Genomic DNA, 72,089 nt, shown 5'->3' with positions numbered 1-72,089 from the left:
CTCCTCCATCGTGTTGGGGCTGCTAGCGCAATCTAATCTCCCGGCACACCAACATCGAGCGTAGTGTGTGCGCGTGCGTGAATGCGATTGACTGTTCTCGTGAACCGCGCGACGTCGCCACGTAAACTTGATCATGACGCGCATTGTTGTGTTTATGCCTTTGCGTCTCCGTGCTCCGCCAAAGCCCCGTAAGAATTAGAGGGCCCTTGTACGAAACGCACCCGGATTGGCCCAGCTATAACTGCACTGTGTTTTGCTGGCGATCCGAGTATCGCTTCTGGCGTGTTTCTAATATTAATTAGAGAATATTAAGATCCTCAACTGTCGTTTTCCGTGTGAAATAACAAAAATGACTAATGTAATCACTGTTAATTCATACGCCCCAATTATGCCGCTTCGTCTTTCCATTGCTCATATGTTGTGATCTAAAATAGGTGATAAGTGGGCTCAGGCGTCTTCAGTGTGAGCCCTGTTAACATCACCATGCAGAATTTGGCGTGTAGGGTAGTACAGGCATTTCCCGGTACGCAAGTCAAAGACACTGTGTCACGGAAGCTAGGGATTTCATAGCTTTGCTTTTTCTTCAATGCATTGAAGTGCCTGTGTTTGGTTCTTAAAGTTTGCCATGGCCGTAGCGCATTTCGAGATCGCCCACGGGAAAATGTATTGCAGGTATTATTAGGAGCAACGGCGTTCATTTGACCCCGATCTTATTCTGTGTACTTCAGCCGGGATAGAATCCACGACACATGAGTTCAGCAGCGCTACGCCATAAGCAAAGGAAGCAGGCAGAAACGTGGCCCAAAACAGGCACATTTTATTATCAGTGTAGTGAAGTGAGATAATTTTCTCTGAAATAAAGAAGTAGCTAACTATGATTGCGGCCAAACAATACAATTATATAAAGAATTGTCGATACTGCAAACAATGCAGCCTGCCTCTTCAATATCAAGAATATGGCAAAAGCCATTTTTTTTTCTTTTGCGAACTACTTAAACGAAATATTCACAGAAGAGGTATTTATGAAGTTCGGAGGTGAAGCGCCTTGTTGATCGTCCATTCGGGGATGAAAAATTCCTAAAAGATGGAATAGCGCGTTATGACCACACGTTGTTCTGAATACCAAAAAATAAATTACCTAAAGCGAGATTCTATATTTATTTGGATATATCCGCGTATGTGAGTTTGTGTTTTATTTCTTTCTACTGCATTATTCGATAAATCGATTTCTCTTGATTGAAAAGCCACCCAATCGGCAGTTTTTCTTTTTCTATACTGACTGCTAAGTTTAGCAAATTAAATTTATTACAGAAATACGTTTCGCTACTTCATGCTATCTTCTCCAAGTCAGCCAACAAACCTTTTTTTTTTTTATTTGGAGAGAGGCACTGGAGCTGGTAAACATACAAATACAATAACGCCAAACATAAGTAATTTCATTCAGGCTAAATCACAGCATCCTAAAATTGTGCTTTAGCGTGTATATACTATGAAAAACTTATAACATACGTTTTATAATATTGGTATTGTGTTGAGAAATCGGCAGGCTTCTTGCGGCATTTCAAAAGCGTTAAGAAAGTAAGAGAAGTAATGAACTCCAGTTCATTATTATTTGTTTTGAACACATATGTGCAATTAAGAGGAAAGCGAAAGCGAGGAGCAGTGTAGAACAAGCAATTGAATGGGTAAAGTGCGAAACTTTGAAACTTCGCGTATCGCTATAAGGTGGTAAAACAGAAGTTCTTAACAAGAAGTTTACAAGCTATTTTCGCGCCCAAGCTCCGCGATGTTCGCCCATGAGTTTCCAGAAAACACGCTTCCCCTTGAGAGCTTAGTTGAAGCCTAGTTATCTTCCTTCCTTGAGTAGCGCCCCCCCCCTCCCCCCCCCCCCCACACGTACAGATCCCAACAGAAGTGGAATGAAAAGATATTAGCTGACACACTTCTCTGTGTGCTCTAAACGCACCCGTGGCCCTTGGTGTACGCATTCCTCGAAGCTCTCTATGGATACCCTCAATAAAGGCATGCCTTTTCTGGTGCAAGGGAGGCTGAAATGAGAGGGGTATGTGAGCAGGTGATAAGCACTGTGAAAACTGCGCCTCTTTGTGCAAACGCATGGTCACAATAGAGGCTTGGTATGTAGCTTCATGTTCTGGACTAGTCTCGAGAAAAGGGTAGCTGTTCAAACAGAAATTTCAGGACCCTTGAAATGTACTTCTCCATGCCTTGCCCATTCCGGGGACACAAAGGCTTTTGTGAAGGGAAGCTTCACCTTCACACCCCACTAAGAAGCGAACCTGTGTAAGGACCTCGTCAACGCACCCACAGTCTCTGTGCCGTTAACCACGTGTGCTGCTTAGAAGGAGGCATTTTCTAACCACGTGGCGAAGCCCGATGTCCCATATTGTGGTGCACAATGTTGTTAAAAATGTTGGAAATGATCTATGCGCGAAAATGGCGACAGCCTGTACAAACACACGAGAAAAGCAAAAAAAAAGAAAAGAGGCGCCCGCGAACACTCAAGCGCAAATGTCATCGCAAGAACCTATCACAGCCAGACTGCCTGTATACCAAATTACAACCAGACACACGAAATATCATTGATAAGGCAAAGCACGCACCTGAAATTACAATGTGGAAGCACATACCAAATTCTTCGATATGCAGTACTTCAACACGGTTAGCCAATGAAACGCATCTTCAAATAGCATAACCTAATATAACGTTTGTTATATTATCCAGTACTTCGAGCTTGAATTCTGGGATTGTACATGTCCAAAGCACAGTCTGAACCGAGCAAGGAACTCGGGTTAATTTTGACCCCCTGCAGTTCTTAGTCTTCCGCCTAATACACGTTGCATACGCGATTTTGGATCTCGCCCCCCCCCCCCCCCCCCACCCGTCAAAGTGCCGCGGCCAGGATTTCATCACGCGACATGGTACAGAGTAGCCACGCACGGTGCCAACACAGTTTGGCGACGTTTACTGTAAGACTGTTCCTTCCGAGCTGATGTTATCAGGGATTTTTGTAGCTAACTATTCTCACGGGAAAAATTTTCGGGTGTTTTTATCGACCGGATGCATCTTGAGTTGCACCTATCAAACTTCTCTAACACAGTGCTCAGTCTCGCGCAACAATTCTTGTTCTGCAATAAACCCGCAATGTTTGCGCGCAAAAGATTCCTACGTAGATAAAATTAATCGCTATTCCTTTCCTAGAGTGCCTTTAAACCTACAATGCAGTTTCGGGACCTTAAAGCTGGCAGTTTATTCTAGCTTTCGCACTAAGTACAGGCAGATCCCGTAATAAAGCTGCGAATAAAGTAATACGGGTATAGAGAGAAAATATATATGGGGTTTATGTAAATGCCACGTAGCAGTACAGAACGAAAATGGTGTTGCTTAATAAATAAATATAAATGTCTTAGATTTTATAGTTAGATAACTTAGGCTGAAAGAAAAATGTGTAGAAAAACATGAAAAAATCCCGATGAAGCTTGAGGTTGGATGATGCATGCTACAGAAAAGTGAAACCCGCGAATGCGTGCAAAATGCCTTGAGCGGCCAGTGGCACGGTAATTTTGGGTGCATTCGCCTGTTGTTTTTATGGTCGGAAAAAGCTTTTAAGTAGAGCATATTGAGCTAAACAAATCAATGTCTGACTTCATTTATTACGTAAACAAGTGAACTCGGAAGTTGGGATATGGATGTGGGCCACGTGTAACCGTTGCTCGCTGTGCGTGTTATAATCTACGGAAACAATAAAAGGCTATACCTTAGAGCTGGAAAGAAAAAAGCAGCAATGGCCAGTTGATCGAACCATTACTAATGCAAAACAATTCACTGCTTCCTGCAAACCTACGTTTTCCGATAGCGTCGATCATAATGGTTGAATGTATTCGCCACGGGATCCAAATGCGCATGGCTCCACCAGACTGGCACAAAACTCTCAGTTGCGTCTGGACAGTACGGTGCTTGCAAAAAACTTGAGGAATGCGATTTAAAAATCTCGCCTAAGAAAAAGACAATAGATAGTGGGGCAGGCAGGTGATGCACATGTTGAATTTCGACTTTGTTGCTCTTGCAAAACTATTCGTGAGAGAAAATTTTACTACGGTGAATTTATCATACCATATATATTTTATTCAATATAGGAGAATTGTATGAAGGCATTGAGGACAAATGCGAATGCAGGCAATTTGATAACAAAGAGGAAATCAACGCGTTACGAAGTGCAAATGCGTAATCATCAGACCATCTCTCGTTATTTCTCTGAGAGGCAAGCACGTTCAAGCTCACAAGATACTGCCGCGAGATGCAAAATCGCGCATGTACCTTGCTTTGGGTGGAAATGTAGATAACGTAGGTTCTCAAAATTAAGCCGTCTCCCCCGCAACGGCGTGCTTCAAATTCGGATTCTGCTTTGGACACATAAAGCCCCAGCATTTTATTTCGAAGTACTGGATATTATTATAACGAATGCTTCATTAGGTTATGGTATTTGCTAATGGCTTTCAATGCCTAATTATTTGAGGTACTGTGCAGCGAAGAATTTGCTATAAGCTTCCACATCTTTGTGTCACGGGCAAATCCTTTGCATTTTCTGTGATATTTCGTGTGTCTGGTTTGAACTTGTTATACAAGCTATCTGTTGTGGCAGGTTTTTACGATAACATTTGCGCTTGAGCGTTCCCGGCCACGTATTTGGAATACTCAGAAGGGACAACGCATGGCAACCGCAGCGCCACGCTATTGGCTTACACGCCTGCGGGACGCCGTGATGTCACTCCTAGCAACGGCGCCAAGTGAAAACTCTCGTTCTTGGTGCTCTCCTGTTGACTAGACCAGGCCTGACTAGACTACACCGTTTTCTTAGACGTCGCAGGCTTGGTTCTTTGCCCTTTAACACGTGCTACCTAGTGTTCGGTCTGCTTTTCTCGAGAGAGTTGCGTTTTTGACGCCTGTCTCAGCATTGTTCTGCCAGGCTGGAGTGTTCGGACTGCTCGTTTGTACGCGAAGTTTCGTGTTTGACGGCTGTGCCAACGTTGTTCTGCGGCTAGTGTTCGGAGTGTGATTTTTTTCTTTCGCCGCACTGTTTTTGCCAGCCGCGCTGTGACCGCAGCGGACAGTGATTGTCGGACGTCGACGCACTTTGCGATAGAATGTGTGAAGGACGATATCAATTCGTCCACTGATGTTGAAGTCCTTCGTTCCAACATCGCGAATAAAGATGACGCTTGTCGCTGGGTGGAAGATTACGGCTTCAAGACGGACACGTCGTGGGTTGTATATTTCGTCCAGCCAACAGCAAGGTGTCAAAGGTAATGCAAATTCTCCATTAAAATTCGAGTAATGTATTTTTTTTTGTAGAACACGAATGTTTGGGCAAAAGTGGCACGTTTTCCGATATGGAATATACCAAAATTTCCAGTGTGAATGAAGATCATAACACGCTCCTTCAAGTACATGATGCTGCGCCACGTGAGCGATTGGGGGAGCAAGAGCAGGAAAGCAAACTATCCACGTAAGAATAGGACTAGCCGACTTGAATATCTAGTTATACCTAACTTTCTGTAATGCGCCCGCGGGCATTACCAGGAACTCCGATCCTTGTTAAAATTTCGAGCCCCTAACATTTTTTGGTAGCTTCATTTAACCGCCAGTGTATTTACATTAGGAGTGGCATCTCCCGTGATGTACGACAGCGCCCTTGTCACATAAGCAGGTCGACTGCGCTTGGCATCGACCCGGAGCTAACATTACGAGCGCGATATTGGCGAATTTTGTAGAGTCAGACGCACTTGAAAGTATTGTGTAGAGGTACTCACGAGTGCCCTTTTCACAGGCGTATAGCCCTTCTTTGAACCAAGCCATTAGGAGGTAGCATATGTGGGAGGTGAAAAAGTTGCTTTTTTCATCTTTCATGTCACTGAAATAGTGTTTACTCTTACTTTCTACAGGATGGTGTTCCATAATATATGACGCTGCAAGGAATGCAAGCGCAGCAGTTCATTGGGGAAGCCTGCAGTGCACTGTCCTGCCAAGATAGACTTTAAGATAAAAAAGGCCAACAGGAACACACGAAGAAATGATGCCTTCCTGCGTGGCGAGAAGCCACTGCCAGCGATTATAAAGCTGTTGCACCATAACGGCCACAGTCACAGCACAACAGCTGCGGAGGCCCTTCGTCATCTAACACCAACATCCCAAACTAAGCAAACCTTTCTGGAGTATTTCGACAACGGCATGTCCCCAGCTGAAGCCATCAGGCTTCATGAAAGCAAACTGGTGGTGCAGGAGAATGGGTACCTCCTCGTTGCCAACTCAGCAGTCAACCCAGTGCCTTCAGCGATATATTACTGGCACAAGCTCTGGCGCGAAGAGAACTTCGGCAGAAACATTGACCCACTCCTGAAAATAACAGAGAAGATGCCACTGTATGTCAAACAAGGTGAGCATACAATTAGAATACTGCACTACCGAGTTAGGGCTCCAGAAAGCCATTTGCACTTAATGCTTTTGTGGGACTTCAATTACAACAGATTTTGAAAAGAAATTTCCACAAGGTCTTGTCAGTGCCAGCTGCTTGACAATGGGGTTTGAACACTGGGAACAGATTGGGAATGCCATGAAGACACTGGGCAGTGTGTGTTCTCGGTCAATGGAGATTTGGCATCCAAGATTTTAAATAGTTCTGTATAATTAGCGAAGGGAAAATGAGATGTGCACCCAACCGTAGCAAATTTCTACAAAGGAAACGAGTACATGTTCCTCAAAAGAAAAGCCTTGCAGATGAAAAAGAATATGTCCTGGTCCAGGAATCGAACCATAGGCCACTGTCTTTCTGGGACAACTGAACTGCTCTACCATGTAAGCTAACCAGGTGGCTATAAAGATGGCAGGATGATGTCAAATTGGTGAACAACTCAAAGGAATGTCAAATGTTTGATGAGAGAAATCTTTAGAAACCTGCAACATGGAGAAGTGATTAATGAAGGGAAGATGGGACATTTTTAATACTGTTACAAGGAGGAAGCAACCGAATATTTACACTATCTATAAACTCTAGGCGACATGCAGCACTAGCAAATATGGTAAGCGGGAAGTGCGAACCAGCAAAACAGCTTCGTTGTCTTTTGAAAAGGGGCATCATGTCCCCACTGAAGCCTGAGAGTACTGTAACAATATGCCATGGAAAGATAATATGTCAAAACTTTGCATACAACTGCAACATCATTGTGTGATACTTGATGAAGGGAAAGTCGGCACCGGAAAGAGTGAATATACTTATTCTTCTTGCATCAATTCTAATCCATGTACTAACCTGGGTGTAAGATTCAAAAATTTTGTCGACGGAGGTTATATTAAAAAAATACCAGTTCAATGTCTGACTGAAAATTGTTTCATTGCTTTAACCAGCGTGTTTGTATGTTAAATGTATGCTAGCCATGGCAGTATATGTTTGCCTGTTTATGGGGTTTTGGAGTGACATATGGCTTTAGAAGAAGGAAAAATTGAGCTAGTTTGCACTCAACTTGATGTGCTGTCTCTCTTCCTCTGTTGTCTTTACTTCAAACACATGTGCAGTGAAAATTACCAAATTGTTGTAAATGCTTGAGAACAATGGCACGCACTGTATTTTAAGGACAATGAAACTTGGTAACTGCACTGTGTCACGGCACACAAGTAGCACATCCTATAGCTTGTTTTCAAAGTGCAAACTAACTTTCAGTGCCCGCATGGCTTGCTTATGTTAGCCTTTGTGGGAGCCCTACCTCAAGCTACTTGGTCACAGACAGTACTCCCTCTGACTGGTTGTTTTGTTACTTGTCAATACTGTACAGCTAGCATTTGGTGCTGTATGTGGGCTAGTACATAGCACAGCGTGACACATTTGGACCAAAAACAGCTGAATGGGCAGAGCCCAATACAGTGGCACCCAGCAGCGCGGCAGACAGGTGTTTTTCCTGTGTTTGTTCTGTGGATTTGGTGCTACCTAACATTGTATGTATCTTGCAAAATAATGCCATGATATCTGCCATAAGACATATGTGGTTGTGAAGGCCACTGAAATATAAGCAAACGTTTCTACTGAATAATTTATGTGATTGAGAATGCCTTTAAGAAAACTTGCTCCGTAATCTTCCCCACAATCAGCACCCTCTTTAAAACACTTCCAAAGTGCCTAAATGTCCGCGGAAGAAAAATCTGCATTGGCTGCACAAACGGTCATGAACGGCTTGATGTACCTTCTTCAGAGGCACTGGGGAGACTCGCAGTTAGGTCTGGTGCCTTTGGAGAAACTGGCACACTCTATGTGGAAGTCATTAATATTTGCAACTGTTGCACAGGTAATATGAGGACTAAGACTGTCATATTGCAAAATTAAACTTGCGGTCAGCAGCTGTGTCCCTTTGTTTTTATGCCATGTTAAAATAGTTGTTAAACTCTCCGCTTAAGCTATTCTATAAGCTACCATGGTACCTATCTTGCTTACTTTCCGAAGCTAGCGCATGTCATAAAGTGCCATTGGCTGATCCAGGACTTCAATCCACAGTTACCTGGCGATCGGTCTTTGGTATCGCTTTGACAGCTGGAATAGCTACTAGCAATAAACACTTGAGATCATTGACCTAAGCGAGGAGTTTTTCACAGATGTCCCATCATTTGTAACTTCTCTAGTGCATTTCACCTTGCTGCTGTAACAAGAATGCATCACACATATGTAACTTACATTCTCCAATGATTTTTAATATGCTTTACTTCTTCACTTGTCAAAAATTATAGCAGAAGGTTGTTTTGTTACGTGTCTCAAATTACCATTTTGAGCCACCTCAAGTAAGGTGGCCATGTTTACCATGGGACAATAATGACGTTTGTTCAGCTACACTGCTTTGCCACCTATTGAACATTTTTTTTTACAATGCTAGTAACAACAATGTTGCGAGCTTATTAGACAGTGGCACACAATTTCAGAACTTAAGTATAAAATTGAAATTTTCGTTGTACTTGGCATCATATCTATGAAGTTTGATGCTGCCTTCAGCTTCTCACCATGGTGCCCATTTCTCACAGGTACATTAAATAAAGAGAAGAAACACCAATGCAGCTGTCAACTGTCATGAAAGTTTGCTGCATTAATGATTCCTGTTCACAACTCATAAATTGAGCACTTTGTGTCCATGAATTTTGTAATAAAAGTCGGTTTCATTTGCTTGTTTTGTTAGCAATTAGCATATGTGTGACATTGCTATCTTGTTCAATTTTACACACACAAACTTATGCAGCTTTTTAGTTCAAGTTCCTATGGTCACCTCGGTTCAGAAATTAATTGCAAACCCTCCTGCACATAACAGGTCTATGTATGCTCTTAGTCACATTTTAGTTTGGTGGACAGACCATGTTAGTTTTTTTGCATCAAAAGTCACCTAAAGTCTTCCTAAATGTTTTCGCATTTCTTCACTCAATGCAGGCCTCGATGTCAAGCTGGGCCGCTCAGAGGATGGCCAGTTCTGGGTGGTCCTGGTTGCGACCCCCATAATGAGACGTACACAGGAGCTGAATGCAGCAAGAAAAATTATCTTTATAGATTCGACATCATCCTGTGATGCCTCACACAGCACACTCACGGTACTACTGGCTGCTACAAATGCTGGTGCAGTACCTGTTGCGGTGCTTATTCACAACTCGCAGTCAGCGCAATGCTACTGCACTGCATTCACATTGCTGAAGTAAAGCTACCAAACCTTCTTTGGAGGGCTCAGTGTAAGTGGCTGAAAGATATGGAGTCAAAGGCGTAGCCTCTCTTGAGATCTCAAAATTGTGTTGTATGCTTCACTATAAACAGTAAATATTGTATTTAGCTTAGTGATAGCTATAACTTTTAATCCTTTATGAAGGAGCATTTAAGTTTAGTTAAACAATGAACCTGTGGTAAAGACCAGTACCGACATAAGATAGCATTATATTGGTAGTGTAGCTCCATAGTGGTCACAACACTATGCTCATGCTGCTGTAACAAGTTACTGTAATATTCCTTCTACTGGCGCTTGGCATTGCTTAAAAAATTCCATGTGTATATTAGAAACATCTGAGCCAATTCGGTTTATTGGATTTGTAGTTTATGTAGTTAATGGAAACGATCAAAACCAATGATTTTTGAAGTGCAAACGCTTTACCAAAAAGAAAGCTAAAAAAGCAACCTGTGCTTATTTGTTTAGGCACTTACCTTTAATTCTGTGTAAATGCACTTTCGAGTATGCTAATGTCCCTCACACACAACTATATAGGTCGAGGTGTGGAGTCAAATAAGCTTGTTAACGATTTTTGCACAAAGCTGCTCGGATGGCACTAAAATCGTTAATAAAAGGAAACCCTGCACTCACCACTGCCCTCACGTCTTCTTCCACTGATGTTCTTAATGCGTGCAGCCATCTCATCCACATCATGACAACTGCCTATATCCACAGTTCATATAATGCAAGCTGAGCTCGCCTACACTAACACTGCAGACATTGTGCTCGCACATGTTATGAAATGGCCACCTGAATAATGTACTTTCTGTGGTAGAACAATTGAACCACATAAACAATATTAGCCTTTTGATTATGCTTTCTCTGGCAGATGTGCATTGCACTGAGAAGGTAAATGCCTACATTACACACCCGCTAGTCTTTTCAAGCAAGCATTTCAAGATTTGTTTAAAGTCTTGAAATGTACCATGTGAGAAACATGGTACAGCACTTAGGGGGGAGGGGGAGAAAAACAAGATGTGCTGTGATATCATACCTGCAGGATGTCCAGCACAGCATAGAAAAGACATCAACATCCATACACTCAACATCAATTAGAGTAATAAGGTTGTGTATGACGACCCATCTCGGTGCTAACAAAAAAGGCATACAAAGTAGAGACAGAGCTCTGGGCATTGCGATACTTCATGCAATTTATATGCTTCCACCGTCATGGTGGTGGAGTTCCATACTAAAATAAGATTACAACTGAACAAAATACACGAGCATGCAAACATTGTGCGCAATGCTCCCACAGGTGTAACCTTTACTCGCAATGGCTTGAATACTAGGCATGGGCACCAGTATTGGCTCTGCAGTGCAGTAAGAAATACATTATCTTTATCAAAGGCATGTGTGGATCAGCGAGAGTAGCACTTTTGTTAATGTCATATTTTAATGCTTTGCATGATTTATTATTTTCAATGTGCCTCAGGGGCCGATTTTTGTCACATTTGGTGAAGTTACGCAGCGTGTAGTTGTTCTTTAGTATTTGTATACTGCTTTGGAAGGAAGTTGATGCTCAAGTGCATCTTGCACTGCCCTGTGTTTCATGGGCAGTGGTGTGCTACAGTATAATTTTGCCTCAGTTTCGTTTTTGATAAAAGTTACTTGTGCGTAATTATGTGTGTAGTGGTTACAAAAGGCCACTACAACACAGGGGCATAATCTGCTACTATAAACAAATGAAAATTATAGGCAATACAAAACATTATTTCTTAGATACCTTCAACAAATTCTTATTTAGCAGTTTTAAATGCTTTGTTGCTCCATTTGCAGTATCCTCAAGCCTTTATGACAGACAATTCAGCTGCGGAGAAAGCAGCCCTTCAAGCTGTTTGGCCCCAAGGGACACAGCTGCTTTGTTTCTTTCATGTTCCGCAAGCAGAGTGGAGGTGGCTCACGGCAGCTCACAACAATGTCGCAAAAGAGCAGAGAAGAAGTCTCATGTCAGCGTTCCAGCAGGTTTGTGCTGCACAAGCAATTTCACATAAGCTTCAGAAAAAGATACCCTGCTGTGATTGCTATCGTGCTCATACATTACTAGGTACTAGGATTTTGGTACTATGTGCTTACTTTTGAGAGTGCACAGAGCTTCACTGTTTGTAAACAATCACAGGTGATAAGTTGGCTGCTGTGCTGGCATAATTGTTTCAGCATTTGAGAACTGCAACTAATTGGGAGCTTCGTTGAAATATGTCTGTTACTACTGTCACTTAAGTAGCTACCGGCACAGGAGTGCTAACATAGTATTTTTTTTGCGCAAAAGCATCAAATGGCCCATTAAGCGAAAAAGAAGGCATCTGTAGCAGCTAAACAGCGCCTGAATTCTTATTGGCTGTGATGCCACATGAATACGCACCTTAATGGCACAACGCAGGCGAAAGGGAACACCTGCTGGTGCACCAGACGTTGCCTGAGGGGAGAGTGCATCGCCATGGCACCACACCCATTCGCTCTCAGAAGCCTGTGTTATTTACTGTGTTCCTTGTCTGCGCAAGCTCTCACCTACATTCTAACTTTATGTCGGTAATCACTACAAAGAAATAATGTATAAAAAAACAATTAATTTGGAAGGAAATATGTTGGTGGTAGTGAGTTTCGAACTTACGATCCCATACACAGGAGACGAGTGTCTTACCCACAGGGCTAAACAAGCACCTCCACGATAGCGGGCCTGTGCACTATGTTTTAAGACATCACGCTACTTGGACCAAAATTTCCATTGTCAAGCCCAGCGTGACGAAACGGTGATGTTAAAATCACCGTGGCTTACTCAGGAGCATCCCCATTAGACTCTATGGCAGTTGGGAAAGGTAGCATGACATCACAGATCAAAGTGCACTACCTTGTGCTGTCTAGGAGACATTGGCCAAATGTGTCAAGGTGCTAGCTTACCCGCGAGGAGTTCACTACTCAAAGGACCACACAGCGGCATTCAATAGATATTAATGCTTTTGCATTCAAAACTCGTAAGAAGTGCTTAGGTGTCCTTCGAGTTTCTTCTTTGACTAAAAGCGCACTTGGATCTTTATTTTCCCTAAGCATTGTAAAACAACATGAAATGTATAACACTATAGCTGCTTTGAATCACACGTTGCATTTATTTATTTCAGATCATGTATGCGGACAGCCCTGAAAAGCTGGAGAGCGCTACTATAAAACTACGAGAGAGCTCCCAAGCATCTTATTTTTCACGTGTGGAAGCCTTTTTAAACCGGAAAGAAGAGTGGGTGCTTCTGTTTCGTACGAAGCTGATAACGCGTGGCCACAACACGAATAACTTTGCAGAGGCTTCGATTCGTATCCTCAAGGACATTGTACTTTCCCGCACAAAAGCCTTCAACGCTGTCGCTCTAGTAGAGTCCATAGCAGAAGTGTGGGAGCTCTACTTCAAGAGCAGGATATTGAAACATGCTCATAACCGTGTCCCCACACACCATCTGCTCTACGACAGTCTCCTAAAGAAGGCACCGGAAGGAGCTGAAGCATTGGTCACCTCACATGGGGATAACTGCTTTTCGGTACCAAGTTTCGGAGAGAATGGCGAAGTGTATGATGTGTGCGGAGACGTAGGCCTGTGTACATGTCCGGCTGGTTGCACAGGTGCGTTCTGCGAACACCAAGCACTTGTGCACAAGCATTTCGGCGGCATTTTCCCTAACTGCCCAGCACTTGCATTAGCTGACCGCCACGAACTGGGAAAGCTTGCGCTTGGAGATGCGTGCCCAGGCATTGAATTTTTTGCCAGCTTCCGTGACTCCATCGAAGTGCAAAGTGAGCAGCATGGCCCAGAACTTCAGCATGAAGCTGTCGCTGCTAATGAAGATGAAGAGCAACGAGACCATCCAGCTGTTCTTAGACAAGAAGTTTGTCCGTCAGCATCAGGCCTCGAGCAGCAAGACAGCCAGGTGCGTGCCAGTTTCCATGATTCAAAAAAGTGGGTATAAAAAATATGCAGCACCAAATCATGCAACTAGCTGACTGGGAAGTATAATCAGGCATCTGACATTTTACTTTTGTAGTTTGTAATATTCAGGAAAATTCCACTCACGTGCCACTGTCATAATTGTCTGAATCAGTGTAAGCGTACTTTCTATGATGCGCTTACACCAGAGAGTCTGTATAAACAAACAGTACAGCTGTTTTAGGCCTTCACTCTATCATTCTCTGATGAAGGAACAAAGCAGTAGGTGTGATGGGTGACTTGGCTTATAATAAGATTAAACCATTGCGTTAGCTTCATAGGAAATGTCCCAAGGAGGGCAGCTTTGGCTAAAGAGGTATAACGTCCGACTGCATACAACTCGTAATCGTTATGCACTATATTTGGCACGAAAAATGTAAAACACACGAAAGAACAAAGCACGAACTAGGAGCTGTTTATCACCATTGGTAAATATAATATAAGGAACCGCTTTATTCCAGCTGACCTCATGCTGCCTCACGAAGATGAAGCTGTGCAGCTGACATACAAAGATGAGGAAGATGTACAATGGATGATATGTAGAGATGATGAAGATGAAAGTGAGGCATGTGTTGCACTCAGAATATGTGCGTGCATGGCATGGGATATAGGATGTAGTTGAAGCGTAACATGTAAAGACATCATACGCCAAAACTGCAGATATTTTTGCATCTGTGAACATAACAGAGGCAGTGCCCCCCACCTCCCTTGACCCCAGCAAGGACTTTAAATAAAGTTTTCTTTCTCTCTCTTACGAAAGTCCCTTTTTTCTTTACCTTAAGTTACCCCAGATTTCTCTTTCTGCCTTAGTTTTTGCTCTTGAATCTACCTTTATTCTTTGTAACAGTAGCAAACACATGTACTTTTTGCAGCTGACTTCGGAATTGCTGGGTGCCACCTCTTGTTGACATGTGTATCTTCGCTCCCATAGGTTCACACATCACTTAGTCTGCTCTGTGTACAGTGCTCAGCGATACACAGCATGGCAGTTGGCGCTTGTTATGCCACTGCTGATCACTGAGTAGGCCGAATGCAGTTACGATGCATCAAAAACATTCTCACTTCCATGTGACATAAAAATGCATCATCTCAGTGTCACCAGTACCCACCCTGGCACAAGCAGCTACCAGCTGCCATTTTGTTCCAGTATTACGTTCCACTCACTGAGCACTGTATACTTTTCCACATGATAGTGGAATATGGTAAACCACGAAGCTCTCGCATTCAGTCTGTTTTCGCATATACTTTAACTGACAGGCTCTTGCACTTTCATCTGGTGTGTGTGCAATCACCCATTTTCCTTTTGTGGAGTTAAAAACTGGACTTTAGTGTCGTAACATTTGGCTGTCTTTTCTATCCTATACGACAACATGTGTGTGTCAGGCAACACCACATGCTTTTTGCAAATTTGTCTCTTGTTTGTCTCTCCAGCAGGATTTTTTGGCAAATCTGCACCTCCATTTTGGGGTATCTACTGTTTCTCAGCAAACTTGCTTTCACCTTGGAATGCCAAGAGCCATAGTGCAGAGTTTCTTCCTGTCCTCACATCTTCTAAAACCAACGCATGGTGCTCACATTGCCTTAAATTCAGGTCTAGATACTGCAGTTGCCCTTTGGCTGGCGTCTTGTGTGTCAATTCTAGCCCTTAATGCGACTTTCCAAACATAGCTATAATACTTATATTACTTGATAGTTTTCATTCTCACTTCATATAGCCTACATAGCCATCTACCTTAAGCATTGCTGCAAGTTTATGGCCACTGAAAAGTGCTTAAGAAAAGTACATAAGCACTGCCTCAGTCAGGCTCACAGAAGCGAAGGTAATAATTAATTATGAGGTTTTACGTGCCAAAACCACTTTCGTATTATGAGGCACGCCGTAGAGGAGGACTCCGGAAATTTCGACCACCTGGGGTACTTTAACGTGCACCTAAATCTAAGTACACGGGTGTTTCCCATTTCGCCCCCATCGAAATGCGGCCGCCGTGGCCGGGATTTGATCCCGCGACCTCGAGAAGCGAAGGTAGAGTTCACAGACAGCAGCTGCTGGCGGTGGTCTCTGCTTTATTGGCTTATTAGGTCATTGCATGTTATGCTCTAGCTACATCTTATATCCCATGCCTATCACCATGTATATACACGTGTTCACTAACAGGTATAAACAGTTGTTTGTGCTTCATCCTTTCATTTAGTGTCTTTCATTGCACATCCTAACAATGCAAAAGAGTATGAATATGCAACAAGTAGCTCTGTTTATTGCTTTAATGTATGTGTACAACTCTGATGATGTTCTATACTTTGAAAAATTTTCTATATGAAGCTTTGCGTGAGTAATACCATTTACCTTTAAATCATGGTGTCAATTTTAACCGCACAATATAAATTCAGGATTCATGGAAGAATACTGCAGTATATAATGACGGACCCTTCCTCAGGAGATTCTCACGTTTTATTTGCTGAAAAGCTGATTTTCACTACAATTTCTAACATACTGATGATTGTTGCAGGATGTGGACAACAACCTTGAAGCTCTCTTCGAGCAAATGCGGCGGATTCATGCTGAGGAGAAAGGCAACCCAACGTACAGGAGGCACCTGCTTAGTGCCACTAAACGGCTAAATAGACTGCAAGAGCAGAAGCGTGGTGTTGGGGCCATGATGGTTATCGATGCTGCTCTTGGCCTTGAGTTAAGGCGTGGGCGTTGTATTAAAGTGCAGCCACCAGCGACTTCAAGACGACGTCCAGGAGTGACAAGAGGCTCGAAGCGGGACGACCACCGATCAGCGGGACGACCACCGAGTGGCCCTTCACCAAAGCGGCCAAAGAAGCGGCGCCAATAGCTGCAGCAGAGTGTGGACCAAAACATTCCACATGTGAAGATGCATGGCTATGGACATTGATGCGTTCGTCACCTGAGGCACAGTTTGTGATAATACTTGTCTATTGGTCACAAAACTTCAGGCCAAGTTTGCTATAGGGACAGAAGCTGCTGCTAAGGGTGCCACTGCAGACATGGAGGTTACAATGGCTGGTGTCTGCTTACTTTGGCGGTTCAGAATAGATCAAATGGGCTTAAGCCTGATCGCACTAGGTGGACAATGCCAGTTTTGGTCTGCTGACTTTCTGCAACGTGCCGAGGGCTTCGTTAGCAGGGGTGGAGTCAAGGCCCCCCCTGATAACACGGCTGTAAAGTTTTTGCCGCTGCATTCTACATGTGCTGCCTGCTTTATTTTAAAGCGAAAGCTTTACTGCCCGCGAACTTGTGGTTTCCTTGTGGCCAGGCTCAGAGGAGGCACATGACGTCACACCGCGTTCCTCGTCGTGTTTGCCTCTGCTCGCTTCGCCAGCTGCGTCGCATGCTTGATAACATGTCGGAGAATCGAAAAGGAGAGCTTGCGTGCGCCGCAACCACACTTAAAACGGCAGTATGGACGACGATAATTCTGATAAGCACGAGGAGGCCTGGAATCGACATTGGAATGACATGAAGAGAAAATAAATCGCCCAGGAAACAGACGAACAGCGCACTGAACGACTGGCTAAGCGCCGCAACCTAGCTAGACAACCAGACTTGCAACCAACATTACCCAAGGCTAACCGTGCTATGCCTTAGCTTTCGCTGCTTATATCCTGGCATAGCCGAGCTAAGTCACTGCCAATTTTTAACTTATTCTCAACAACACTCTAGCAGCCATCGTGATCTTCCTCCCTCATCATTTGTATATGACGTGCTCCAAGATTAGAAGGAAATGGAAGCAGAATTGAAAAATGAGCTTCTTCGGCTAATGCCATTTGTCCAAACAGTTCTCAGGTCTTCCACTCGCCGTCTTACACATTGTTGTAGTGGACCTAACCTCGGTCTCTATAAGGTGGTGGCCTGGACATGATTGTACAGCGAGCACGACATCATGAACGAGGCCACGAACGAGATATGAACCAGTGCAGAGGGCCCCGCCATGGTGCAGATTCCCCTGCCCTCTTTTTGGCCACAATACCGTGCAGCCTGGTTTACCAGGCGGGGCGCATCTTTGACCATCGGCGTATTACCTCATAGCACATGAGGTTCCTCCATGCTGTCTCAGCACTATCTACACAGGTTGTTGAGGAATTCCAAGATGTTGCATACATACCCCATGACACCGCCCCCCATGATCGCTTCAGAACGACAGTGCTGCAAGGCAAGTCCATGTCTGTACGCAGGCACCTCCAGCAGCTTCTCAACAAAGAGCTCGTCGACCATTGTATGCAGCGGCTTCTCAATGACTGTAGGCTGGACACGAACAGCCTGCTGCTGCGTGAACTGTTCCTTGAGTGCCCGCCGCATAATGTGGTGGTTGCTTTGGCCACCACACAAGAAGACATGTGCCTCCACAATCTTGCAGAGCTGGCTTACCGCATCACTGACTATTCAGCTCGAGGTACTTTGGCAACAACGACCGTTCAGCTGCTGCACCTCGAAGATCGGCAGTGTCGCCTTGATCAAGTGATTGACAAACTAGCCAAGACCATTACTACGCTATGGACCTCACCCGAACGTCGTCGGCATAACTGCGATTGCCGTTCCAAATTCCGTTCCCAGTGCAGCTCACATTCTGGCCCTTGTTTCAGCACATACTGCTGGAGTCAGAATAAATTCGGTGCCAGTGCACGTCAGTGCTGTTCCTCTTGCAGCTGGCAGAAAAACATGCCGCAGTCACTGATGGCAGCCGGTGACTCTTGCCGTACAAGCCGCCTGTTCTTCAGCACTGACAGGATTGCCAAATGATTTCTCATGGACACAGGTGCAGAGGTCAGCATCGTTCCTGCCACGCGACTAGATCGCCAGCATGAAAAACAAACGTGCCCCTTCAACCAGCCAACTGCTCGTCGACACATATGGCCAGCGATCTCTTGCCATTGACTTGGGTCTGCGACACACCCTCCGATAGATGTTCAGTGTTGCAGATATAGCTATGGCCATATTGGGCATGGATTCTCTGACCTCTGTGCTCGTTGACTCATGGATACAACTAAGATGTCTATATAAGGCATCTTAGCACCTGTGATATCAACCACTAAAACCGTTCTGAAGATATCATCTGCATTCACTTCAATTCCCTCAGACTTTCCATCCATTACGCAACCTTCTAATGTTTAGCTGCAAGTATGTCGCAACGTCGTGCATCATGTTGTCACTACAGGCACCCCAGTATTCTGCCGACCCAGACACCTCGCTGGTGATCGCCTTGCCATCGCAATGTGAGAATTCAACCACATCCTGCAACTGGGTATTATCCGTCCTTCATTGAGCTCTTGGTCTTTAGCTCTCTACTGGTACCAAAGTGTGACCCAGGGGATTGGCGCCCGTGTGGCTACTACCCTGTGCTCAATGCGTGCGCCGTCCCTGATCACTATCCAGTCTCTCAAATTCATTACATTGCAGCAAACCTAGCTGGAATAGTAATATTCAGCAAGATAGATTTAGTGAAGGCCTACCATGAAATCCCTATCGAGCCAATGGACATCCGAAAGATTGCAATTGTGACACCATTCGGGCTTTTCAAGTGTGTCTGCATGCTGTTCGGAGTGAGAAATGCTGCTCAGAAGTTCCAGAGGTTTATCAGTGAGGTAACTCAGTGACTCGCCTTCGTCTTCGCATGCCTCGATGACCTCCTGGTGGCTATTCCCCTGAGCAACATAGCAACCATTGCACCTGCTGTTTTCTCAGGTCCAAGGATACAACTTTCTCATCAGCCCTGCAAAGTGTGTCTGGTGCACACAACATTTTCCCTAACACTGCGTGGCTCCTAAAGGAATCGAACCATTAGAACAGAAAGTTCAAGCCTTCTTGCCAACATCACTGCGGAAGCTCCGCGAGTTCCTTGGGCTGCTCAGCTTCCACCATTGTTTTCTTCCCAACATTGCCCGACCTATTATACCACTGACTGACTTTTTCAAGACCACCAAAACTCCGTCCACTCCACTGTCTTGGATGGCTGGTGCATCCTCTACATGTGTGTTCGACTAATGCGTCTTATCACCGACTCATCTAGTGTGGCTGTCGGTGCCAGTTTACAACAGTTCCAGTGCAACTCCTGGTGCCCACTTGGGTTTTTCTCCCAGAAGCTAAAGCCTGCAGAAACACGCTACAGCACATTCTATCGCAAGGTACTTGCGGTATACTTGGGCATTCAGCATTTCTGACACATGCTGGAAGGAACAAATGTTCACATCTTCACGGATCAGAAGCCTTTGACATTCACTTTTCGCAGTATTCACAACACTTGTAACGTCTGAGAGATACTGCACCTCAATTTCATCTCCGAGTTCACCGTGGACACATGATATGTTGAAGGCCCAGTCAACGCAGCTGCATATGGCTTCTCCCATATCGACACAATATCCACGGCAATACCCGACTTCGAAGAAATTGCCATGGCGCAGCGTTTAGACGTCGAGCTTCAGCATTTTCGGTGCTCTACTGTCATTAGTGCTGTCTGACATGCCCCTTCCATTTTCTTCAGGCACTATATCACTTGCAACATGTCAAGAGGTCGAACACGTCTATTCGTTCCATTCTGACTCTGTCATCAAGTATTTTACAAGCTACACAGCGCCAGCTATCCTGGAGTTCGTGCCACCGAGCATCTCGTTACTTCCCGCTTTGTGTATCCGAGTGTGAACTCTGACGTGCGCCGCTGGCCTTGCAAATGCCTTCACTGTCAACGGTCAAGGACGACATGACACACAAAGTTACGAATTCACTCCTTTCGTCCACCTTACGTCCGGTTCAATCACGTCGACATCGTTGGCCCGCTGCCATCATCCCGAGGCGCTTGCTACATGCTCACTTGTGTAAGCCATTATACCCGCTGGCCTGAAGGATTTCTTTTCACTGACATAACAGCACTTTCAGTGGCTTCCGAATTTGTTAGTGGCTGGATCTCGTGCTTCGGATGCCCCAGTATTGTTATCAGCAATCGCAGTCGACAGTTCGAATGCAATCTCCACCGCGAACTTACATGCCTGCTTGGCGTCTGCTTGAGTAAACTTAAAGCCGCCTTGTGGCCTGCCAAGCTGACCCTTCTAGGGCTAAAGACCTTCCTCTTGTCCTGCTAGGCATGCGCTCTCCTTTCAACGATGACCTGAACTCCATGGCTGCGGCGATGGTCTATGGCACAATTTTGCCGTTACCCGGTGAGTTTATCGCACCAGCTACTGCTGACACACCCAATCCAGAAACCTATGTTCAGCAGCTCCCCTTCCTGTTTGCAGGTGTACTTCCTTGCCCTAGTAGGCTCGCATCCTCAAGACATGCCTACAGCGAGCCACATTTTTGTAGTGTGTGAAGGCATCTGACCATATTTTGTGCCACCTTGTTTGTGATGGCTATATTAAGGTACTCGAGTGGACAGAAAAAAACACCATCGACCTCAACGGACGTGAATAAGTCATGGCGATAGACAGGGTCAAACCAGCCTGCCTAGCAACCTCGCCATTGTTATCAACTTTTAACGACTATACAACCGCTGAAATGACGGATATATCCAATTGCCCAGCACCAAAGGCTGTTTCTTGGGCACCGCTGCACTTCTCCTGAAGGAGGGAGCGCTCTAGCAGCCATTGTCATTTTGGCCGCCTTTTATATATGGCACACTCCGGCGTGTGTGTCTCATGCCTCATGATGCGAGATTAGAATTAAACAGAACAAATAAGAGCTTCTGTGGCTCCTGCCATATCAGTCCAAACAGTTCTCAGGTCTTTTACTTGCCGACTTGCGCATTGTTGTATTGGACCTAACCTCGATCCCTATAAACACATTTAGCATATTCGCAGCAAGAAGCAGAGGGCACAAAAATTTGAATGCCGTCATCCAGCAGTGCATTTGTTCACACTGGCAGGTATGGCCACCGTTGGTTATTTGCTTCAAGCGGCATGAAACTGCACAGTCCTGACACGAAATAATGATGAAATATTGCAAGAGATGCTAATTTGCAGGTACGAGCACCATTACATCAGACTTGCCATGACGTGCTGTGGACCAGAGTGATTGGCAGCTTGACACAAGTTTGGTATGAGAAGGCACTATGCCTCCTCATACACGTACAGAACCCAAGAAGCATGTGTGGCCATCCGGACGACTAAGCACCTAAGAACCACCATACCTTCGATGACTATGGCATCAACCATGTTTTTATCGAGATTGTGCCTAAAGACTGTGGTGATCTCAGCGTCCTCAACATCTACACCTCTCCTTCAACCGACTGGATCACCAAACCGAACAGCTAGCAGGTTGTAATGGACAACTCATCCCAGGTGGGTTCCATGCCGTGCATGCAGCATGGGGCTTGCAAAGTATGGGGCTGCACCAGAAGCACGACCAAAGGCACGTCGTACAGCAGCATCAACTCACCATCATCACTGATTTGCAACACCCTACAAGAGTGGGCAACAGCATCAATTGAGACATGTGTCTTGGCATAGCACTAACTTGCCGATTCCCGCAAGCCGAATGGTGCAACACAAATGAGACACCAGTCACTGGTCGCTGCACACCTCATGCCACAGCACATAAACTTCCCACGTCGAAGAAGCTGCACCACCAAGCTAACAGACTGGACGAGCTTCAGACAAGATCATCTGGCTACTGGTCTTATCACCATCGAAGGCCTTGAGGAAGGGCCAACTCCATCAACATAGTACTCACCACAAACAACCAACAATTGATCCACACCTCCTGCACCTTTGGAAACCTGTTGTGAACAGAAGGGAAAGTGCGCCAGAACCACGTGGTGCAAATAAAAGAGTTGCACCGAGCAATTCTTTTAAAAAAACTCAAATAAAAGACCACTAAATGTGGCTTCGCCTGCAGTTCACGCCACCACAGCACGAGCACTACTTTTCTGCTGAGGAAGACAACCCCTACAAGTTGTCCAATTCATACATTCAGCATGTCCTATTCACAACTCGGTCATTTGTGAGAGTGCCAACAGCTTCCACCTAAAAACTCACATTCATAGACCTATTGCACTATTTCTAGTCAACTGCTTCGGCAAGTCTGCCACTGCCAGAAATGCCCAATGACTCCACATTAGATGACCAGTCAAAGTTGACCGAAAGTGTGCAACAGCTCCGGTACTGTCGTGATCTACCACATAGCACCGCACCAGTCTACCAGAGAATGCCTTCATGGCCCCTACATTGACACCCACGATGTTTTAGACGACCTGTTCTTCGTGAACAGATTCAAAACTAAGATGAAAAAATTATGGTCAATCCCTGTATCATAGGACTCTGTAGAACACGAAAGTGAAACATGCCTTCACAGAAGCTGTTGCATGTTTGCTTCGTGAACTTGTGGTCTGCTGCAGTCAAAGGCGCATGATTTGCAGGCTGGCGACCATGTTGCAAGCTTGCTTGGCGCACGTTGTCGTGCTGCCGAATTGCTTCAACAAAGGCACGACCATTTGATCAGGCTCAGTAGTGTCTTAGGCAGCCAGTTGAGTTGCAACACACTCAGCTTCAGGAAGGCGAATGGCAGAGTTTGAAGCATGTGCACCAAACGCATTCTGCTTCACACTGGCCAGACCAAAGCGAGATTCGCCTGTTGACGCCATTGCCTTTCTTTTACACATGGCGCAGTAGTTTTCCTAGTTGGTGCCATCGCAAGCGAAGCAGTAGGTGGCATGGAAACACTGCTGATGTATGTTTAAGCTGCACTCCGTAGGTGACCAGGTGTTACAGGCTAATCAAACACGAAAGACAAACCATGTGCGGTAACTGCATTGTCGTCTTAGCAGAAGGCCTACACTGCATTGGAACCTACGCTGTGCTGAGACTACCGAAGCGCTCACTGTCGGCGCTCTTTAATGTCATGATGCAGTACTTCACATCATCGCTCCTAGATGGCGGCACCAGCCCTGTCAAGAGAGACCATATTTTACGCGTTACCCATATTTTATGCGTTCGCGCCTACGTCGCATCCAATACGGGAAGTTGATGGTGCACCCCGCATAAAACAGCTTCGTGTTAAAAAACTTGTCTGACAGATGCTCCGGTAGCCTGATTTCAGGGCTTCTGTTCCTGTCTGGTGATACGCCAGCAGCAACTGACGGCGCCACATCAGCCAGCGCATCAGGCTATTGTTGACCCAGAATGTGACGACTAAAATGACTACGATTTGCACTGATTTCACCGCTGCCAGCTGGAGGATTTTACACGCAAGAAGGGGTTGCAAGTTTGTCCAAGACAATGAGGTTCTGGAGCAGCTTAGAAGACAATTAGATGCTGCTGTCATTAACAACCTCGTCCATTTGCTCACGGGCGGCAGTGTGTTGTGAATAGAAGTGCACTAGAAACCGGAGCATGAGCCAGGGAAAACGGGGTTCGAATAAAGAAGTTGCATCGAGCAACTGTGACCAGCAGATGCACATTCGCTTCATTCGTTCTAAAGCCGAACACAGTCTTGCCTAAAGGTTGCACAGACAGAAATAAATAAGACCATCTGAAACTCTGGATCACAGCCCTAACTGCAGCCGCTGAAAAGTATGCCGATCAACTCACACAAAAGAACTGGGGTCCGATGTGCAATGCTCTGCAGAGCACATTTAGCATGGCCAAGACATGGCACATTCTCTGGCACCTTCTCGATACCACCCAACACAAGCGGGAAAGCCAGCTTACCATGAAGTGAATTCTTCACAACTAACCTGGAACCGGCGACTAGCACCTTCAAGATCGTAAAGACATGTACGTCACAAATCTATGCACAACTGTCGAAGCCCCTCCAAAATGAGACAGTTGAGCAACCAATCACTTCATCTGAACTTATGCAAACTCTCAACAAACTTAACTTGCAGCACAACAACTGGCCATGATGAATTCAGAAATAAAACCCTCTGGAACCTAGACGACTCCCTGCAGGCCATACTTGACCTTTTGAATAAAAATTGGAAAATGGGTAGCTTACCGGCAGAATGAAAGAATGCCCAAATTATGTAAATTTCCAAACTGGGTAAAATGCTTTGTCTCGACAACCTATGCCCCATATCACTGACATTCTGTCTGGGAAAGGTCTTTGAGCACGTTGTCTACAAAAGAGATCACATGCAGGACGAGCATCTCCTCCCAGAATTTATGTTTCCTTCCCGACCCAATCTTTCCGCCCAAGATATTATACTGCACCTGAAGGAAGAAATCCTCGACAACGTCACACCTGATAGTCCAAAAGCCGTTCTTGCCTTAGATCTCAAGGGAGTTTTTTACCATGTGGCACAACATACTATTCTAGAGAACCTGAGTAACACCAACTGCAAATCATGCACGTATGGCTATATCAAGGACTTCCTCACCAACTGTACAGCCACCATCGGCATCGACAACTTGCAGGCACCACTTGGCTTTACGCCCAAGAGGGGCACACCAGAAGGTGCAGTACTCTCCAGTACTCTTCAAGATCACTACGATTTGACTACTACCTCAACTAAATGCCATCCCTGGCATCAAACACACCTTATATGCAGATGATATTACTATATGGACAACAGATGGCTCCATGGGTGCACAAGATGCCTTTCAGATGTCCACAGTGTACAGAACTGCGCCACAGGTGGTGGACTACAGTGCACTCCTGAAAAACCCAGACTCCTTATTCTAACATGCAAACTCCAAAGAAAAGCTAGCACAATATTGACCGATATTATACTCCACATAGGCACCAACTAAATTTCCTGTGTGAGCAGACTTATCCTGTCCTGCACATGCAGATCGACGGTGGAGCGGGTCATGCTCTCCGATGTCTTCATTACTCCACCATGCTGGTTCTTTGTATGGTCTGTCGAATCACCTCAAGGAGGATAAATCCTGTAACTTGTACAAGCACTCATAATCAGTCGCCGAGCATATTCAATCCCCTCATCATCCATTGAGGACAGCAGACTTCAACGCCCTCTACATACTAACATAACAGACCCTGGCTGAGACTTACCTGGAGCCTTTACCACTTTCCTATACTCATCTCTTACAGCAATATCGCCAGCTCGCTGTACCCTACCACCTCCACACATAACACTCGCTCACAAAGAGGCCGTGGACTGGTGAAGACTTCAGACTAATATTTATCCCCATCTTAGCCCATACTATGTGTTGTGGGTTAGGAAGTGACAGTGCGCGAAGCCAGTGTCGCAGATAAAGGGAGTGGTGTGGCGACGACGACTTGACATAGAGAGCGAATGGGTGAGCACAAGAAGCCGACAATGAAGCGACGCACGTGATTTCTGACGCGACGTCAAAACAATATACTAAAAAGAAAAGAACCATTAAGGGCCGTACACGATGGGTGACATAGAAGAAAATAAAGGACGAAGAAGAGATGAGGCAGAGGCCCTAGAACGGCGCAATAGTGTTCAGACGCAAGTGACCACCGAAGAAGTCGGCGTCCACCGGGAGCGGGAGTAAGCCGTCGGGCCGTGATCCCGAGCTTACAGACTCCTACCGGTAGAACCTGGACTGCCTAGCCTCCACAGCCAGTACAAGGTCCCAGCGCATGACAACCTAGAGTTCGCTCAAGGAGCGACCAGTGCCTTTCGTCGATGACGACTTGGCGCTCTTCGCCCACGCGACCATGTGCCAAAACTGTTGGTGAGCCGCACCCCGCTCTCAGTCAACTGTCCTTGTGTACTCGGACACACCTAACTATAGGATTAGAATAGCAGTGACTTTGATTAATGAGAACTGCGTTATAAGCAGTGGAGAGTGCTCTTTATCCTTCTGTTTTTTTTTCTATCCTTTGTTTATGTGTGTTTTCTTTCCACTTTCTATATGTAAATATACATTCTTCTCTCACTTCTGAAGTCAAACGTTCTCATCCTTGATTTGAATAGAGAACATTGATAGCGATATTATTTTACGTCGCGTTCCATAAACGAACCGTGACACCATGTCACCCATTCCACTCTGTACTCGTACAAATATCCTCGCTGTGATGAACACACCTCCTTATATCACTCATTGTGACTATGCGCACATATACCCAACATTCTGTCCATTCGCAACCCTTCTGACCAGTGGGAAGCAGTGCTGACCAGCTCAGATCGACACGTCCAGCTACAGCTGGTAGGGTGGGCACACCAGGCAGTTGGTGCTGCAGTACTTGCGGGCCAAGGAGCTTACCTACCAGCAAGTGAAGAAGCTCGAACAGCTTGCACACTCGTTCTTTTTTCAATACATGTTTTGTACTACTACAGCGGGGACATAGCTTTTCCAGCATTGAAATGACTGGGCCTCACTTTAGTGTGGGCACAAAATTTCTTATTGTGACTCCTTTCTTATTTCTTATTGTGACTTTTTTCAAGTAGCTGAAAATACATTTCCTAAACCACGGACAACACAGGGAATGTGGGAGATGGAAATTCAAGACGATGAGCAAAACGAAACCAAGGTAAAAGCAGGAGCCAACGTTTTAAAGCATATGTCGCCTTGAAGAAGACAAGTCAACTTGTTGGAACGTTGGCTTATGCCCTTTCACCTTGTTCTCGTCTTTCCTCATCGCCTCCTTAAGTTATGTGTCACACGACGTAAACTTCACAACAATATCAGGACCATTGTGGTTTTTACTAGCTTGTCTGAACAATCTTTTTGTCACGCAGATTGCATACCTTTGCTGACACCTGTTTTCTGAGCTTATGCAGTGAAAGCTACTCGGCCGAGTAGGTTCGAAAACTATAAAAGCTGATATGACACATGAATAAGAAACCAAGTTTTTATATGCTGTTCCCAGTGAAAACCAGTGTCTTAAGCTGACAGCAAGGTCAAAGCAATGCTAAAAGTTACACAATTTATTTGAGCAAACAGCTGCATAAACCGCATACACAAGCAACAGTATCACATTAAGCAGTACCAAAGACAAAGATTTTTTCAGCCAGAGCTGTAAGAGTCAATTGTACACAATAATAAACTGGCCACAATCATTCCAAGCGCAATAATTCTGTCAACAAATACTGGTCAACTTAAGAGAGCAGTTGGGACCTATATTTCTGAACAACGCAATGTAGTCCACAACATCATGACATGATTTATTTTAATGTTCAATTCCTCATAAAATGTTTTTGTTGTTTGCACACCCCTTACAGCGCTGAAGTAAAGCACCACTTCAACCGACCGTGCACCGCACCTTGTTCGGTCAGAACAGGCATAAGCTCTGCAAACAAGTCTAAATTATGTCTCATACACACTCAACATGCGCGAGGACGACGCACTTTGTCGCCTTCTGGTGCGGTTTGCATTAATGCCACCAAAGAAAACTAAAGTCAGTTTACAGTAAAACACTCACGAGCCTGCTGCTACTGGTTTCGTGGTTGGTCTCGGCTCTCCGTGCACTACCACCAGCTTGCACATACAAATGCGCGCTATTTTTATACTCGCACTAAACATCCACCACGCAGCAGACACACATTGCCATTTCTCAAATCGCGAAATAACTTGAAATCTACAAAAAAAGAAAAAGAACACAGAAATCTCTCTCCCGAGTTAAACTGAGAACTTCCTGCGAGCGCTCGCATGTCGGATGATGTCGATGGTGATGCTAATGCCTGAGATACGTTTTAGAACGTTTTCCGTTAATGGCAACAACAGTTCTAATTGAAACAAAATAAATTTGTGGCAAATAAACATGCCTTTATTAGTAACTAATGTCTTGTAAAATGTTTCCATAACTTTACATGAACTTATCAACCAAAACCAACCGCAACAAACCATAGAGTTGTTCACTATTTAAAACGCATACCGCAAAAAATAAGAAGAGAACAAGCTTAGTAGTACCACTCACGTTCCACTCCTAAAAAATTCCTCACTGAGTACACTACTTCCCGCTAGAGGCGCGACAATAAAAGCAAGTTTATTGTGGCGCCGCTCAATAGGGATTCAAAAAATTTGTTTGTGGGAATTCATAGTATTTTTTTTAACCTAGGTAGGACATTAGGCAGTATAACAGCAAGAGCTTGATGGCGCAACCCACCGCCCCGTTCCGAAGGGGACGCTCATAACATCCATACATTCATTTTAACCAACAAACTTTCTCCCACCTTATAAGGCTTATTATTATTACTATTATCATTATCATTATCATCATGATTATTATTATTACTATTATTCTTGGTCAGAAATACTTATTCGAGCTCCCACGTGACCTATGCCCCCACTGAGGCCACGGTTCAAAATTTTAGCGGGTTGTCGGTTTTTCACACTGCTGCTTCATTAACGAGTCTTTTGCGCTATGATTTTTCATGTTAGTTCTCTTGTTTGAAGGTACGCACTCGGTAGCGGCGAAGTAGAGATCTTCAGCCAGGCGGGGCGCGATTTGCATCGTACGCGGATTCTGATTGCAAATGCTTGTCTGCGGAAGGACATACCGGTGAGTCGCTGCTAGGACAATGCTGCTTGCGTAGTGGTTAGGTGGAATCTAAAGTACGAAACAGCTTAGAAAAGTAGGTGCTAGGTTCCTGGTGCAACAGCGAGTATCAAGAACGTCTCGCAACTAGTCTAATAAAAAATGCCGGGACCTGCGTTTCATCAATGCAAGGATTTTGAAAAGGGGCACCTTTCAACGCGTAATCGCCTGTAGGAGCAGCCATCGGCATTTCAGCAGCCCGAAGAAAATATAAAGTAGTGGCTTCCCTGAAGCTTCACAGCTAGTACCTGTGAAGCTTCAGTGAAATAAACTAAACCTACCTTAGCCTTCAAATTTATTGTGCGCATGCTAACATAACTCATCCTCAAAATGGAAGCCGTTAGCACTTATTCTTGCTGTAGCGTAGAGTACTTGCAAAATCAGACATATTTGATTGAGATGCCAGTAGTAATTACCATTTCTAACTGAAGTTACTATTGTCTTGCAGTGATCAACGAGTACGTTTGCGGCCTGAAATTTAGCAAGCTGGCATCGAGCATCACACACATGCAAAGCTAAAATTTTGCGAACAGGGGCAAGAATGCTCTCCAGTAAAAGTGCTGCAGCAAGTGCACAAATCCAAGCAAGGTACGTTTTTATGCGTTTTGCACTTGGCTCTCAATATCCTAATGTCTTTCCTTTTGGTGTTTTATGTTACTGTTATTTGGCTTTGAGTATGTTCTCTGCATTTCTGATACATACTTTACTTCTCTTTCAGACACAAGCTTAAGGAAGGCATGATCAATGTAAAGAAAGCTACAGACTACAAGCATGAATAAAAAGCTCAGCTGTCCCCACAGGACAGCCGAGCTGTACTCCGGATGCGACCCCAAGGCTATATCCTTGGCTTTTAATTCATGATGTTTGGCATACACATCGAGGGTGCATTATCTCTCATGCCTGTCGAGTGCTGATCCTATAAGTAATTGTTTTATATAGTGTTCAGAATATTCAGCTAGAATTGACTGTGAAGGTTTGCCTAACTTTCTCTGCCTAATCCACAAACTGTATCACAATACATCCTTAAAATAAGATTTATTTCAGCCAGCACTAGCTTTTTTTCCACGACACGGTCCACCTTTCAAAGTGATGTACCCCATGCGGTACACCAAATTTTGCATGATCCTTCATCCCCTATACCACTATCAACTGGAGGAGCTTGCCACATCATAGTGCCATAAATACTGATTTTGAGATTTTCCACAGCCTTCTTCTGTTTGGACGTCCCAGCCTTGTACATAGATTTTACTATATTTCCCCATCTCTGGTGCTGCTCTGAGTGCTGCGCTTCTCAGGACCTCATTAAAGTTTTTTGTCTGTCTGTCTGTCTGTCTGTCTGTCTGGCTGAAGAATGCCATTGCCTTCCTTACAAACTTTTGCTCCTGTTGGCATTGTATCGTGCCTTTGATTGATATTTTTGTTGTTGCTCCCCCCCCCCTTATGCAATACCCTCACTTCAGCACCTTTAAGGGTACCATTAATAAATAAATAAATATCCACTAGATGAACCACCAAAAAGCTTCAATACAGGAGAAACACTCAGCACCGCTATAATGATGTCATCATGGTGCAAAAAAGCCACTGCCCCCTTATAGTCCTAATGTTTGCTTTGGTCTAATAATGAAAATGTAACACTAAAAAATGACTCTACTATCCAGCTAAATATGCTTCTGAATGATGAAAAATTTGTACTGCCAAATGCCACATCGGATGACAAAATGTTTTGCGTACACTTGAATATGCGCTGACATTTCATTAATATAAAGAAGCTTGCAAATTCTTGTACCACAGGCAAGATCAATTACACACAAAAAAATAATGTAGACATGCTGACTCTTGCAATTAAGATTTATTCATGGAAACAGCATGATTTTGTATCCAATGAAGAACCAAACTAGCAAGAACTTATGAACACCATCTGTGCATGTGAAACATGACAGAGCATGCACAGAGCCCTGTCGTACAGAGTATTCACAACAAATATGTAAGAAATACATCAATTCACTACCTATGCCTTCAATTCTCTCGCAAGGGAAGCTAGTATCAGGTGTGACATACTGGGTGGACGAAAAGGTTCTTCATGTTTGAAGCCAGCTGCATCATAAGAGGTCAATGTTTTAGCAATCTGTAAAATATGTACAAAAGCAGGGGATATGTCATGTGTGAAGTACCTTTTTAAGTTCCGTGTGCAAAAACAAATACCAGCGAAGAAGATACGGGTGAAACAATGGCAATTTTTCAGGACAAGGAGTTCAGTGCATTTGTGAATACAAGTTTGGAGTGGCTATGCACAAAGCCGAATAGATGCACAGAAATTAGAAAGTTTCGTGAAAATTCGGCTACACCTGTAATGTCCAGGTAGACGACAAGGAGCTGGTGATTCCCAAGAACAGCTTCAGGCTGGAAAACTTAGATGTCTCAATATTGCAAGGCTATTTCAAGAAACACTACATAAAGAAAAAGCTGAGTCGAGCACAGAAAGCAATCCAACACATATAAACTTGTGCAAGACAGGCTGCATTTGAACAATAGTATCCATATATGAGATCACCAAAACAACTGCAGAGTTCCTTGGTGCAATATTGTCACTACAACCAAAACTGCCAACAAATGAACTCTTGGGAGCAAAATATGGTATTAATAAAAGAAATAGTTCTGCCTTGCTATAATATTCAAAGAACATGCAGCAAATAGAAGTTTGGACATGTTCATTTACTGTTTGATCCACATGTAATAATCACTGAAACATACGACTACTGTGATCGATTTCTGACAATTGCAAATTGCATCCTTGTTACACTTACATTTCGTATGTGAGGATCTTCTTGCTACAAGTAGAGGCACGCTAATCCTCAAAAAGTTCATTGCTTTTGACACCAACGGCTGCTGTTAAAGGGCCCCTGACCAGGCTCAGAAAGAAATTTCTGTAATCTGTTGGTGGCTGCAAAGCGCCATGCAGTGAGTTCTACTGAGATAATTTTTAATGTTGGTATAGTAATAGCGGAGATACAAGATGATCCAATCATGCAAAACAACCATGTGAGGAGCAGACTACTCTTACCCGAGCACAGGCTCTCTTCAAGTGCCTCCGTGAGTGTTAGTGAGCTGCAACTCTCACTTGGCCTCCTCCATATCTAGTCCTATGAGTCTTGACATCCATTTGCACTGCATGGCATGCTGCCACCTTGCCACTGATGAGCCACCTCATAAATTCCAATGCTGCTTCGTCTCGCAGTAATTGGCTGAGTAATGCATGACACGCATGGTGACATGTGCCCCAACCTACTGCGAGTGCTTGAGTCATTTGTTGACCAAGGCCGAGGAGAAAATGCCGTGTTTCGTCAAAATTTTCGACTGTTTCCTTGTTGCATATGTATGTAACATTTTGCAGACGCATTCAGCAACATGCGATTTATGGGCCTCGTGTGAGAGTTTGAAATAACCAAACCTGGCTAGTCCGGAGCCCTTTTAATACCAATCATACCAGTTTATTATGCAAGCTTGATTTTTCCTGCAGTCTCTTCATTGTAGCTAGAACCTACGGGCCTGGAGCCAAACGTGACTATTTGCAAAAATTGTATTTGTTTATTTATTTATTCATTTATTTATTTGCCCTCAGGGCCAATGGCATTACAGAGGGGAGTGGAAGAAAAAAATACAATCAAAGAAAACAAGGTACAGCGAGTTACAATAACAATTTCAAACAGGCATGAACTTAAACAATGGTGGTTAGTGCCTCGCGAAAACATTGGCTATCAATGATTGATGCAATGTCAGCAGGAAGGTCGTTCCACGCAATTGCCGTGCGCGGAAGAAAAGATTTGGAAAAAGTTCGTTTTACAAAATGGAATACCTACCCTATGGCGATGATCAATGCGATAGGACATATATTGCGGTGATAGAACAAATTTGTTGTGAAGAATGGTATGGTAGTATATGTTGGGAAATAAATTCAAGCGGCTAAGTTTTCGACGCATGGCTAGAGACTGAAGGCAAAGGCTGGCTTTTATGGTTGTTATGGTAGCAGTGCGATTGTAGTTAGAGAGAATGAAACGAGTCAAGTTATTCTTAACAAGTTCTACGGTGGCGATTAATTTTACAAGCATAGGATCCCAGACAGAGGCAGCATATTCAAGCTTTGGTCGAATTTATGCTTTGTGAAGTGTTAGTTTAATTGAAGAGGGAACAGTGGAAAAGTTGCGGCGTAAGTATCCTAGCACACCGTTAGCGTTGTCAATAATGTTTTATGTGTGCACTGTCCAATTTAGATTACATGATATATGAACACCTAAGTATTTATAAGATGTGACAGATTCTAGTGCAACATTGTTAAACAGATAAGTAAGAGGACTGATAGTGTTTCGGGCGACACACACAATCTTACATTTTTGTACGTTCCATTCGCCATGCTTTACGCCATTTAAGTGCAGCAACTATGTCAGATTGGAGAGTGTTAGTATCCCTATCGGTATTTTTTTCACGGAAAATTACACCGTCGCTGGCAAAGAGAAGGATGCCAGAGGAAACAATGGAAGCCAGATCATAATTGTAATTTAAGAATAGAAGGGGTCCAAGGATGGACCCTTGGGGAACGCCAGAATGAGTGATAGTGAAGGATAAGTTATGACCATTAGCACTAACAAATTGTAATCGGTTAAGACGGAAGGATTCAATCCACATAAGAAGGTTAGGGTCAAGGTTGACAAAACTTAGTTTGTGGAGTAGCAGCTCATGTTAAGGGATAAGAAAAGAGCAGATTGGGTGAGGGAACAAACGCGGGTAAATGACATCTTAGTTGAAATCAAGAAAAAGAAATGGGCATGGGCCGGACAGGTAATGAGGAGGGAAGATAACCGATGGTCATTAAGGGTTACGGACTGGATTCCAAGGGAAGGGAAGCGTAGTAGGGGGCGGCAGAAAGTTAGGTGGGCGGATGACATTAAGACGTTTGCAGGGACAACATGGCCACAATTAGTACATGACCGGGGTAGTTGGAGAAGTATGGGAGAGGCCTTTGCCCTGCAGTGGGCGTAACTAGGCCGATGATGATGATGATGCTGATGATGATGATGATGATGAGCTCATGACACACTTTGTCGAATGCCTTAGAGAAGTCCAGGAATAGGCAGTACGCACTGGATGATTCGTCAAGAATATGGTGCAATTTACGAGTAAATGACAAGAGCTGAGTTTCACACGAGCGTGTTTTACGAAAGCCATGTTGTGCAGATATGGAAAAGGCATTATCTTCAAAAAAACTAATGATTTAAATATCATATGCTCAAGTAGTTTGCCGCATGTGCCAGTGAGCGAAATGGGGCGATAATTAAAGGGTGGAGTTTTATTGCCAGACTTATGGAGCGGAACCACCTTCAAAATTTTCCACTTTGTAAGAAGACTAGACGTGTCAAGAGATAGCTGGAAAATTTTTGTTAATATAATGTAACTATAGACTGACGTATTATTTAAAAATTTAGCGCATATAGAATCATAACCAGAAGATGCAGTGTTACGTTATGAATCAGTTAGTTTAGGAACACCTGGTACATCAACAAAGACAGTATACATAAAGGAAAAATCAGTGTGGTACTGATCTGGTAGCTGTACATTTGAAACAGGGCAAAAGTTTTTAACAAATGCGTCGTTTAATGTTGCAGCATGTAAGTAGTAAGAAATGCTATCACCATTAAGGCTTTCAAGTGAAATGAATGATTCACATGCTGCGTTTATCAGATGCCAAATTTTTTAACACTGCCCTTCAGCAGGAATGGAAGAGTTGTTGACATGAAGATAGCCTTAGCGGATTTGAGCGCTTGTACGTGCCCACCTGGAGTTCACCTGCGAGAATTTAGCTAAACGATAAACATAAGATAGCGCGATACTGAAACTTGATAGTCCCCACACATCACAGTTATTCACAAACCTAGTAAAGTGCTATGTTCCATGTTTAAAGAATGCGGGGAAGACTACTTTACAGTAGCATTGGGTCGCATTACTTTGGAAAAAATAAGAACAATTTTTCAACTTATGAAACTGAGAAACTCGTATGGTTGATGAAGTAGTGGTAGGTTTCAAAGTTGTTAGTGATAACAGAACAGCCAACAGTGTTCAACATGTAATTTCATAGTTATTCTCAAAGTTGACTGGGAGCCCAGAAGTTTTAAGCAGAGCAGGCAGCGGTAACAGAACGAACACTGAATATATTCTTGCACGTGGTAGCTGCTGTTGCACTAGACTCCAAAAATCTTGCAGCGCAGACAACATTTAGGCAACATTTATCTGAAGATGCACAAGTTTACTTGCCAGCATGCCTGAAGTCTGACATACGATGCCCGCAATCCTGGCACATAAGTTAGGCTGTATGCAAAAAATCACTATTTGCCATTGCATATCCGTAACTTGCATTTCCTGAAGGTTATTAATAGCAGTAGCCAAATACCTCAACGTTGTTCTCAGTAAAAAATATACACCTTCTAATGCTCAACATAGATTTCAGGAAGTGTTTGTTATTACAACTCAACTATTAATAACTGTTGATGGCCTCACGATAAGGTAATACCTAAGAAGATAGTAATAAAAATTCCTTTAAATATTCAACTAGCAAATATCGTAGCTAAAAAAGAAACAATTTGTTAGGTTTGGTGGTCGTGTTTCTATTCTTTGTTAGGGCCCACATTATTCAGTATTATTTTAATGATCTTGCAGAAGGGTAGAACCTTTCATGTAAGGTAAACATTTTGTCGATGGCAGCGTTATCTTTTAATTTTAAATTGTGTCGCCAATCAGATTGTTCTGAATGGAAATATAAGAATGCCAGCAATTTGTTAAAGGGAATGGTCAATGGTCGTAAACATTGATAAGACTGTCTACTTGTGTGTAACTATGACAACATTAAAAACTTTACCTACAGTGTCCATGATTCCAGTTAACCGTAATCATGCACAAGCACACTCGCACTATGAAGATTTTATTTTCCAAGATTGATCTCTAATTCATGTCCCGAGAATTATCTACTTCTAACTCCTTGTGGTTATGTTGTTCCAAACGAAAAGCTGTATAAATTTAAAACTATACACCATGGTTGTGTCCCTACTGTGGTTCGACTTGCATCCAGCTTTTCAGATGTGGTAATGTCAGTGTAGTACGTATCCCAACGAACTAAGATGTTCCCCTCTCCTGTTTGATGTTGGCATGACGTCATGTAGTGGTCACAGAAAATGTTATCTAATCGCAAAATATTACCCTTTAAACAATCTGCAGGTAGAATAATGCTATGTATGGAACATTATGAATAAAGATGGAGACCAAACCCTTTAGAAAGGGCTGTTTTATTGGCGAGTACACTTATTGTGTACTAGGGTGTTATGATAAGGCAGTTTCAGCAAGTGTATTGGAAAGCAGTGTTGCCAGTCCGTGTCCAATATTTCCAATTTAAAGAGGGTCAGGCTGCCTTTCAAAGATGTACATTTTAGTTTATAAAACAGAAAAAAGCAAGCAAAATTGCTGTGCTTTAGAAATTCACTTAAAGCAGTGCTCTTAAATTACAGATTTAGCTTGCACAATTTCCAATGCCATTATAACAGCTTTCCACCTCTAACATTCTTTAGCCCAGTTGTAAAAAGATGGGAATTTCTTTTCGAAAAGAACTATTTAAACTATATTTAACAGGCGAACTAAATCCATCATAAAAGTGGCATTTCGCATCTGCAACAGCTTCAATGTGTACTTGAAATTCAGCATATTGGGACATGGAGCAAGCCAGCAGAATGTAATAAGGCCCGAGAGAGTTTTCTGCAATTAGGTGAAGAAATTGGCACATACCTGCAACATTTATTGACGTCTAGAGTGAACTTTAACATCCGACACAATATAGGGTCTTTCGGGACTGTTTATACCGTTTTGTGCCAGCGCACATACGTTAAAATACTTCAGTGCTTTCACGTCGTGTCGATGTATTTCGAATGGCATTAACAGGACGTGCACGTGAGCAGCACAGTAAGCGCAAGGGCGTTTTGTTTCCTCTTGAGGGCACCGCGCTGCGTATCATTAGTAGTAGTGGTGGAATACGACTCCATCTCACAGGTTCCGATCTTGTCGGCATGGGTTTCACCCAGCGATCCTCACAGCGTAAACTGTCGCACCGGCGTAGGTGCCGATTCCTATCAATCGGCAGGGCGGAGAGGGCGCTTCTATGGATCGGACGGAAAGTCATGTCACCCGCGGCTCGCGACCGCGCTAGGGTGGCCACCCTAACCAAGCCAGCACACACGCCAGTTTCACGTAGCCCGCCATCCTATTTGTGTGTGCCAGCCATGACAAAACAGGCGGCCGCGACCGCGTACACAAGCGACGCGAAACCGCTGGTGACGAGAGTCTAAGAACACGGTGTAGTCTAGTCAGGTCTGGTCTAGTCAACAGGAGAGCACCCGGGAATGAGAGTTTTCGCTTGGCGCCGTTGCTAGGAGTGACATCACGGCGTCCCTCAGGCGTGTAAGCCAATAGCGCGGCGCTGCGGTTGCCATGCGTTGTCCCTTCTGAATATTTCAAATACGCTTCCCGGCCGCCTGTTCTTCTTTTTCCTTTTCTGGTGTGTGTGTACTCATGCTGTTGCCTTTTCGCGTATGGATCATTTACAACATTTTAACAACGTTACGCACCACAACTGGGACATCGGGCTTCACCACGTGGTCAGAAAGTGACTCCTTCTAAACGGCACACGTGGTTAACGTGGGTAACGTTGGCACCGCCTTTGCCCACGTTCATTTCCTGTGAAGTATTGAAAGCGGCGTAAAAAGAAAGTGCCCTTCACAAAATCCTTTGTGTCAACTGAAGGGGCAAGGCAAGGAGAAGTACATTTCAAGGGTCTTCTAATTTCTGTTTTAACTGCTTCTCTTTGCTCGATGCTAGTCCGGAACATGAAGCCACCGACCAAGCCTCTACTGTGACCATGCGTTTGCACAAAGAGCCCCAGTTTTCACCATGCTTATCACCTTCTCTAACTACACCTCTTTTCAGCCTCCCTTGCACCAGATTAGGTATGCCTATTTTCACGGTATCCAAAGACAGCTTCGAGGAATGCGTACACCAAGTGCCAGGGGTGCGTTTAGGACACGCAGAGAAGTGTCAGCAAATATCCTATCATTCCACTTCTGATGGTATTTATGTGTGTGTGGGGAGGGGGGGGGCGCTGCTCCAGCAAGAAAGATAACTACGCTTCAACTAAGCTCTCAAGGAGAATTGTAGTTTCTGGAAATTCATGGGCCAATATCGTGGAGCTCGTGCGCGAAAATAGCTTGTAAACTTCTTGTTAAGAACATCTGTTTTACCATGTTATAGCCATACCCGAAGTTTCAAAGTTTCGCAAATTACCAGTCTTGAATTCCTTGTTCTACACTAGTACTAACTGCAGTTGATCACTTTTCTTATTTACTGCACGCTTTGTCAAATGCGCAGAAAGCATGCCGATTTCTAAATACAATACGAATATTATAAAACATATGTTATAAGTCCTTCGGAGTATATACAATCTAAAGCACAATCTTAAGATGCTGTGATTTAACATGAATGAAATTACTTATGTTCGTCGTTGTTGTATTTGTATGTTTACTATCTCCACTGCCTCTCTCCAAACCAAAAAAAGAAAGGATTGTTGGCTGATTTAAAGAAGATGGCATGAAGTTGCAAAAAGATATTTCTCGAATAAAGTTAATTTGCTAAACTCGCTTAGCAGTCAGTATAGAAAAAAAATGCAGATAGGCCGAATTTTCAATCAAGAGTAATCGATTTATCGAATAATGCTGTACAAATAAACAAAACACAAACTGATATACGCGGATATTTGCAAATAGATACAATCTCGCTTTAGGCAATTTAATTTTTGTGGTTTTTACAAGAAAGTGTGATCATAACGCGTTATTCCATGTTTAAAAAAAATTTTCTTCGCCGAATGGACGATCATCAAGGCGGCTCAGCTCAGAACTGAATGCACATCTGTTTTGTTGATATTTGGTCTAAGTGGTTTCTAAAAGAAAAAAAAAAGGTCGCGTTTACTAGTTTCCAGACATCGAAGCGACAGGCTGCAGTGTTTGAAGTGTTGAGAATTTTCTCTGTATAGTTATTTAGATTGGGGGAAATGATGGAATGATATATTTTTTCGTTTTATTTCTGAGAAAATAATTTTGCTTCACTACAACCACAATAAGGTATGCCTGATTTCAGCCATGGTTCTACACGTTCTTTTTGCTTATCACGCAGCGCTGCTCAACCCATGGATCGTGGAATCTGCCCAGGCTGAAGTGGACAGAATAGGATAGGGGTGAAATGAACGCCATCGCACCTTATGATACGTGCAATACAGTTTGCCGTGTCCTATCTCGACATGCGCACAGCATATGGTAAACTTTATGAGCCAAGCACAGGTGCTTCATTGTATTGAAAAAAAAAAGTAAATGAAAGCCATGGAATCACTAGCTTGGTCTCCCAGTGTCGCAGTGTGGGGACATTGGTTGAAGTTTTGATGCTGAACCACCACTTGCGTACTGTCGTTTTGACGCCGTGGTGCTGTATTGCAGCTTTGCATCTGCACGTCATATGTCGACTGTTGGCATGGACACACTGACCATGTTTATTTTTGAGAAATAGCATAAACATGGCATACCATACCTTAAATTATCATTCTAATATATTTAGTTAGCAAACACCTGTCACCGTCTCTAGTTGTCGCGTCTTTCTTTTAAAGAGACTGCATACGAAGGATGCTTTCTGACGGCATTTTTACCATCTCCCGTGATCATTCAGCGAGCACAAAGGTAAGCGCTGCAGCTTCTGCAATGCTGTTTTCTAGGCACACTACTCTCAATGTATCATTAGCGCAGAAATAGAACACCGCCCATTGCTCAAAGCAGCTTCAATATCGATTCCAATCGGAACAATAGGCATAGTTTTGTGGCTGTATACAACTTTCTATAGATATAAAAGGCAAGCTAGCATAGTGGGGCATCTCAACGCTCGTAAAAGCATTCAACTCCATGTATCTCCAAATAACTAAGCTCAAGCAGATACTGTCAAAATCTACGCTTGTCACGGTGAGTTGTTGCGGGAACTTGAAGGTGTCGCTTTTCCTTCACTTTTGTGTCTCTTATCTTTTTGCTAAGGTTCCTGCCACAGTTAAAGTTGCTCTCGTGGTATTTTAGAAAAGTAATTTACTAATCATTGTATGCCCCAGTGCAATAAATGTGTCAAATCGCTTAATACGAAATGTTGTCAGGCCGTTTTAGCACGACACTCGTGGATAACATTTTGGCGCGGCTTGGGCGAGATCGAAAAAGAGAAATCGACGCATACAAGCACAAAGGCCAGGCACTGTTCCCTTGCGGCCTGCACAAACACTAGAGTAGCAGCTAGTCTTATCAATTCATACTGAGTACCAGAAAGTGAAACAATGCAAGAACTGTAGCCTTTTTGATGAGACAAGGCACTTAGACCTGCAGCTGAAACATATGGTGTGATCAACATATACAAGGTTACGATACTCTTGACCCTTGACCGATACTCTTGACCCAGCAAAAGTGCAACATTTGAAGAGGGGAAGAAATGTACACTTTAGAATAGGTTGTATGTAAATAAAACTGATCGAACACAGCCGATTCGGCTTCCACTTTTGTCAAGACAATTGTCAACACAGCAATGAAGCAATTTCTGTAGGGTAATACTAATAAATAGTGCATAGAAATTCTTGGAAGCCCTATCAGCTTTCTTGATGTTAGCAGGCTGTGTTGGTGAGGTGGTTTAGGCAGGGAATGCCAATGCATGAGGGATGGTCATGGCCATCGCCTCACATCCACCAAGTTCAATGCATGTGCAGCATTAATCAGTTCCCTAGACCGAGTGCACTAATGTCACGGAAGGCCAGCACACAGTCGCATGATACATTTTTAAATCTCGCATGTTTTCTTTGGGGCTCTGACAAAGTTAATGAAACATGAAACCAAATTAGCGTGTTGCAGTTTTCAATGCAACGATCACTGCATTTATCCATTCTTGAAACAAATTTTATTGTACCAAATGAATACAGAATGACTGCGCGGAATATCCGAAGCCCATTTTGCTTGTTTTGGTCAAGCACCTGGCAGAACACAGCCACAAAGTTCCGAAGCAGAAAGCTAACACTTCTTTGGAGTACACAAATGGGGAAACAGTGTTGCTAACACACAAGGAGTGCAGAACTTGCCACCGATCAAAAAAGGGATCTGCTAGACATCATTTCTTGGTTATTTGACCATTTGCTTTTTGTGGCTGATGTTTAAAAATTCTTGCTATACCAAATGCAGAGACATCAAAAAATCAACGCATGGCAGATATGGGTGCTTTGGCGTAAAGTAATGAAGATGTAATAATTTTGCGTGCACATTATGTAGTCTGAAATAGAGGGATACAACGTATACAGCAGAAACGTTACTCTCCAATTACAATAAGAAATGTAGAACTTGTGGGCTACAAGAAGGCTACGGATGAATCTTGGGGACCTCGGATTCTGTAACGTGCAGCTATACGCTCCTGACAGTGGAGTTTCCCGGAGACGGCCGCGCCACCTGTAGCGCCGAAAGCGCAACTCTGGCACTGATCCAACCTCAGTCGACGGCGTCGAATCCAGCTGGCGTAAGTGTTGTTGTTGTGACCGCGTGTGATTCGAAACTTCTGAACCAGGTGCGCCACCGTCCTGCAGGTTCTCATGCCGCAGTTTTACGATGGCAAATGTGCAAGCGATCGAAAACTGCCCAGGAAAGAAAGCATGGGGACGGCGGTACTGCTGCGTCAAAGACTAACGGCCGCGCTGGGCTGCCTGCTCTCCGACTCTACAGATTTCCTTGCCGGTCGTGGGAAGAGCAGCGCCGGAAGAAATGGATTGTTGCTGTGTGCAGAGTGAAGTAAGTGTGCAGCAGTTTTGAAGGAGAAATAACATTGCGAATATTACCTTTGTGTTGGCAGTCGCGTTAACGCGAACTATAAGAGAGTGTATTTCTACGGCTTGTTAATATTGTTCTGTACGCTGCAAGCAGTGAAGAGTACTAGCTTTTAGCGTAAACAAACTGCATGGTCTTATGATAATCGTGAATTTTAACTTCTAGCGAAGCCGACGGCTCTCCGTGGACACCGACGTCGTCGTCGGGAATCTGCTCAAGAGATTTCGTGAAGGGAATGAAAAACAACATTGAGAAACATCCTGGATACAACCCAATGTTGTTCCCAGTGGCCTACCGTGTAAGGCCATTCAATGCAACGGAGAACCTTGCTAGGTATCAAAGGCAAGTCATGCCAGTGGCATAAAACATTCAATCATTGGCACCATAACGTGGCCGCGGCGGCCACATTTCGTAGGGGGCGAAATGCAAAACATTCGGCCTCTTCGATTTTGGAGGACGTTGGAAAAACCTAGGTGGTTAAAAATAAGGCACTGTTCCTCATCATAATCATATGGCGTTTTTTGCACGCCAAGCCGAACAATCCACTTTATAATTTTGTTTTCTTTGGCACCATTAAGTGTGCTACACATTCAAACTAGTTTGCATTCCCATTTCGTTTGCCATTCCGCCAGAAAATAAAAGCGAAATAAAATGAAAAAAAATAATACTGACTGCTGTCAATCTCTGCGAAAAAAGATTTGTTTCTTCCGCTTGTAACTCACCTTTTACACGCTTTCAGGTGGCGCAAAAGGACCACAAATCTCAATAGGACAAATGAGCATCCAGGAGTTGACATAAGCAGTGATGAAGCAGCGCACGACTCAAGTGAAACTGTGGACAAATTTGATCCAATGCTGAGTGAGCTAAAGCCAACTGCCGAGACAATGAGGGCCTCATGTAATCAGGTAAATCATACGAGTTTAGGTGATGACATAGACGGCAATTTCAAGAAATATTTTGACTTTGTTCACATGGAAGAGCCATTCACACTATTTTGCAATGCATCCATTTTCAGAGGTCAACGCTGTTAGGATTTTTATGTTAGAAACTATCCTCTGTTCTAAGTAGCTAAGTAATTGTATGCAACATTTGTCTAACTCCTCTTGTTTTATCCTACGCCTGCCAAACTGAAGCTTGTGAAGGTACAACAACACCGTTTTCCGTATTTGTATGCTCAATACATGAGGCTGACGCTTGCACTCAGATTAATCACACAATCACGTGTGATGCTGAGGTACAATGCCAACCTATCACGGCCTCCCGTCACAGTGGCCCAGACATCAGATCCAGAACTTTGGCGGCTATGACAGTGTTAAATCCTCTAGTGCTGCTATGAGAGACCTGTGCGGTGTGAGTGTTGATGTATTTGCCCTCTTGCTGGGCATTATCCCTAATCCTGCAGACCGAACATGTGATGTCTCTTTGTTTGAGAGGCTTGTTATGTTCTTAATGAAAATGAAGCTGGGCATTTCTTTCGCATCTCTTGCGGTGCTATTTTCTGTAAGAGGACGGACAGCCTCACGCCACTTTCACAGCATCCTCCGTACACTGAGTACTGCAACTCAAAAATGGATCTATCGACCGCCGTCGCACGTGATAATGTCAACAATGCCAAACTGCTTCAAGATCCACTACCCTGGCTGCACCATGATCATAGACTGTACCGAGGTTAGAACTGGGAAGCCAAGCACTGTACAGCAGCAGCGAGTGCTCTACTCAAATTATAAAGGTGGCGACACACTCAAATTCCAGGTTGGAATAGCCCCTTGTGGAGCAGTCTGTTTTCGATCAAAAGCATGCGGAAGGCGCTGTTCTGGTGCATTCATTACTGTTGAATAGGGCTTCTTAGATCTCGTGGAGCCAGGTGACATAATCATGGCCGACAAGGGCTTCCCAGGCATCAAGTCAGGGGTTGAGGAAGCTCATGCTGTTCTTGTGATGCCCCGTTTCTTGCAAGGGCATGGTCAGTTCACTGACAGTGAAATATTAGAAACGTACAACATCGCACAAGTCAGAATTCATGTTGAAAGAATAATTCAGCGCATAAAGACATACAACATCCTCAACTCACGGGTTACCACAGAGATAATTGCAAAAATGTCAGATGTATTTCATGTGTGCTGTGTTTTAACAAACCTGCAATCCCCTATCATAGATGAAGAGCGTGTGGACTCTACGGTGTAGAATTTGTGAATGATTAGGTACAATAGTGCATTGAAGCTAGCACAGGTTGAAACTGTCATTCTAGTCAATTCCTAAATGTTATGATTCAACTGTTATCTATTTTTGTGAATAAAGTGTCTATCAAATTGTCTTTGTTCATTACTCACAGACCTTTGTGTTGACTGCTGTCCACACGTCAAAACCACGTAGCATAAGCCTACACACAACATATATCAGAAACAGCATCCAAGCAACTTTCACTAGTACAGTTAACATGTTTTTATTAATTTTTTTACAAGTTCACACAATACCTTAAATTTAACACGTTAACAATTTATACACATTGCAAAAAACTACACTCGCCGCCATCTAGCAAATGCTGGCCGTAGCCAAGCAAAGTAAAATTCCTCTAGTGCTCGCACTGATGCACACAGGAAACTGTTGTCTCTTTCAATATCTATTATTATGCTTTGCTTACTTGAATAAACAAAACAATAGCAGCTCTGAACGTTGCACACATACATTAGCAGCTGCACTTGTGTGTAATACTTATGACTCTTCAGGAGGGTCAGTCTACGATTTACATATTTTACGTATGGCACAAATGAGTGTTCCAATCGGTCATCTATGATGATGTCTTTTCTTGAAAATGGGCACTTTATCTAAAGAATACATGGCTTCTGGTTGGATAGGAAGTGGCAATCTGGGCTGCCAGCAAGCCACGGCTGTAGAGAGTGCAGCATCAATCCAGTCTCAAAAAGACGACATATCTATAAGCGTGCACTGTTTCAGACATTTAATAGTTCCTTGATTAAAGATAAAATGGGTACATACTAAGAATAAAGGTAATATATAAAGGTAGCACTGTGGTAATTGCATCTTCTATTTTAATTATACTAATCTGCTTAGTTATAATTCAAAGAAGGATATCGTGTGGTACTTCTATAACCTGTACAGAAACTTTATCTTGAAACTCCTTCCGGGCAAGTGCTTCCATCTTTATGCCTGAAAGAGAAATAACTTTTAAGTGAAACCATAAACAAATTTTTGAAGGCGTACCATATGTTGTGGCTTCCGATGAAAAGCTTGTCGTTCTCAGTAGTGTGTTTAATAAGTCAGCAGGGGCCTTTCTCGTTCTCAGTATTGTGTGCGCCATAGAATACGTTATATGCACTCGTCGTTCTCGGTGCCACCTGTCGGTCATAAGTATCAAGAGTAATGTTGACACAAACTGACAAATTGGCACACCACCTGAATCACTTACCTTAGGTTCATAGACTGGCCCTTTGTAAGTGCACATAGGTGATGTGTGTCCTGGCACTTCACGTTTTTCTTGTAGTATTCGGCTGACTCCTTTGATAGTAATTTGCTATAATCCTTCCTTTTTACTAGGACCTTTGGGTACTTTTCTACAACTTCCAAGTAGTGGTATGCAGCTCTGTGTGGCTTAAGCACCCCTTGAAGCTCAGCCATGTTCTCTTCTACATTGGTGACACGTGTACTTATCTTTATCAAGCAACCACGTTTCGCCGCCTAACAAATGTAATCGCACAGCGTGGGACGCGCCTCCATGTATCCGAAGTTTCTGGAAAATTATCGATGCTTCTATCCGCTGTCTGTTGTCGCCATACCTTATGTTTTCTGATTGCATCACCTGACCCGAATGGTGCAGAACTTTGTGGAAGGCACGCGGGTCCGAACGATTAGTCTGGAACATTCGACGACTGTTCTTTAAAAGCCGACGCGCTTGACCCGCTGATCAGATTTTCGACGATCACCGACCGTGTTCGCCGCTGTCGTTGTGCTATAAGTGTAGCCTGTTTTTGTGAGCACAGGTTCGCCCAATAAAAGCTAGTTTTGTATTACACCGTATTGCTGCTTTCTTTACCGTCACTACCACGTGACATCTGGTGGAGGTGCTTGTGCGTTCATGTACCGAACGCCCCCGCAAAGCAGCGATCCAAGCCCGAAGCCCGAGGACAGAACCAACATCGCCCAAGACCAGCATGCTAGGCGCAGACTGCAAGGACTGCCCCCAGAGCACGGACTTCTACCTGAGACGACAAAGAAGAGCGTGGTGAAGACAACCCAAATGGCTGCCCCAGCATCCCCCGTTATCCTACAACAACCTCGGGACCCACCAGCCTTCCAAGGAGCAGCGACTGAAGAGCCGGAATCATGGCTAGAGACCTACGAACGCATCGCGACGTTCAACAACTGCGACTCCGACAACAAGCTGCGGCATGTCTACTTCGCCTTAGACGACGCCGCCAGAACTTGGTTTGAGAACAGGGAATCTACCTTGACAACGTGGGACCTGTTCCGTAGCGGCTTCTTGCGCACCTTTACAAGCGTCGTACGCAAGGAAAGGGCTGAAGCTATGCTGGACGCCCGAGTTCAGCTACCAAACGAGAACGTTGCCATCTTTACGGAAGAAATGAGCCGCCTATTCCACCACGCCGACCCGGAAATGTCCGAGGAAAAAAAAGTCCGGCTACTGATGCGTGGTGTAAAGGAGGAGCTTTTCGCCGGTATGGTACGAAGGCCACCGAAGACCGTCGACGAGTTTCTTCGCGAGGCCACTAGCAGTGAGAAGACACTCGAGATGCGAAACCGGCAATTCGACCGCCGCACCAACTCTACAAACTATGCCGGCGTTTAATCGCTGGCCTCCGACGACCTGCGCGAGGCTATCAGGGCAGTCGTACGAGAGGAGCTTCAGAAGATCTTCCCGTCGTCGCAGCCTCAAGTTGCCTCGATCGCTGACATCGTCAAAGATGAGGTTCAGCGGTCGCTTGGAGTTCCGGAAGTGCAACCTCAATTACCACAACCCCAGCCAGAAGCGATGACCTACGCCGCCGTCGCACGCCGTCAAGGTCCTCCTCCGCGACCGCGCCAGGGCCCTGTAACGCCGCAATTCCGTCGACCACCCCCTCGGCCAGAACGCCCACCCGTCGCCCAGCGCAGCTACCCGAGGAAGACAGACGTATGGTGCGCTCCTGACCACCGCCCGCTGTGCTACCACTGCGGAGAAGCGGGTCACGTCTACCGACGATGTCCATACCGGGAGATGGGATTGCGAGGTTTCGCCGTCAACGCTCTGCGCCCGCAGCAAGGTGAACGCCCTCGCGATATCGCTGACTACCTCGCGGCTACTCAGTGGAGCTCTCGACGACCGTCGCGTTCGCCATCCCCAGGCCGCTACCTGTCGCCGCAGCGCCGACCATTCACTGGCCCAGACCGGGGCCGGTCAGCGAGCCCATATCCGGAAAACTAAAAGCAGCAACCGATGGAGGTGCGGTTGCTGTCCGTCGAACTCACGAAGACCCTCCGCCGCCGACGAAGACGCCGAAGAAACTACCTCGACGACATAACCACACGCCGCCGTCCCGACGAAGTCTGCAAAGAAAGAATGCAACGACGAAAGACGACCTGACGACGTCCCATACCAGCCACAGGTCAACGCGACGCAGCCGTGATCCGACGCCAAGACCTAACTGCAACGCCAGACAAAGAACCACCGACCTTGAGGTGCTTCTAGACGGCCACGCAGTTACCGCCTTAGTGGACACAGGGGCTGATTACTCCGTAATGAGTGGACACATCGCCGCTCAGTTGAAGAAAGTTAAGACCGCATGGGAAGGCCCTCAAATTCGGACCGCTGGAGGACACCTCATCACGCCGACTGGAATCTGCACAGCAAGAATAACCATTCATGACCGGACTTACCCTGCCACCTTCGTTATCCTCCAACAGTGTTCACGAGACGTCATTCTCGGTATGGACTTCCTGGACCAACACGGCGCAATCATCGACCTGAAGTCGAAGTCAATAACGCTGTCGGAAGATAAATCGATGCCGCCGGAGAGCCCTCGTAGTCACCACGCCTTGAGTGTGCTCGAAGATCAAGTGAGCATGCCGCCTCGCTCCAGCATTGTTATATCGGTCGGCACCGAAACACCCGCTGACGTAGAAGGCGTCATCGAAGGCGACCAACATCTACTGCTCGACCGTGAAATTTGCGTCGCAAGGGGGATCGCTCGACTGCATAGAGGGAAAACTGAAGTGTTGCTGACAAACTTCAGCCGGGAGTTCAAGCACATCAACAAGGGCACGACGATCGCGTACATCGAGGAAATTGTGGACACCAGCAACGCGTTTGTCCTCTCAGATTCCGCCGCATCTACCCCGACGACCATGGTTCCCGATCCAGACTACGACATTAATCCACGTCTCCCCGTAATTAAGCAACAGCAGCTCAGAAGTCTGCTCCGACGATACAAAGGCTGCTTTTCGACGTCATCGAGGATTCGACAAACACCAGTTGCCAAGCATCGCATAATCACCGAGGAGTGCGCTCGACCACTCCGCCAGAGCCCTTACCGAGTTTCGCCGCGAGAACATGAAGCTATAAGAGAACAAGTCGACGAAATGCTGCGCGACGACATCATCCAGCCGTCGAAAAGCCCGTGCGCATCCCCTGTTGTCCTGGTGAAGAAAAAGGACGGAACCCTACGTTTCTGCGTCGATTATCGTCGTCTGAACAAGATCACGAAGAAGGACGCATACCGCCTTCCACGGATAGACGACGCATTGGATCGGCTCTGCAACGCTAAATACTTCTCGTCGATGGACCTCAAGTCAGGTTATTGGCAAATAGAAGTCGACGAAAAAGATCGCGAAAAGACCGCCTTCATCACATCAGACGGCCTCTACGAGTTCAAGGTTATGCCATTTGGACTGTGCTCGGCGCCTGCAACGTTCCAACGCGTGGTGGACGCGGTTTTAGCAGGACTGAAGTGGCAGACCTGTCTCGTTTACTTGGATGACGTCGTTGTCTTCGCCGGAAATTTCGACGATCACTTTAGGCGGTTGTAACAGTACTAGATGCCATCAAGTCATCAGGGCTCACTCTGAAGCCAGAAAAGTGCCGCTTCGCTTACGATGAGCTTCTGTTCCTAGGCCACGTTATCAGCAAGTCTGGAGTCCGCCCCGACCCGCAGAAGACAGCTGCCATTGCGAAGTTCCCGCAGCCCATCGACAAGAAGGCAGTGCGTAGATTTCTTGGCATGTGCGCCTGCTACAGGCGATTTGTCAAGGACTTTTCACGCGTCGCTGAGCCGCTGACAAAGCTAACTAAATGTGACGTCGAGTTCAAGTGGGAAACGCCGCAGGCCGACGCGTTTCAAGAACTCAAACGACGCATGCAGTCGCCACCCGTACCAGCGCACTTCGACGAGCACGCCGATACCGAAATACACACTGACGCCAGTAGCCTAGGCCTCGGTGCCGTCCTAGTCCAGAGAAAGGATGGACATGAACACGTGATAGCTTACGCTAGCCGGTCGTTGTCAAAAGCGGAAGGCAATTATTCTACAACCGAGAAGGAATGCCTCGCCACCGTTTGGGCTACAGCGAAATTTCGCCCTTACCTCTATGGTAGGCCATTCAAAGTGGTCAGCGACCATCACGCGTTGTGTTGGCTAGGTAACTTAAAGGGCCCTTAAGGCTGGCTGGCACGGTGGAGCCTCAGACTACAAGAATACGACATCACTGTAACATACAAGTGCGGACGAAAACACTCAGATGCCGATTGCCTATCACGCGCTCCCATTGACCCGCCGCGGCAAGATGACGAGGATGACGACGCCTTCCTTGGAATAATAAGCGCGGAAGACTTCGCCGAACAAAAACGAGGGGACCCGGAGCTAAAAGCCCTATTCGAGTATTTGGAAGGGCACACCTACGTTGTCCCTAGGGCATTTAAGCGTGGATTATCTTCTTTCACGCTTCAAAACAACCTACTCGTGAAGAACTTCTTACCAGTCCGCGCCAACTACCTTCTTGTTGTTCCGTCGGCTCTGCGTCCAGAAGTACTGCACGCCTTACACGACGATCCTACCGCTGGGCACCTAGGATTCTCCCGGACGCTGTCGAGGATACAGGAAAGGTATTACTGGCCGCGTCAGACCGCCGACGTCGCCCATTACGTCAAGACATGCCGAGACTGTCAACGACGCAAGACACCGCCGACAAGGCCAGCAGGGTTACTACAGGCGATCGAACCTCCTCGTCGACCATTCCAGCAAATTGGAATGGATTTGTTGGGGCCGTTTCCGACGTCAACGTCCGGGAATAAGTGGATCGTCGTGGCGACGGACTATCTCACCCGCTTCGCTGAAACTAATGCTCTACCAAAAGGCAGCGCAGCCGAAGTGGCGAAATTTTTCGTCGAGAACATCCTGCTGCGACATGGTGCCCCAAAAGTCCTCATCACCGACAGAGGAACAGCTTTTACAGCAGAGCTCACCCAAGCCATTCTGCAATATAGCCAGACAAGCCACAGGAGGACAACTGCCTACCATCCGCAAACGAATGGTCTCACGGAGCGCCTGAACAAGACCCTCGCCGACATGCTAGCGATATACGTCGACGTTGAGCACAAGACGTGGGACGCGGTCCTGCCGTATGTAACCTTCGCTTACAACACGGTGGTGCACGAAACAACACAGATCACGCCATTTAAGCTGGTTTACGGCAGGAACCCGACGACGACGCTCGACGCCATGCTGCCGCATGTCACTGACGAGGAAAATCTTGACGTCGCTACCTATCTCCAGCGCGCCGAAGAAGCCCGACAGCTCGCCCGCCTGCGGATCAAGAACCAGCAGAGGACCGACAGCCGACACTATGACCCCCGACGACGCTTCGTCGAGTACCAGCCCGGTGACCGTGTTTGGTTTTGGAGCCCTATACGCCGACGAGGACTGAGCGAGAAGCTTTTGCGTCGCTATTTCGGCCGTACAAGATCATCCGACGTATCGGCGGACTGGACTATGAGGTCGTGCCACACGGCATTTCGCTGTCACAGCGGCGCCGCTCACGACCTGAAATAGTCCACGTTGTGCGACTCAAGCCGTACTACCAGCGTTAATGAACTTTGGGGCTTCGCGTAACTGCCCTTTGAGCTTTGTTTCTTTTCGTTGTTTTGTTACTTATGTTTAATAAGTGTCCTTTTGTGTTTCGCTCTCTTATATTTGTAGCATCGGGACGATGCTTCTTAAGAGGGGGGTATTGACACGTGTACTTATCTTTATCAAGCAACCACGTTTCGCCGCCTAACAAATGTAATCGCACAGCGTGGGACGCGCCTGCATGTATCCGAAGTTTGTGTAAAATTATCGATGCTTGTATCCGCTGTCTGTTGTCGCCGTACCTTATGTTATCTGATTGCATCACCTGACCCGAATGGTGTAGAACTTTGTGGAAGGCACGCGGGTCCGAACGATTAGTCTGGAACATTCGACGGCTGTTCTTTAAAATCCGACGCGCTTGACCTGCTGATCAGATTTTCGACGATCGCCGACCGTGTTCGCCGCTATCGTTGTGCTATAAGTGTAGCCTGTTTTTGTGGGCTCGGGTTCGCCCAATAAAAGCTAGTTTTGTATTCCACCGTATTGCTGCTTTCTTCACCGTCACTACCACGTGACATTGGCAACACTTCTATCAGCAGTTACATTGTCCATGTTTTGACCAACTTCTCTAAGGATGGTATTCATGTGACACCTCAATTCAGGAAGGCGATTTATCACATATTCTGGCTCCAGCATTGTGGGTTCTTTTCCCGCAACGTATGGATGGGTATTCTCTGAAACAAAGCACACAAAATAACATCATAGAGTAGATTAGCATTTATTATATCCCACGCGATACCCCTTCACTGTCTGTCGAGAAACAATTTATGTACATTTGGAAAGTGCTGATTGCCTACTTACAAAAACACAACATCGTAAAAGATGCAATACACATATGCGTATGCTGTCAAAAGTTTTCTTACCGCCATACAGCTCTTCAATAGATGCCTTGTCATTAATAAATTACGTCTTTGGTGGCCGCCACCACTGCTGTAGTTGTGATGTTGTGGACACGTCCTCACTTTCGTTGATGTATATCACAACTGCTGCACAGTGTTTGCAGTTTCCTGAGGCCCCCGTACCGACAAGTGCAGCTTCCACCACTCAAGGCACGGTCGGCCTTGTTCAGCTGCAAGAAGTAAATTTTGTAACTTCGCCATGGAGCTTTAACACCGCTTTTTTTTTAGTGACCATTGAATAGGGCACAAAACTACTGTTCCTAATAGTCTTACGAAGCAATTCATTGTGATTTGCCTACTGAGGATGAATTCCCATATGCACGTTCTTTTAATCTATTATTAAATTTGGAGCACGATGCATGTCACTGATGCATGCCTCGTTGATTTACTTAATCTTATTGTCATATGTGCCAAAGCTTCCTTGTGGAGTATGAACAAGGTCATGCTGCAGTAAGCCGGATTAATATTTAACATCGATGTTTTTTCATATGCTCTGAAATATTAGTTTTACAATTCAGTGCCGCTAAAATTGTAAGCAATCTGTGCTTCTAATTTTCATGGGAATTAGACACACTCATAGTAGATGCATATAATTGTATGTGCGCATATGGCTGAGCATAAACATTAAGTAGTGCAAGGGATCGATCCTGCGATTGAAACTAAATGGCATGAAAACACTCGGCATGATTACCTTGGCTACATATCTCGATCTGGTGGCCAGTCAATTGTCAATGTGCGAACTTCTGCGCATCCGGGAAAAAAGTAACTTCCAACCAAAAGACTTTCCACCACGGATTGGTAAAGCAAAGCACTGGTCCAAATATATGGAGCGTACCATCCGTGGCCAGTAAGGCTTTGCAAGCGTGTCAGAATAGCACCACGAAAGAACACATTTAGTCTACGGTAAATCAAATGGTCGGCCAAGAACACCTACGCTTAACGCTTAATAAGCTCAGCCATGCCTGGACACTGAATTGAGCTGCTTAATCAAAGCATAATATGATAGTTGAGTGTACTCACATCCAGAGATACGCTGTAGTTGTGTTTGCCTTGCTGCTAATGACACTTCGCCAGCACAGTCACACCGGCGATTTCTTTCACGCTGTTAACGTGCCCGGCAGCGTAGAGCTTTTCGCCTTTACGACGAATGGCAGCGCGTATCCAACAGTCTAATCTTGAAATTGGTTTGAAGCCACACAGCGAAACTTGCGCCATTTGATTGTTTTAAAACAAGTGTGAACATGCGACCACGTTAGCACTCCGCGGGGGTAGCCTGAGTAGCGTGGTCCGTCAGTGTCAGATTTGACGGAGGGTGCCGCAAGAGACGTTGACGATCGCTGCTCAGACGCGCCGCCTGGGCAGTGTCAGGTGCCTATACCTAAGTAGGCAAGCATTTTTAGATTGTGCCTCTACCTGGGCGCAGCTTTGTGACCTGGAATGAAAAGCGACAGCCGTCGAGCTACTGCAGTGGCGAAATCACAGAAAAAGATAACAGCGAAAAATTGAAACATTAATAATATGGCCATCCAACTTTCACATCCGATGGGTCACCTGAAGCTTCTATTTCATATTTTTCTGGTGTTGCATAAAAGGACAAAAATTTTGAAAAAGGCATTGTGTACAATTTTTATGCATTAACAGTTATGCATATCTAGTTTTTTTTAACCGTGCAAATATTTCATGAAAAGATTTGAGCACAGAGATCTCGGCGTTTTTCCAGAGGAGTTTCTGGGTGAGATGGGCACACTTTGCCGGTAATAATGCGAGGTTCGGAAAATTAATTGTGAAAAATTCAGTAACTTTTTATTAGTACTTTGGGGGCAGCTGTCTAAATAGCATATTTGGAGGCAGTCGCATTCGCATGCTCAACCTTTCTTTTTCTAAATCTCGAAAATTGCACTTATTTTGATATATTCGTTATCGCGCTCAATTGATTACAATCAAAACTTGGTGCATCCTGCTCCACAGCAGGCGGCAGTGCCCCGTCGAGAAGTGTGGGACAAAGCTTAAATGACAGCTTGACACGGCACACTAACGCACATGTTTGCCAGGGAAACTGTGTCGTAACCCGCCGTGGTTGCTAAGTGGCTATGGTGTTGGGCTGCTGAGCACGGAGGTCGCGGGATCGAATCCCGGCCACGGCGGCCGCATTTCGATGGGGGCAAAATGCGAAAACACCCTTGTACTTAGATTTAGGTGCACGTTAAAGAACCCCAGGTGGTCGAAATTTCCGGACTCTTCCACCACGGCGTGCCTCATAATCACAAAGTGGTTTTGGCATGTAAAACCCCATAATTTAATTTTAAGTGTGTCGTATCAGCAGCTACAATGACTCGCCAAGATGTTGTTTCAGACTTTCTCGTGCCTGTTGTCAGGGGGCGATGTTTCCATCTGATAAGATAGCGGGGCCTTCTTTCCTGCGCTACCAGCACACTGTAGTAACACTGTAGTAACCCCCTACACCAGTCAATGATGAGTCACAATTATTCGTAGTAACAAATTGATAACGGTTAGTAAGAAAACGCTCAATCTATTTCAGCTACAAATATCTACAAATTATATATCTACAATATCTACAAATAATAAAATTGTGCAGATCCCGCGCACTGTGGGAATCGAATTATGCGAAGCTTTCTATACCGGTTCGGTGATTGATGATATTTAGCGGCGACTTTGACGGCGGAAGCTTAATTTTTTCAACGTTGACTCTAACAGGAGAGTGGCAAGTTGATTTTACACGTTACTTTGCACACACCAACGTTGTTTGTCTCTGTTGTAGACGAAACTCACAGGGAGAGGTGGTTGCTTGAGGTGTTATTACGCGCAATGTTTCATAACGATCGAGAGCGCGGAATATTGTCTTTGCCTCACGTGGCACATGGCATTGTGGCAGAGGTATGAAATTTGAATAGGATTATGGGGCTGTAAGGCCAAAGTCGCAATCGGATAAAGAGACACGCCGGGGTGGCGGACTCCGGATTAATTTTGACACGGTTGTTTGCTTTAACTTGTCCCAATATCTAAGTGCATGTGCGTTTCCTGTTTGGCCCCTGTTAAAATACGGCTGCCACGGTCAGGATCAAATCCCCTGACATGGAACAAACCCATAGCCGCAAAGCTTATGCAGCAGGCGCGGAAGTGTTGATTTGATGTGCAACCACTTCCGTAGTGTCGCCTAGACCCTGCGTTGCGCTTTAATTACTGGAGTTCCTATTTTACACACCTTGCGTACGGTGTCCGATTGATATATTTGCATGGTGTTTGTTTTTCAGAAATAGCAGAAAGATACGATATTTTCATTTAAATTTATCCAGTTTCCCCGCAACCGTTGTCGTGTATGTAGTAGTAGCATTTCCTTGCCTGTTCACGTCCCTAACCCCGGTCCCCCGCCCTGGCCCCCTGTATGGGAAATGCCTCTCCTCTCGCGTGCTCTCTATAGTTCTCTGTACGTCCCCGCTAGATACGCCCATTAGTAGAAAGCTGTGCGCTGCAGTTTCTCCAAAGGTTTTGAGGGGGGTCACGGATAATTACAGCTGTCAAAAGGCTATCCCGGCGATACCCAGGGAGCTGCAAGAAGAATTCTGCACAAAAGGCTTCCACGAATTTCTTGCGTCGCCTTCTTTTTCTGCTTCGCACTTGTCATGTGCGCACAAGTTCGGAACCACCCATCGACGCGTTGTGGCAGATAGCAGTAGAATGAGGTGCAGTGGGAAAGTCGAAGGAAGAAGGAAAAGAAAGCTCGGCTATAAAAGACTCCGCTGTGTCACTGAGAAGGTAGCAGTCTTGAAGCTACGATTCTGTTTGCAGCTGCGCGTTTGCGATCTAGTGGCTTACGTTTGCGCTATCATGGACACTGACATGGATGTTGATACACTGTCTCAAGCAGACGATAAGACCATGGCGGATATTAAGAAGAGCAGGCAAGATTTGGCTATACACAGGCACCTCCTACTGAAGAATTTTTTGCCAGGATTTCCGTATCAGGAATAAAAGCCGAGGCAGCCACAACGGTACAGCTCCAACGAACGGCTTCCGCAAATCTAGGGGTCTTCTGGAGATCGCCGACTGCAAAAGCGACGTGCAGCACGATCGGAAGGTAGGCTGATTTCTGAATACTTTATTATTAGGATAGCAACTGTATGGAAACTACTGGGGAATTTCTGGTATTGGCGTATTGTTTGACGCCGCGCGCCCTAGGTGTGAGCGAACGCATGCGGTGATAAGCAGATGATTACGCCTGAATATCGCGAGCGCAAGGGAGGAAAGCGTAGAGGAAGCGAGCCGTCTTCCGGCGAGGGAGGGGCGTCCTGCTCCTGCAACGGCGCTATACAGCGACGCCGTGCAGACCGTATCTCAAAGGAGCCCTTAACTACCGCTCAATATCGGCAAAAAAAAAAAACATAGTCCACGATTGGCATACGCTGCTGTGAATATCTCAGCCCAGTTTTGCAATCGTGGGCGTCGCGTGTAGGTCACAAGCGAAGCGTTTATCACAGTTTCTCAAACGTTCTCACTTCCACACAAGGCTGCTCGTCGCTCGTTTCTAGACGCCTTAGTTCGTAATAAACGTGATTTAGCGGTCATGTTGACGGGGATGTTTAATTTCATCAATGTTTAATCCAACACGAGAGCGGTAAGTTGATGTTAAATGGTACCTTAGGTACACCATTGCTGCTTGTCTTAACGGTACCCGCAACACCCATGCAGAAGTGTATTCTTGATGCGTTGTTGTCTACCAAACTTCATAAAATCTGAAAGGGTAGAGCATATTCATTTCTACATATTGCATCATGGCAGAAGTATAAACCTTGAATGCAATTATGGGGCTGTACGTTCCAAAACCACATTCTCACGCAATGGTGCTCAATGCACGAGCGGTACTTTATTTCACCCCCGCCGAAATGCAGTTGCCATGGCAGGGTTCAAACCCGCAACCTCAAGCAATGTCATAGCCGTAAAGCTACGGCGCCTGGCACTTATCAGTCCATTTAACATATGACCGCTTCAGTAGTGTGGCATGAACCTACGGTGCACATTAATGGGGCTCTGCTTCTGTACGTCCTGGGTATATTGTAAACTTGACAAACTTGCAAGGTGTTCATTTTTCAGAAATAGCCGAACCGTACCGTAATATATCCTCAACTTCAATTTATCCCGTTGGATCGTAACCGCTGTCTTTCATTGAGTAGTTGCATTTCCTTGCCTTCTCGTGTCCCCCCCCTCCCCTCTTTGTATGAGAATTGCGAGCGAAGAGTGGCATCGGTTCTACCCATGCCTCCTCCAGGGAACAATATTTACATTCGATACCGTCCAAAGTCAAATGAGTTGCTCGCGTCGTTTTTGCTCTCTGCCGCGCTCCTGTCACATACACAGACGTTCTGAAGCACCGCCGACGAGATGTGCCAGACAGCAGCAGGAGCAGCGCGAAAGTCGAAGGAAGGAGAAAAGAAAGTTCGCATTTAATATGCGCAAGTAGGATACGGCCGAGTTCGGGAAGGAAAACGACTGCCCACAGGGCCTAGCATGTCCAGACCGCTCCGTAACTGGTTGAGCGCGCGCTCAAGTCTTGTCGGGCACAAACCTAACGCTCCGCATAAGCACTACGGTTGTATTTAGCTGCGGTCTGCTCGTAGCGTAGATACCACGGCCAACATGGGGCGTCGCGACTAATCCACCGGCTAAGCGCGACAGGATCGCTGAAAACAGACATCATTGGCGCGTCGTAGGCGCCAAAATCGCAAATGGCGTCGTCTTTTAGCTGAAGGTATCACGGCTGCCAACTTGAGTGTAGTTCCGATCCTCCCACCAAGCTACACCACTGAGTCATCTTCGGGAATGTTCGAAAAAGGGAAAAAAAACTCAGTTCTTAGCCATCGCAGCATGCTCCAGTCTGTCCTTGCGACACTGCGACAAGCGAACTGGTGTAGTTGAGGAAAATGCCCACTCCTTCCTTCTTTAGAGGATGATATAAGCCTCGCAAGATGGTTTTGTTGCTGCGCGTGCTGGCCTTGTTTCCGCTGACACTTTTAAAAACCGCTCGCTTGTACCTTTTTCAAAGTAAAATGCTTAGTGCTGCGGGTGGTGGCTGTAGGAGCGATAAGTTATTCGTCACTGCCGCTTCTGACGTGGCTGTCAGGTGCGTGCGGGCCGCAGCTTCGAAAACCGTCTCAGCAGAGTGTCCCCACGCTGCAGTGCTCACTAACTCGGCGGAACACCAAACTTGTGATAATAAAGACGGTTCGAGACTCAAATTGTGGGCGCTGCTTTTTCACCGCATGATCTGATGCCTATTTTCCTACGTTCAGAAGCTCATGGCCAACTCGTTTACTTTACTTCGGTGTCAACATTACACAGAGCCCTTTTTGCCTGCCTTCCAATGTGTCAAAAAGGATGCTTTTATATGCATTGGCGATGGAAAGTCTTTGTGTATATCCAACTAAAGCCGTACTAGTCTCATGCATCCCGAAACACAAGTCGTTTAAGTAAAAGAAGCCGCTTTTTTTCTTTTTTGTTGCAGTGCTGTTTGCAAACTGCATGAACATGAAAGGGAACTAGAGTGGCAATCAAATGTTATTAGACCATCATCCTCCATGCTATTGCGCAAGAGTGCTGACTCCTGCAATCGCGGAAGCTACGCAGCGTTGATCCAATCTAGTACATAAGAGGCAGACCATCTCCAAGAACGCCGACTAATGACAGGTGCACCTTCCGTGCATTACTTCAAATGCTCACCTTTTGCGATACAGTTACGCTAACACCGGCGAGCAATGTCTCATTCACCACCCTAACAACAATTTCTCACCACCAAAAGCTGAAGGAAGGCCAGCAGACGCTGTCTTCGCATAGGTGGATATAAGCGGACGGAACTGGAAAGCGTCCCTATTTTCTGTCGATGACCTGCTTCTCTAATCGTTTGCGCGGGACGTTGCCTTTTCGCCCTTTCGAAACATTTCTCGTTTCCTATTGTTGCACGAGTCGGCGGAATGCCTTTTGGAACTGGTCGGTGTGTCGAAGATTGCGGACAAAGCCCTTGCAATGCTTGTCATCATTACTTCCAGCGCTCCGGCTGGAATACAGATGTGATAAATAGCTGAGATTCTCGGTATGTGCGGCCCACACACGAAGCGCATGAAGTCACGTGGCTGACTCAAGCCTGTTTATCTCATGCAGCAGTGACGAGGGATTATTTCTGATTCCTCCGTCCACCTGCGTGGATAGTTTTAGCTCAAAATTGGTGTGGGATGAGCCATGAGGGAAAGTTGAGAAGGATAGTATCTATATCACCTAGTACAGATTGATGACCGTGTGATGCACTTCGAACAAATGCGCGTCCCGCAATTATGATGCTGCACAGAAATCAACCACGTATCTTGTGCTCCCACTGGCTAAGCAACTTATTCATGAAGAATTCGACAAGCGAACACATGAAAGAAGGAATGCAACCCAAACAATACGGCTTGCGTCACCGTTTTCTCTGCAGCTAAAGACAGGAGTAAAAGAAGGCATAAGGATCGAACTGATAAGTGCCGCTCAATGATATAATGAATATGCGTACATAAATATCTTTATAATGAAAGTATGTTTCAACATTTGACATCTGTCAATTGCTGATGTCCACTTATTTGATGGTTTACCCAAATATGCTGGACTCGCTTATTCGAAAAAAAAAGGTCAATGTGGGGGCTTGAGCATTATGCGATTGCGATGATTAGGCGGGTAAATGCGATGTATCTGTGTACATGGGAAGGTCACCTACAACAAATCGCCTGTTTCAAAACTTCCCTTGGCGACGAAACGAGAAATGTAAAATTTTGTGAAATTTTTAAGGGCGTGAAAACAACTGCTTTCTGTCACGTTTTCTTTTTCTACATAACAGACACGAAAAAATGAAAACAATAGCCAATTGCGAACAAAGCTATAAAAAATACGACACATTTATTTGCATAATATTGAGAAGAATATACTTGTTACTATGTTGCTTGAGAGAAGTCCCTGCAGTGCTTCTTGGTTCAAAATATTGGCAAGATTTCACGACAAGGCATTGGTTTCACATCGAAGCGTGAAGAGCGACATTTGTGTGAATCTGGGTCCGATTTTTATCCAGTTGATAAATAAATGCTTCGCTGTGCAGCATACGAAGCCTTCCGGACATCGAAGCTCGATTGCACGTACAAAACGCGATCCCCTCCGAGCCTGTTGCGTAACTTGGTGCGCACAGTTTTCGCACTCAGGCCACTTTCTTTCACATACTGCAGAAGAAGGGGGAATCTGCAGCACGAGGCAGGCGTGGGGCCTCAAACTTGGTTGAAGCAAATTCCTTGCCACCATGTGGACAGATCCAGGTCATCAGCAGACAAACTTTTAGACGCGTCGAATGGAGTCGCATCGCAACAGAATAATTCTGTGGAGGCGCTGCTTTCATTTTCTTTTTTATCAATTTTATCCTGGGTAAAACGAACACGGAAAAAAGTTTTTGCGAGAAATTTTCAATGTCTATTCTTCTACCGATGTATCTCCAGTCAAAATAAGTGGCGTTCGATAACTTTCGCCCGGCTTGGAATGCTACAGATTACGCAGCCATCCCTGCTTTTCACTGCACTTGGGGAAATAAAGGCACGTTCATTCTTTGGTGGTAATGCTATCAATCAACGGGCGTCGCGTACAACAGAGAAACACGGGACTTGAGCTACAATTTCGTAGGTTGCAGATGCACTGTGGAGATCAGTTTTTGGAAATAAAATATTAGTAGGGGGTGTTAGAAAATTGAACAGCACATATAATATTGCCTTATTCGATTCGGTTGTCGAATGCAATAATCATTGTTCGACTCGTCATTGGCAGTATTCCATTAGGTTTCAAAGTTACTGTTCGCGCGTACCTACAAAATAGACAGGCATTGTACACGTGGTTAGGCTGTTTCATTGGGATGGAAATCACGCATACTTCCATCGCACATGCCGTGCTGTCACGGGTTCCCTGGTGCCCCCACTTGGTAGTCCGTTCAGCTGGCGCGCGCGTGGTATTACAGATCGCGTCATTCGAGTTTCAAAGCTGTGGTACAGTGCAATGGTAAAAGAAGTAGTAGCACAAAACGTTCGCTTTAGGAACTAAAGTTGTACGCTGTGCTTGTTGGTGCATCGTAATGGAGGGAACAGGCGTAGTGCATCAACAGTATGATAAAAGATCAACAACCACGACACACGTTTATCGCCAACTTTCAGCGATGAAACGCACAGGCGTTCACCACAGCTTGCACACTCTTAAACAATATTGCGTCCTTTGGGTCGTGTCTTGTCACACAACGATAATCGTCATCTGTCGTGACCGCATTTCCTTTCTTTAACACTGCGAGCCCGGTGCTTCCAAGTCACGAACGGCATGTGCGTTATCAGAATCACGGCATTCTCGAAATTAGAGCAGCGCTCGGCGTTTCAGGAAAGGAAATGCAAGCAAGGCAGATAATTGTTGTTGTGTGGCAAATATACATCCCGAAGGGCGTACATTTCTCTAAGAGAACACTCATCGCTCAAGTGTTAAGATCGCAATGGCCATCGTAAGCACTCGCACATAGCCTTGCGCAGAGCCCTCAGATGTTTCCCAAGTTGAGCCGACAGCCGTTTTCGTTGCTTTCACAAATTTTAGATTCTCTAATTCCCGTGATGATGATGATGATGTGTTGTGTTTAGTGGCGCAAGGGCCAGGTGTGGCCAAAGAGCGCCATGACAAGTGGTGATGTTGACGATGTATTTATGGAGATGTGACTTGGCTGTAAAGTGGCCTAAAAATAGTTGCTGTAAAGTGCATAAAATCTACGTGATATAAAATTATGGCGATGACTAATGACGAATACTATGAACATTAAAATCCATCGTAAAAGAATGACATAGAATTGAAAATATATGAGATGGTAAAAATAGCTGGAGCACTGTTGCCTCGCCGGAGCCCTTGAAACATAAGGGCCTAGAGGCACGTGCTATACGAGAGAACTATCACAGCGCCATCCTCTGAAGAGAGGACCCGCTACGAACATGTGGGGCTAAGAACATGCAAGACAACATCTTTCAGGAAGCCCAGGACTGCACTGGAGTCAAACAGCGGTTCTGGGCCGAGTAACATTACTGGATGAAGGGGGATGTTCTGGCGGTATGCTAAGGGAAAATGTTGCTTTCTTTCAGATTCGGCTGCCCGACACTCCAGAAGGACGTGGAGGACGGTCAGCCTCTCCCCGCATCTACCACAGGTTGGAGGCTCGTTTCCGGTGAGTAAAAGGTTATGTGTGCCAAAAGTGTGTCCTATTCTTAGACGACAGAATAGGACATCTGTCCGGCGTGATTTTGTTACGGAAGGCCAGAATCCTAACTGCGGCTTTATCACGTGGAGCTTATTATTTGTTTCCGCGTCCCATAGGCGTTGCCACTGGTTCCGTAGTTTCCTCCGTAAGAAGGGCTTCAGGTCTGTGACAGGAACTGCAGCGGTGGGATTAGCAGAAAATGATGCAACTGACGTGGCCATCTGGTCCGCCAGGACGTTACCTTCGATGCCCCTATGACCTGGCACCCAGCATATGATGACATGCTGATTACCTACATACGCTTTACACAGAGCAGAATAGAGTTCGTTAATTACCGGATTTTTGTGGTTAGAGAATGCCATCAAGGCCTTCACAACACTAAGGGAATCCGTATATATGACTGCTTTCTGGAGTTTTGATTTCCTGATATGCTTCACAGCCGACAATAGTGCGTAGGCCTCAGCCGTAAAGATACTAGTTTCCGCATGCAGTACATCGGTTTCCGAGAAGGATGGCCCGACGGCTGCGTAGGACACCCCGTCGTGTGACTTCGATGCGTCTGTGTAGAACTCCGTGCAGGAGTGTTTGTGTTGGAGTTCCCGGAAATGCATTTGGATTTCAATGTCTGAAGCGTGCTTTGTAACTTGAACGAAAGATGTGTCGCATTGTATCAGCTGCCACTCCCAAGGAGGTAGCAGCTTGGCTGGATGCATTAGGCGAAGCTCGAGGTGTGGAACTTGCATTTCTTCACTAAGCTCCCTCACACGCAGCGAGAAAGGCTGTCTTACGGAGGGACGATTGCGAAAGAGTGTAGCGTATGTCATCTCGTTAACGGCATTATAACACGGATGTTGAGGATTAGAGTGGACTTTCAAAAAATATGTTTGGCTGATGTATGTTCTTTGGATATGAAGTGACCACTCATTCGATTCTGCATATAAACTTTGTATGGGACTCGTTCTGAAAGCGCCCGTGGCTAAGCGGATTCCTAGATGGTGGACCGGATCTAGCATCTTTAGCGCGCTCGGGGCGGCAGAATGGTAGATCACGGCACCATAATCTAATCGTGACCGAATCAGGCTCTTATAGAGATTCATTAGGCACGTCCTGTCACTACCCCACGTAGTTTGCGATAGAAGTTTCAAGAGGTTCATTGTTTTCAGACATTTTTCTTTAAGATATTTTATGTGTGGGATGAAAGTGAGCCTATTGTCAAGTATAACACCTAGAAATTTGTGTTCTTTGTTTACAGGTATCTGTTGTCCACACAGTTCTAAGCAAGGATCCGGAACCAGGCCTCTCTTTCTTGTATACAGAACACAAGAACTCTTGTGAGGATTGATTTTAAATCCATTTTTCTCTGCCCACTGCGACACCTTGTTCAAACCATGCTGTACCTGTCTCTCGCAGACTGTGAGGTTCCAGGATTTAAAACCTATTTGTATATCGTCTACGTAGACGGAATAGAAAATAGCTGGTGGTAAAGATGCACGAAGCGTGTTCATCTTTACGACAAAGAGCATGCAGCTGAGTACGCCACCCTGGGGTACCCCAGTTTCCTGTTTAAATGTACGCGACAGTGCAGGACCTATTTTCACTCGAAATGTACGGTTCTCTAGGTAGCTCTCTATAGTATTTAGCATATTGCCGCGGATACCTAGCGCGGAAAGATCGCGCAGGATTCCGTACCGCCAGGATGTGTCGTACGCTTTTTCCATATCCAGAAATACAGATAAGAAGGATTGCTTGTGCACGAAGGCATCGCGAATGCTCGCTTCGATGCGCACAAGATGGTCGGTTGTAGATCGCCCTTCCCGAAAACCACATTGAAATGGGTCAAGCATTTTACTGGACTGTAGGAGATGCACGAGACGGCGATTGATCATTTTTTCAAATACCTTACAAAGGCAACTTGTCAGGGCTATCGGGCGGTAACTTGCCACTGAGGAAGGATATTTGCCTTGTTTCAAAACCGGGATCACAATGGCTTCTTTCCATGTAGTCGGGAAGTATCCCGCAGCCCAAATCGTGTTGAAAAGTGTGACTAGTGTAACTTGGGTGTCTTTATGTAAGTTTTTGATCATTTCATACATGATTCTGTCAGATCCCGGAGCAGAGCTCTTGCATGCGCTCAAGGCAGCTCTCAACTCGGCAATGCTAAAAGCACAGTTGTATGGTTCATTCTGTTGACATTTTCTCATGAGTGGCTTACATTCTTCTATTTGTTTATATTTGAGAAAGGATTGCGAGTAATGGTTGGCACTTGACACGCTCTCAAAGTGCTCCCCAAGTGAGTCCGCCTGATCTTGTAGGGTATCGCCTTCTGTGTTTACCAAAGGGAGTGCATGTGCTTGTCGCCCTCTTATCTTATTGACCCTGTTCCAGGCTTTCGCCTCATCTCTGAACGAGTTAATACTCGATAGGAACATCTGCCAACTTTCTCGTCTGGCCTGTCGGCGGGTTCGCCTGCCTTCGGATTTTACTTTTTTAAAGTTGACTAGATTCTCTGCAGTGGGATAAGCGCGTAGCAACCCCCACGCCCTGTTCTGTTTTTTACGAGCGATCCTACAATCGTCGTTCCACCATGGGACACGTCGTTTGCAGGCCAAGCCTTTTACTTCTGATATGCATTTAAATGCGACATCTATTATGAATGCTGTAAAAAACTCGACTGCAGCGGTAATTCCTAACGAAGACAGGTCAGCCCATGAGATACTAGTTAGAGATCGAAATTTCTCCCAATCAGCTGTCTCAATCTTCCACCTAGGAGCGTATGGTGGATATTCGTTTTCTTTATATGATTTTAGCAGTATAGGGAAGTGGTCGCTACCGTAAGGGTTGTCGGTAACTTCCCATTCAAGTTCAGGCAGTACAGACGGGGAGACTATACTAAGATCTATTGACGAAAAGGATCGGTTTGCAAGAGAGTAATATGTGGGTTCTTTCTTATTGATAAGGCACGCTCCAGAAGAAAAAAGGAACTGTTCAACAAGGCGACCTCGCGCATCTATACGGGAGTCGCCCCACAGGGAGCTGTGCGCATTGAAATCGCCAAGAAGAGCATAAGGTTCTGGCAATTGATCGATCAAGGAGTGAAATTCATGTTTGTTCAGTTGGTAATGCGGGGGTATGTAAAGGGAGCAAATGGTGATGAGTTTGTTTAGTAGGACAACTCGAACCGCCACTGCTTCAAGGGGCGTTTGTAGCTGTAGAGGTTGACACGCAATACTTCTATGAGTAAGAATCGCAACACCGCCCGATGATGCGACGGCATCATCGCGATCTTTGCGAAACATAACATACGTACGGAGAAAGTTTGTGTGTTTAGATTTCAAGTGTGTTTCCTGTAAACACAGCACTTTTAGATTATGTTTGTGGATGAGTTCTTGCAAATCATCAAGGTTTCTAAGGAGACCTCTGATGTTCCATTGAATGATTTGTGTATCCATGTTTAAGGTAAATTGGTGCTGTGTTTACGGAAACGGAGTGGATGCCTTATATTACAGAGCCCTTTCGAGGCCCTGTAATAGGTGTTTTGTTCTTTTTGAAGCGTTCGAGCGATTCTCGACGCTCCTTAGGCGTTTGGTGCGCCTTGGGGACAGGTGTAGTGTCCATTGCCTCGTGTGAGACGCCGGACAAGCGCTCTTGCGAGCGAGAGGTTTTCAGAGGGAGTCCCGCCTTGGAGGGCAAGACCCCTGCGCCCACCAGCCCGGAGGTCGATGGGGCTCCCTGAGGGATTTGGGTGCGCTGGCCGTTGCCAGCGCTGGAGGGGGCCTCGGAGGTTGGGGCAGCCTCGGCTGCGCCCACCTTCGGGGTCGATGGCTCCGTCTGCTCTGTTGGCGGAGCAGCGCTAGCTGCAACCACCGTGGGGGCAGATGGCGTGACTGGCGACTCACTGACTGTGGGTCGGACAGCCGCCGTAGGCCGTTGCGACGCTGCCCCCTGACGCGCCACATCGGCAAAGGTTTTCCTGGGCAGGTACGATACCCGCCTACGTGCCTCCTTGAAACTTATATTTTCCTTTACTTTTATTGTTACAATTTCCTTTTCCTTTTTCCACGATGGGCACGACCGCGAGTACGCGGCGTGCTCCCCATCACAGTTTACACAGTGGAGAGTGTTTGCACAAGCTTCAGTGGCGTGTTCAAGGGCACTGCATTTGGCGCACGTTTGGCGGCCTCGGCAGCTCTGCGAGCTGTGGCCAAAACGTTGGCATTTGAAACATCTCAAGGGATTTGGCACATACGGGCGTACACGAAGCTTGATGTACCCGGCCTCGATTGACTCGGGCAGGACACTTGAATTGAAGGTGAGTATTAGGTGTTTGGTCGGAATTTCTTTACCGTCTCGCCTTATCTTGATCCTTTTGACATTTATGACATTCTGTTCGCTGAAGCCCTCCAAGAGCTCAGCCTCAGAGAGCTCCAGCAAATCATCGTCCGAGACAACGCCGCGGGAGGTATTCATCGTGCGGTGCGGGGTTACTACTACTTGGGTCTCCCCAAATGATACTAGCTGAGGCAGTTTTTCAAATTGCTTCTGATCGCGGAGCTCCAGGAGGAGGTCTCCGCTAGCCATCCGCGACACCTTATATCCTGGACCAAAAACTTCGGTAAGAGACTTAGATACAAGGAACGGGGAGATTGTTCGCACTTGTTTAGCTGGTTTTTCAGAGTGGATCACGTGAAAACGAGGGAAGGATTCTTTTTTCGACCAAAATACTGGAATAAATCATCGGTGCGCCCTCTTTTCTGAGGGCGATCAGGAAGTGGAGGGAAGGATGTTGCCATAAAGGAATTGAATTTTCGGCAATAACGCCAGCCACCCACCATGGAGTCCTACAAGGGGACGCTACAGAGACTGTAAGAACAGGTCCTGTAAACGCCAGCTGTACGTCATCACTATAACCAAATATGAAATAACCTAGGTTGGTTAATCACACAAGGTTAACCCTTGCTGCCTGGAAAATATGGAAGTAAGCGGAAGGAAGGAGAAGACAGGAAAGATGAAAAGTGAGAGAAAGACGAAGGCTGGAGGGAGAGAGAGACAGGAAAAGGCAACTACCGATTTCCCCCGGGTGGGTCAGTCCGGGGGGGCCGTCTATGTGAAGCAGAGGCCAAAGGGGTGTGTTGCGTCCGCCGGGGGGCCTTAAAGGTCCAGACACCCAGCATCGGCTCAACCCCCAGGATCCCCCTTTCCCCAGACACGGCTAAGCCGCGCACGGCTACACGCGGGAGGGTCCGACCCTCGTGTGCTCGGGTCCGTGGTGTCGCAACACACCAAACGCCTGCTGACGCAGACGCCCCTGCGGGGTAATTCCCGTGACATAGGCGTCGAATGCAAGGTCCTCACACTAGCTTTTGGAATAAAATCACTAGCTTTTCACAAGCAGGAACTGTATAAAATAACTATTTGCTAAAATTATTTTCTTTCTCGATGCCATCACTCTACGTAGCATAATATGTGTAGTAATTGTCTGCCTCTTTTGCGCTGTTCGGGCTCTTTTATTTTTCTCTACTTTTTTTTTCCTGCTGAAATTGGAGACTTTCGAGTGCTTGTGCTCTGCTGCGAATGCTATGGCGGAAAAGATTCGCAAGAAAAAAATGGCGGAAATCTCTGCTCGACCAGCTGCCATGCCCCACAAAAATGTCTGCAGCAATTTTCGAGGGCACGATGATAACTCGAAAATATTGGGCAATGTCGGTGTTCCAGCATTGTGCGAGTGCGATGATTACACGGGTAAATACGAGATATCTCCGTACACGAGAAGGCCATTTACTGGTTATCACCTGCTTCAACATTTGACTGGGAGTCGGAACACATGGCATTCGGCTTCCTGCGCGCGGCCTGGCACTCTACACGTGAACCAGGCATCCGCACTTTTCGCTCCCGTTCAGTAATTAAAAACTCGCTTGTTGGCTTACTGCTAACCCTATCGTTGAACAGGCGTCCCGTAGATTAGGGCGAACATAGTACTCTGCAAGAACATCGCACCTCACCGTGTGGGGAAAGCAAGTTGCCAGATATCGTCGTACGAGTCTGAGAACTAGGAGGAGGCGAAGGCAAGCTCTGTGTGCACTTCAAAAATACTTCCGTAGTCACCTGTGAACAAAAGTGAGCATCCATGAAATTTCCAGAATCTTACTTTATCTGCGATTCTCCTGGGCAAAATGCAACAATAGCCTAACCTGCTGTCCAGCTGGCATGCATTCGGTATTGACCGTACACGGCGCTTTCTTTCTTTTTTCTCCCCGCTGCCACAATAAAGTGAGCTGCGTTGGAGCCACGTTTAAGGCCACGCATGCTTGAAGGAATGTGGGGTAGGCGCAGCGATTAGACTGAATCAAACACACAGATGTTGAGAAAGAGTCCTTCCGAGGTTTCCCTGCTTTGTAATATTTATTGGCGTCACATTTGAGAAATGCTGGAACTGACCTGAAACAGATTGATATTTTTTGCACCGATGGCGCCAATAGTAAAAGAACTCTTATGAGATTTATTATAAGGGGGAAATCTTTTGGTTCAAGCACTGCATAATAAAACTCGCAGGTGAAAGTAATTACAAAACACTGGATGACTCTTCTAAGGTGCAACACCCATTGTGAATTAGCCTGTACATGAACAAGAATGTCAGTTTCCACGGACCTGGCCAGCAGAAAAATTTGCTATGTTCAAGGCTCCTTAAAAACTCCTTAATCAATACAGCACAGTCTTCTCTTCATAGAATCGCACGAAAGGGTTTGCTCCCTGCTTATTGAAAACTTCAGTGCTTCAGCTTGACTTGTGTGTCACTCATTCTTCTTCTGTCACGCGTGACCAAGTATAAGCAGAAAGAGCAAATAATAATTAACAGTAAGTAAATTATAAACTGTACATCGGAACATAAACAGTCACGCATAGATGATACATGCGCTGTAGCCTAGAAAAGCCTAAATTATTGTTCCGCGATGAAAGGCAGTAAAGATATCCATGCATAAGTTTTTATTGTTCTGCCCACTTTTATTACAACGTATATAAACGTATTCCTTTGCATGCAACACTTCTCTATAGAAACATCGCATCACATTTCATTTGAAGGCACAGCAAACTTTATTTTATATGTTGAGTAGTTGTCCCGGAAACGCAGTGCGTCGAAGTTTAGTACGGCAAGAAGGCCACTTTTCTTGCTCTCACTGTTTTGAATATCGTCAGGTAACGCTTCAGAGAAGGCGTTATTAGTAGGTGTAGTTGGAAAGCACAGAAAGTGATCATTCTAATGCATTATGATTCACATCCTTCCGATGAGCCCACACAGCACAGTGTGGCCTCAAACAATGACTAAAAGGCGGCCTCTCTGCTACAGGAGAGGGGCCGCCGCCTTAAAATCCAAAACTACACTACCAAAACAAAATTAGAACTCCGCGCCACGAGGAAATTTAGAAGGCGGAGTTCAAGCGGAGCGCGTAGTGACCCTTCTCTGGAACGCTCTCATTTCAACCCAAGCCTGCTCCTCGCGCTGTTCTAGACGCTTTATTTCGTAATAAGAGTGAGTATCGTATGCCCGGCTGCTATTCGCCAAAAGCTCACGTCAATGAATAAGCTTGTATGAATAAGGGCGCTTTTTCTGTTACTGCCTATTTTTATCGACGAAGTTCAATTAAACAGGCTAAAGTAAGCGTGCATGTGCTTTGAAATTTTTATAATTACATACTACCGGAACAAGTCAACTATCGTCTAATTGTGCTGTACCGCGGCAGCGTTCATAGCAACTAAACTTTGGCCATCCTGCTTATCGTTGTCGTAACCGTCGGGTCTTGCCCATAACCACCAGTTTTAAACGTTCATCTGGCCTGAATCCACGCACAACGTAACGTCTGACCAATCTCACGCTTGGATCGCGCGATCATTGGTAGACGCTCCAGCTAGACGCCTTGGCAGACTAACTAATAGCGCTCGAAAAATGCGCATGTCAGATGTGGCGATTGTCTATATAGCAAACTGGTGAAGGAACAAGCCGGCACGCACCAAGTAACATGGTCAGAATGCTGCATATGTGGCTAGGCATGCACTCAAGTCTTGTCAGGGACAAAGCCAAGGCTGCCCATGCGCGTTATGGTTGCATTTAGCTGCGGTTTTGTCGTAGCTTAGATACCATGGCCGCAGCGGGAGGCCCGCGACGGGTCCACTGGTTAAGCGGAACTGGCTCGCTGAGGAAATCGAATTTCGTGCGTAGCGTGCGCCGAACATGGAAATGGCTTCGTCGTTAACATCCAGCACTAGACTACCAAATAGAAATTAGAACTGTGCGCCACGCCATTTTGACGGCTGAATGTTGTGGATACGCCCCGCTCTATCGTAGCCTTCGCTGTGCAAGGTATTGAACAACCAGTGGACGCACCGCGGAGGCCGTGTCCTAATGCCACTAACTCCGCTTCTGCTAAACACGTTAAAGTACCTTTTGCGTCAAAGTAGTTATGAAACAGCGTATGTGCACTTGAAATCTCTTTATCCACTGCGATTAAGAGCGCTTCAGGGCACCCTTCAAGCGATCTGTGAGGGGGGCAGAGTCTAGGTGCGCCGACGCTTTGTAGCTTTACACGTGCTGTGTTCGCGCCGCTCAGCCTGTGTTGAAGCAATGAACAGAACAAGGCTTACTTCGCTCGCTGCAGCTTCCACGCTTCCTCTTCTCACAGTTTTGACAGCCGGCGGCCGGTGTCATCCAGTGTGATGTGTTTGTCTTCGTTTGTGCGTGCTTGCACCACGCTTGCCAATTTTATTAGTAATCAAATCTATTAGTTTATATCGCCGATAAATCAGTTATCCTTATTCGCACAGCTGCCTACTAACTTTCTATCGCAATTATGTCTTCGCCTTTCTGATGGAACCGCGACTTTTTTTCCCTTGTAGCAATAGCTCAATCGTTAACAAAATTGCTGACTAAGAGTACATGTGAAATACCAACAATGTTGTCATTGTCTCTGTTTCCATAGGTTTCGAGCTTAAGGATTATTCAAGAAAGCCCATTACATGTGTTTACGAACAGTAACATGAACGCTTTTCTGAACAACACAATTTTATTTGTGAGCATGGTTTAATAGTAATGAATCGTCGGGTGTTGCATACGGCTGCGGCAGTTACGTTAGCGAACGACTAGTGTCTTCTCTTTTCTTGTGCCTTCGCCTGTGTCCTAATAGTTAGCGCTCTAAATTTACAAAAGAAGTCAACGGCCCGCGACATGCTACGTTTAATCTTCCCTTGAAGCAAGGCGAGCTCTGATAGCTGCCTACAGGAGTTAGCGAAAGTTCTTTTTTTTTCTAAGTTCTTTCTTCTTGCTCTTTTCTTTCCAGGTGAATCCTTGAGGCCGAAACGGAGAAGGAGCAGCACGCATGATGGCCACCAAACGGGAACCCAACCTAGTGATTCTTGTAAAGAAGAAGATGATCCAGCACCCAAGAAAGTGTGTCCTTCCTCGACAATGACATCTGAGGACTTTGATTGGTACGGACCCGTTCCATGTAAAACGAGCGAGTGGGACTGGCTCCTCGTAGACTTCAGTGAAATCGATCCCGATACCCCTGTGCCTGACCCTGACTTGTCCTTTCCGGAAGTAGCAAAACCTGTATAAATATCCGCTCCAAT

At 45.5% G+C, this 72,089-nt stretch overlaps 1 protein-coding gene and 2 pseudogenes across 1 annotated transcript; 2 read left to right on the top strand and 1 right to left on the bottom strand.

Annotated features, from left to right (window-relative positions):
- The window catches only part of LOC126531339 (uncharacterized), an 11,604-nt pseudogene extending 1,869 nt beyond the window's left edge, over nt 1-9,735 (top strand).
- Nucleotides 9,736-26,070: 16,335 nt separating this feature from the next.
- On the top strand, nt 26,071-44,362 carry LOC126526484 (uncharacterized; annotated as a pseudogene).
- A 215-nt stretch (nt 44,363-44,577) lies between these two features.
- On the bottom strand, nt 44,578-45,791 carry LOC126526485 (uncharacterized). The gene is made up of 3 exons (XM_072284059.1): nt 45,572-45,791; nt 45,248-45,500; nt 44,578-44,969 (listed from the first exon to the last, which is right to left on the bottom strand). The coding sequence occupies exons 1-3, from the start codon at nt 45,778-45,780 to the stop codon at nt 44,661-44,663; spliced, it is 771 nt and encodes a 256-aa protein (XP_072140160.1). The 5' UTR covers nt 45,781-45,791; the 3' UTR covers nt 44,578-44,660.
- Nucleotides 45,792-72,089: the final 26,298 nt, after the last annotated feature.

This window comes from Dermacentor andersoni, chromosome 8 (genome assembly GCF_023375885.2).
Source record: "Dermacentor andersoni chromosome 8, qqDerAnde1_hic_scaffold, whole genome shotgun sequence".
Lineage (NCBI taxonomy): Eukaryota > Metazoa > Arthropoda > Arachnida > Ixodida > Ixodidae > Dermacentor > Dermacentor andersoni.
The sequence above is the reverse complement of the archived record's forward strand: the minus strand, read 5'-3'. Positions and strand labels throughout refer to the sequence as shown.

Bases quoted from the DNA above. Each gene is read 5' to 3' on its own strand.
- LOC126526485 (XM_072284059.1), bottom strand. From the start codon at position 45,780: ATGGCTGAGCTTCAAGGGGTGCTTAAGCCACACAGAGCTGCATACCAC. The intron at 45,501-45,571 runs GTAAGTGATTCA...TATGACCGACAG, and splicing joins GGCCAGTCTATGAACCTAAG to GTGGCACCGAGAACGACGAG. The intron at 44,970-45,247 runs GTACCACACGAT...TGTATTCTTTAG, and splicing joins TTTCTGTACAGGTTATAGAA to ATAAAGTGCCCATTTTCAAG.